Source organism: Canis aureus, chromosome 3 (genome assembly GCF_053574225.1).
Source record: "Canis aureus isolate CA01 chromosome 3, VMU_Caureus_v.1.0, whole genome shotgun sequence".
In the NCBI taxonomy this organism is placed as follows: Eukaryota; Metazoa; Chordata; class Mammalia; order Carnivora; family Canidae; genus Canis; species Canis aureus.
This window is the reverse complement of record NC_135613.1, coordinates 70,356,046-70,428,134: the sequence shown is the minus strand read 5'-3', so window position 1 is coordinate 70,428,134 and position 72,089 is coordinate 70,356,046. Positions and strand designations below refer to the sequence as shown.

At 35.6% G+C, this 72,089-nt stretch overlaps 1 long non-coding RNA gene and 1 pseudogene across 1 annotated transcript; both read left to right on the top strand.

Annotated features, from left to right (window-relative positions):
* Positions 1–24,467: 24,467 nt before the first annotated feature.
* LOC144311293 (uncharacterized) lies at positions 24,468–67,883 on the top strand. Its single transcript, XR_013376843.1, has 3 exons — positions 24,468–24,612; positions 24,922–24,998; positions 67,470–67,883. It is a non-coding gene; the product is annotated as an uncharacterized LOC144311293 (long non-coding RNA).
* On the top strand, positions 34,961–43,287 carry LOC144311594 (NXPE family member 1-like; annotated as a pseudogene).
* Positions 67,884–72,089: the final 4,206 nt, after the last annotated feature.

The following is a 72,089-nucleotide window of genomic DNA, read 5'->3' as shown; positions in this document are numbered from 1 at the left end:
ATAATATTCCACTGTATGATTATACTACAATTTGTTTATTCTTTCACCTACTGAAGGACTTCTCAGTTACTTCCAGTTTTGGGCAATCGTGAATAAAGCTGTTATAAATATTAATGTGCAGGTATTCTCATGTGCATGTAAGTTTTCAAATCAGTTAGATAAACATGTAAATTGTGAGGTCTGTGTCTAGGCTCATTATTTGCCTATGGACATCTCATTGTTTCAGCACTACTTATTGAAAAGCTTATCAAAAAAAACAAAAAAAAACAAAAAAAAAGAAAAGCTTATCATTTTCCCATTAAATTGCCTTTGTCAAACATTAATTAATGATATTTATATAAGTTTTTATTTTTGTATTAATTCCAGCGTGACTAATATACAGAGTTATATTACTTTCAGGTATACAATATAACAGTTCAACAATTCCACCTACTCCTCAGGGCTCACAAGATAAGTATACTCTTAATCTCATTTACCTATTTCACCCATCTCACTACCCATCTGCCCTGTGGTATCCCCTGTTCTCTGTAATTGAGTCTGTTTTTTGATTTCTCTCTTTTTCCTTGTTTGCCTTGTTTGTTTTGTTTCTTATATTCCACAAAGTGTAATCATATGGTATTTATCTGTCTCTGACTGATTTATTTCATTTAGTGTTATATTCACTAGCTTCATATATATTGTTGCAAATGGCAACGTTTCATTCTTTTTTATGACTGAGTAATATTCCATATATGTTCCATATATATTCTCTTATCCCCCATGGAATATTATATATATGGAATATTACTCAGTCATAAAAAAATGAAATATACATATAATGAAATATTGATGAAATATCCCACATCTTCTTTATCCATTCATCAGTCAGTGGACACTTGGACTGCTTCCATAATATGGCTATTATAAATAATGCTGCAATAAACATAGAGTTTCATATAATCCCTTCAAATTAGTGTTTTCATATTCTTTGGGTAAATACTCAGTAGTGTGATTGCTGAATCATAAGGTAGCTCTATTTTTAATTTTTTGAGGAACCCCCATTCTGTCTTCCACAGTAACTACACTGGTTTGCATTCCTACCAGCAGTGCACAAGAGTTCCCTTTCTCCATATCCTCACCAGCATTTGTTCTTTATTGAGTTGTTGATTTTAGCCATTATGACAGATGTGAGGTGATATCTCATTGTGGTTTTGATTTTCATTTCCTTGATGATGTGTGATGTTGAGCATCTTTTCATGTGTCTATTGGCCATGTGTGTTGTCTTTGGAGAAATACTTGTTCGTGTCTTCCTTTTTTTTGAGAGAGAGAGAGAAAGAGAGCATGTGTGAGTGGGGAGAGAAGGGCAGACAGAAAGAGAGGGAGAAAGAGAATCTGAAGTAATCTCAGCACAGAACCCGACAAGGGGCTCAATCTCACCACCCTGAGATCATGACCTGAGCAGAAATTGAGAGTTGGATACTCAATCAACTGAGCCATCCAGGTGCCCCTGCCTGTATTTTAAATGGATAATTTGTTTATGGCATTATGGTATGTGTGTTTGTGTATGTGTGTGTGTGTGTGTGTGATACTAACCCTGTATCAGTTATGTCATTTATAAATATCTTCTCCTACGTAATGGGTTGATTATCTTTTTAGCTTTGTTGGTTGTTCCTTTGCTGTGAAGAACCTTTTTATTTTGATGTAGTCCCAATAGTTTATTTTGCTTTTGTTTCCTTTTCCTCGGGGGAGGCAAAGATACTACGGCCAATGTCAGAGAAATTTCTGCTTTCACTCTCTTCTAGGATTGCTATGGTTTAAGGTCACACATTTATGTCTGTAACCCATTTTGGGTTACATTTTGCATATGCTTTAAGAAAGTGGTCAAATTTCATTCTTTTGCATGTAGCTGTCCAGTTTCCCAGCAACATTTGTTGAAGATTTTGTCTTTGTTCCACTATATATTCTTGCCTCCTTTGTTGAAGATTAATTGGGCATATAATTGTAGGTTTATTTCTCAGCTTTCTATTCTGTTCCCTTGATCTTTGTATCTATTTTTGTGCTAATACCATAATGTTTAGATTGCTATAGCTTAGTATATACCTTGAAGTCTGGAATTGTGATAACTCCAGTTTGGTTTGGTTTGGTTTTTCAAGATTGCTTTGGCTACTTGGTGGGGTCGTTTGTGGTTTCATACAAATTTTAGGATTGAGGAAACTAATATTACACTGTATGTTAACTAAATGGAATTTAAATAAAAACTTTAAAAATTTTAGAATTGTACTAGTTTTGTGGAAAAAACTGGTGGTATTTTCATAGGGATTACATTAAATCCATAGGTTGCTTGGATTTTAAAAATACTTGTTCTTACAATTTATGAGTATGGAATATCCTTCCATTTCTTTGTATCATCTTCAATTTCTTTCATCAAAAGTTTATAGTTTCAGAGTACCAGTCTTTCATTTCTTTGGTTAAGTTTATTCTCTAGGTATTTTATTATTTTTGGTATAATTATAAATGGGATAATTTTCTGAATTTCTCTTTCTGCTGCTTCATTATTAGTGTACAGAAATACAGATTTCTGTACTTTGATTTTGTATCCTGAAACCTGAATTTATCCATTCTTTTAGGGTTTTTTGGTGGAGTCTTTTAGGGTTTTGTATATATAGTATCATGTTGTCTGCAAATAATGGAAGTTTTACTTCTTTCTTACCAGTCTGGATGCCTTTTATTTCTTTCTGTTGTCTGATTCATGTGGCTAGGGCTTCCAGTACTGTGTTGAATGAAAGTGGTAAGAGTGAATTTCACTCTTTTGTTTCTGACCTTAAAGGAAAAGCTCTCTCTTTCCCCCATTGAATATGATGTTAACTGTGGAATTTTTATATAAGGTGTTTATTATGTTGAGGTGTGTTCTCTCTAAACCTACTTTGTTTAGGGTTTTTATCATGAATGGTTGTTGTACTTTGTCAAATACTTTTTCTGCATCTTTTGAAATGATCGTATGGTTTCTACACTTCCTCTTATTGATGTGATGTAACATATTGATTGAGTTGCAAATACTGAACCACTCTTGAATCTTGGGAATAAATCCCAGTTGATTAAGGTGAATTATTTTCTTTCAATGTATTGATGGGTTGAGTTTGCTGAGATTTTGTGGAGGAATTTTTCTTTGTGTGTTCATCAGAAGTATTGGCCTATAATTCTCTTTTTTTGTGGTATCTTTATTTGGTTATGCAATTAGGGTCAAGCTGGCCTCATGGAATGAATTTGGATATTTCCCTTCCCCTTCTATTTTTTGGAAAAGTTTGAGAAGAATAGATATGAACTCTTCTTTCAATGTTTGGTAGAATTTATCTATGAAGACATCTGGTCCTGGACTCATTTGTTGGGAGGTTTTTTTTTAAATTACTGATTCAATTTCATTACTGGTAATCAGTCTGTTCAAATTTTGTATTTCTTCCTATCACAGTTTGGGTGAGTTGCATGTTTCATTGGAATTTATCTAGTTCTTCAAGGTTGTCCTACTTGTTGGCATATAATTTTTCATAATATTCTCTTAAAATCCTTTGTATTTCTGTGGTGTTCATTGTTGTTTCTCCTTTTTTTATTTCTGGTTTTTTTATTTGAGTTCTCTTTTTGAAGAGTCTAGCTAGAGGTTTATGAATTTTGCTTATCTTTTTAAGAGCCACCTCCTGGTTTCATTGATTTGTTCTATTTTTGCTTGTTTTTATAACATTTATTTCTGCTCTAATTTTTACTACTTCTTTCTGTTGGTTTTGAATTTTGTTTGATCTACTTACTCTAGCTTCCGTAGGTGTAAGATTAGGTTGAATTTTGTTTTTGTTGTTGTTTGCTTCTAGGTAAGCCTGTATTGCTATAAATTTCCCTCTTAGAACCACATTTGTTGCATCCTAAAGATTTTCTGTTATTGTGTTTTATTTTCATTTGTATTCATGTATTTTCTTTGATATATCTTTGATTTCTTGGCAGATCATTCATTGTTTAGTAGCATGTTATTTAACCTCCATGTATTTGTGCTCTTTCCAGATGATTTCTAGTTTCATTGTGTGGTGGTCAGAAAAGATGCATAGTAAGGCATCTTTTTTTAATTTGTTGAGACTTGTTTTGTGGCCTAATATATAATCTATTCTGGAGACTGTTCCATATGCACTTGAAAAGAATGTGAATTCTGCTGTTTTAGGGTGGAATCTTCTGGATATATCTACTAAATCTATCTGGTGCAGTGTGTCATTCAAAGCCACTGTTTCCTTGTTGATTTTCTGTTTAGATGGCCTATCCATTGATGTAAGGGGTGTGTGTGTGTTAAAGTCTCTTACTGTTATTGTACTATTATCAAGTAGTTCTTTTGTGTTTGTTACTAACTGTTTTAAGTATTTGGATGCTCCCATGTTGGGTGTATAAATATTTACAATTATTATGTCCTTTTGTTGTATTGTCCCCTTAATGATTATGTAGTATTATTTGTTTCTCTTAAAGTCTTTGTTTTAAAGGGTACTTCATCTGATATAAATACAGCTACCCTAGCTTTCTTTCCATATCCATCTGCATGATTGATGTTTTTCCATCTGCTTACTTTCAACTGGCATGTGTCTTTAGGTCTGAAATGAGTCTCTTATAGGCAGCATATAGATGGATCTTGGGTTTTTTAATCCATTCCATCACCTTGTCTTTTGATTGGAACATTTGATCCATATACATTCAAACTATTGATAGGTATGTATTTATTGCCATTTTGTTGTTTTGTGGTTATTTTTGTAGGTCTTCTCTGTTTTCTTTCCTTGCCACCCTTATCACCATGAACTGGCTTTCTTTTTTAAAATGTATTTATTTCAGAAAGACAAAGCATGAGCAGGGGGAGGGGGAAAAAGAGGGAGGGGGGAAGAGAATCTCAAGCAGACTCCCTGTGAGCATGGAGCCCAAAGCAAGGCTTGATCCCAGGACACTGAGATCATGACCTGAGCTGAAATCAAGCAGCAGCTATTTTATACTTAACTGACTGAGGCACCAGGTGCCCCATAAATTTGCTTTCTGTAGAAATGTACTTTGATTTCTTTCTCTTTATTTTTTGTGTATCTTTTTACTGGTTTTTGATTTGTGGTTACCATTATATTTGTATATAACACCTTCTGCATATAGCAGTCTATAGTAAGTAGATGGACACTTAAGTTTGAACCCATTCTTTATTCCTCTCCTTTCCATATGTTAAGTATACATTGTCATATTTTATATCCTTTTATATTGTGAGTCCCTCGACTGATTTTTTACAGATATATTTATTTTTACTGTTTTTATGCTTCCTATTTTTCTTACTATTACTTATGGTCTTTCCTTTCCACTCACAAAGTTCCCTTGAATATTTCTTGAAGCGCTGGTTTAGTGGTCATGAACTTTGCTGGTTTTTATTTGTCTGAGAAATTTTTATCTTTCTATCTGAGTGATAGCTTTGCTGGATAGAGCATTTTTGACTGAACATTTTTTCCTTTCAGCACTTTAACTCTATTATGTCACTCTCTCTGGCCTACAAAGTTTATGTTGAAAAATCTGCTGATAGCTTTCTGGGGTTTCCCTTATATGTAACTGTTTTCTTTGCTCTTGCTCTGCACTTTTTTTTTTTTTTTAAAGTAGGCTCCACCTCTCAGTGTGGAGCACAACTCAGGGCTGAATTTGCAACCCCAAGGTCAAGACCTGAACTGAGATCAAGAGTCAGACACTTAACTGACTGAAACACACAGGGCCCCTTCTCTTGCTGCTTTTCAAATTCTTTATCATTAGTTTTGCCATTTTAATTACTGTGTCTCTTGGTATGGATCTCCTTGGATTGATTTTGTTGGGGGATTTCTGTGCCTCCTGGATTTGAATTTCCATTTGTTTCTAGATATGGGAAGTTTTCAGGTATTATTTCTTCAAATATATTGTCTTCCCCCTTTTTATCTCTTTTCTCCTGAGATACCTATTATGCAAATGTTATTATGCTTGATGGAGTCACTGAGTTCCCTAAGTCTATTCTCATTTTGCATATTTTTTCCCTCATCTGCTCAGCTTGATTAGTTTCCATTACTCTGTCCAATCCATTACATTGATTTATTCTTCTACTTCTTCTAGTCTACTATTTATTCCATTTACTATATCTTTAATTTCAATCATTGTTTGTTCTTTTTTAATCTCTATCAAGAAATTTCACTGATGTCCTCCACTCTTTTCTCAGGTCCAGTGAGTATCTTTATGATTATTACTTTACATTCTCTACAAGAAATATTACATTTCTTTATTTTACTTAGGTCTCTTGCTATAATTTTGTCCTGTTCTTTCATTTGGGACATATTCCTATCTCCTCATGTTTGTCTAATTCTCTACATCTATTTCTGTGTGTTAGGAAAGTCAACAACATCTCCTGCTCTTGAAAGTAGAGGGCAGGACCTGCACTTTCGATAAGGTGAACACATCCACCCCCACCCCCCCCCGGAGGTGACTGGCCAACACTGCCAGACCCCAAGGCCCCACAAAGTACAAAGTCGAAAGATACAGTGCTGGCAAAGTTTGTGCCATTCTTCTGGGAGAGGAGACCTTCAGTCCCAGTTGGAAGGAGCATGGCGAGATGTAGGCAAGTTAAGTAGTGAATGTCCATGCCAAGCTGGTTCCTGAAGATGGCCATGTGTTTATGCTGAGGGGCAGGGGAGAGAGATGGCAACTGCCAGCTCCTTTATTCCTGGTCAAGTCCCTCAGAGAACTCTACCCCTGGGGACATGCTCTGAGATTAGCAAATAACTCTCTTTCCCATGTAACCCAAATTTTTTATGCTTAAACAGGCTGTTTGTCATGCTGTCTTTTCAAGGGTGGGGACTCAGTCTTCTATGGCTCTCCTAGCTCTCCCAGAACTAAGCCCACTGATTTTTCATGTCCCAGGCTTAAAGTCCTGCTGGCTTCAAGAACTCATAAAATTCAGTCCCCTCCAGCCAAATGCTATGGAGATTCATCTTGCCCATAGGGCCCCCCAGTGTAATAATCTGTTTCTCTTCCCTCTCCATGTCCCCAGCTCCCTCCCACTGGTGGATGGCCACCATTGGTTTACCTTCCCACCATGTCTCCACTCTTCCTACCCACTTTGATGTGGCCTCTTCTCTATCTTTAGTAGTGGAGATTGCTCTGCCAATCTTTATGTCATTTTCTGGGGCATTTACACTGATGTGTTATCTAGTTGTATCCATGGGGCAACGTGAGCTAGGGTTCTCCTATTCCACTTCCCCAGAAGTCCTCGTATAAGTTTACATTCCCTTGATCAATGTGTCTTTTTTTTTTTTTTACCAATACCACAATTTTTAATAATGGTAGCTTTATAGTAAGACTTGAAATAGAATATGTGTCCTTCAACTTTGTTCTTTTTCAAAATTGTGTTGGTAAACTAAACTAATCCCTCTGCCTTTCTATATAGATTTTAGAATCAGTTTGTCACTATCTATAAAACAGCTGAGTTTTTTTTTTCTTTTTCAAAAGAAAAGAAAAAATCTATTATCTATGTGAGAGAGAGAGAGTAAGTGAGAGAGAAGGAGCAGAGAGGGGGCAAGGTAGAAAAAAGGAGCAGACTCCCCACTGAGCAGGGAGCCCAATGTAGGGCTTGATTCCAGAACTCTGGGATCATGAACTGAGCCAAAAGTAGAGGCTTAGGTGACTGAGTCACCCAGGCACCCCCTTTCAGAGATTGCCCTGCATCAACAGATCAATTGGGAAAGAACTGATGTAACGGTACTGAACCTTTCAACCTGTTAACATGGAATAATCTCTCCATTTAATTAGATCTTTTTATTTCTTCCATCTGTGTTTTGTACTTCTGCATATAGATACTATACTTATTTTTTTTTAGCTTTATACCCAAGTACTTCACCTCTTTTTTTTTTTTTGGTGCTACTATAAATGGCATTTTTATTTCAAATCCTAATTGTTAATGCTAGTATATAGAAAAAGAAATTTTATATCTTGACTTCTGTGTCCTCTCACCATGCCGTATTCACTTATTCCAATATTTTTAAAAATTCTTTGGAGTTTTTTACACAGACAATCTGTCACTTGTGAACAAAAACAGTGTTATTTCTCTTTCCAATTTGTATATTTCTTATTTCATTTTCTTATTGGACTCTTGGACGTCCAGTTAAATAGTAGTGGTGAGAGAGGTCATTCTGGCCTATTTTCAATCTTGGAAGGAAATATTCAATCTCTCACTGTTAAGTATCACTCTTTTACATTTTTTACTTTTTCTGAATCTATGTTTTAAGTGTGTCTTATATAGACCATAGTGTTCAATTTTGCTTTGTTAAATCTGAAAATCGTTTTTATTTTTTTATTTTAGTTGGTATACATGCTACATTAGTTTCAAGTGTACAACATAGTGATTCAACATCTCTATACCTTGTGCTTTATTTATCACAAGTGTAGCTAGCATTTGTAACTATCCAATGCTATTACAATAACATTGACTATTTTCCCTATATCATACCTTTTATTCATTCTATAACTGAAAGCCTGTACTTCCACTCCCATTTACCCATTTTCCTTATTCCTGCACCCCCTTCCTTCTGGCAACCATGAGTTAGTTCTCTATTTCTGATTCTGATTTTTGTTTATTTATTTTTTAGATTCCACATATGAGTGAAATCATGGTATTTGTCTTTCTCAGGCTGACTTATTTCACTTAGCATAATATCCTAGGTCCATCCATGTTGTTGCAGATGGCAAGATCTTATTCTGTTTTATGGCTACACAATATTTCAGTGTGTATGTGTATGTGTGTATGTGTATGTATGTGTGGCCTCTTTATCCATTCATTGGTCTATTGACACTTTGGTTGCTTTCATATCTTGGCTACTATAAATAATGCTGCAATAAACACAAGGGTGCATATATCTTGTTGAATTAGTGTTTTCATTTTCTTTGGTTAAATACTCAGTAGTGGAATTACTGGATCATAGGGTACTTCTGTTTTTAATATTTTGAGGAGCCCTCATACTGCTTTGTATACTAGCTGTACCAGTTCACCTTCCTACCAACAGTACCCAAGAGTTCCTTTTTCTCCTTATCCTTGTCAACACTTGTTATTTCTTGTGGTTTTTTATTTTAGCCATTTTGGCAAGTGTAAGGTGATATCTCATTATGATTTTGATTTGCATTTTCCTGGTGGTTGGTGATATTGAGTGTCTTTCCATGTGTCTGTTGGTCATCTATATGGCTTCTTTGGAAAAATGTGTATCCAGGTCTTCTGCCCATTTCTGAATCTGCTTTGTTTGTATTTGGTGTTGAGTTGTATAAGTTCTTTATATATTTTGGATATTAACCTCTTCTTCGATATTTCATTTGCAAATATTTAACCACCTGAAAATTGTTTTTAATTGGTAGGAGAAATATATTTATTGATGTGATAAATATGACTGGTCCCAATTCCAGCATTGTTTTATGCTACAATTATATGTATTCATGTCTTTATCACGTCTATTTGCTATTTTTGAATATTTTTCTGTTACTTAGTGAAGTTTATTTTTTTTTCTAATGATTTCTTTTCTAATCCTTTGTACCCTCTCTCTTTTTTTCTCTTGCTTGATGTCTGTTGGTCCCTCACTATGAACAATATTGAGATTAGCTAGTAACATCCTTTTGTCCCAATCCTGGCTCTTCCTCATCTGACTTGAAGTATTATCCTTTTACTCAATTTAATGACTCTCAATCAGCAAGCTAATTCTGCTTTTTCTCTCTCTCCCCATTCTCCAAACATTTTTATAGTTTTACTGCAATTACACTGTCAGAACATACAGCCATTGTATACCTTACCCTATACCATATAAATGTTATTAGATTTATTTCTCTAAGTAAATTATATTATTTCCTAACACAAGTCCTCATATCAAACTCTCCAGTCACTCTGGTTGTTTGAAGTTCATTGTGCTTAATAGATCCCTTAGGAAGGACTCAGGGGAAACAGTTCCTGAATTTTAATGTGTTCATAAGAATTTGTGGTTTTTAAATAGAAGGTCAGATTGTCTTATTATAAAATTTCTGGCTCATATTTCCTTCCTTTGAGTTTCTTAAACGTTTTATACCATTACTTGTAGAAAAAAAAATGTAGATGTTCAAGAGCAAAGAAAAAGACAAAAGTAAGCATAAAATGAGATGCTACATAAGGAACAATCTACAAAAAAGATATAATAATCATACATTTGGATGATCCTAGCAAAAAAAATTCAACATACAAAAACAAAACAGAATTATAAGCTAAAGTTGATATAGGCACAGCCATAGTGGAAAATTATATTACATCTTTCAAAAACTTATAAATCAACAGACCTAAAATTAATAAATGAATACAAGGTCTGAACACAATTGATATGCATGAGCTTGACCTAATAGATAAACATTGAGGAATAGGGAGGCAATTTAGTGAAGTGGATTAAGGGGTATATTTTTATTTCAGATACTGTTTTGTTCTGTTGTAATTCTGTTTGGTTCCTTAATATTTCCCTATCTTTGCTGAGATTTCTTATTTTTCCATTCATTACATTTTTTTTTTTACTTCATTGAGCATAGTTTTAATAGCTGTCTCAAAGTCCTTGTCTGATCATTCTAACATCTAATTGTCTTTTCCTTTAGGAATGATTATATTTTTTCTGGCTCCTCCAAGCTGAGTAATTTTGAATTGTATCCTGGACATTGTGACAGTTACATTATAGAGATCTTAGATTCTGTTTTACTCCTCAAATTGTGTTGATATTTTTGTTGTGGCAGGCAATTAATTTAGTTCAACTGAAACTGCAAATTCTGTTTCACCTCTGGTTGGAGTAACTCAAATCTCAGTTGAGTTTTTTGGCTTTAGCTGCAAATTGCTTTGTGTCTACCCCATAGGTATGCTTCAGGGGTCAGTAGAGATTTGAGTGGTGTTTATATTCACAATTTGAGGCATGCCCTTCTCTGGTTCTTACTGATCTGGGATTTCACCCTCTTTCCAGTGACTGTGGTTACTGCAGACTCAGCTCTCAAATTGTTGAAGACTTTTTTTTTTTTTAAAGGGTAGGTTGCTATTGCATTTTAGCTTCTCCAAGCTTCTCTGTAAAATGTTTTCAGGTTAAAGCTTTAGAAACTGAAAACTTGCCTCATCATGGCTCCTTCTTCCAGGTTTCAGCTTTCAGAATTTGCCTGTCTTTGTTCATTCTCCATAGCTTTCAGCTATTTGGTTTTGGTATTTTGTTCAGAGTTGATTATTGTTATCTGAAGGAGAGTCAATCTGTCACAAGTTACTTGGCCATATATGAAGCAGATCTTTTTTACTTTTACTTTTTTTTCATTCATTCTCCACCCATACTCTTATTCCCTCTTCCCCATAGCCATCCATTCCATACTATTATTCCTCATAGTATTCCAGTTTTTATTCAATACATACATTTAGGCATGTGATCTTGAAAGGCATACAGTATTGTGTTAGTGTATTTATCTTACTTTACATAAAGGCTTTTTTTTTTTCAAAATTGTTTTTTGATGTCTAATCACATTGTTGTATGTAAATCTAATTCATAGTCTCCAAGAGCTGCACATATTCCATTGTATGAACATATAAAGTTTAATTTATACATTTTCCTAAATAATTATATCCATCTCTTTCCTGAATAAATGTGCCTGATAGAGTCTAAGCATTTTATATGTGCTTTAATTTACATTTTTGTCTATTTTTCTATTGAGCTTACTGACATTTTATATTTTCAGCAGTAACTTTTATATTCTACCTCAGAATTCTCTACTTGTTCTAGGTGTTCCATACATATTATCCCAGTCTGTCATCTGTTAACTTGATTATGGTGTCCTTCACTTAAATAAAACTTTTAATTTTGAGTAATTGAATAAATACTTTTTCTTATAATTTGAGAACTTAAGAAATACTTCCTGATTTGAAGTCATAAAGAAACTATACATTTCATTATATTTCATTTTCAGTTATTCATATTTAGGTCTTTAATTCATTTGGGCTTTTTTGTATGCAGTGTGAGATAGGAATCTTTGCTTTTCAACTTGTCACAAGTTTTACATTTACCCTATACTATATAAGGTATGGTTTTGCCAATACAATTTACTAAATAAAATTTTCTGATTTGGGATATTACCACAAACATATAACCAACTGTCATATATAAGAAGGTCGTTTCTAGTGTATCTATTCAACTTGATTGGTTTATTTGATATTATAGTTGTATACTACTGTTTTATGAATATAATTTATGCTAAGGGTAGTCCTATTTTTAAAATTTTTCCCAGGTATTCATAGACTATTATGTTCCACAAAATTTTGCAATCAGGTTTTCTCTCCCTAACCCAAGAAAATATTCTTGGGAATTTAATTAGAAATACATAGAATTTTAAAGTCATTTAAGGGAAAATTAATTATTTTATAATATTAAGCCACCCTACTTTTCAGTGTCGTAGAGCTTTTGACTCAGATCTTCTAAAAATGTCCTTAAGAGTCTTTAAAATGCTTCCATGGAGGTCAGAGCTTATCTTCTATTGCACTTTCTAATGATTATTACTGGTATAGATAAATGCTATTGATTTTGTTTCTGTTTTGTGCATTTTTTAATTGAAATTCTAGTTAACATGTTGTGTAATAATAGTTTCAAGTGTACAATAAGGTGATCAACACTTCAAGACAACACCCTGTGCTCATCAAAGGACATTCCTTAATCCCCATCACCTCTTTAACCCATGACCCCACTCACCTCTCTCCTGGTAACCATCGGTTTGTCCTCTATATTTGAGAGTAGGCATCTAGGTTTTACCTCTGCCTTTTTATTTTTTTAACCTTTGTTCATGTGTTTCTTAAATTATGCATATGAGTGAAATCATGGTATTTATCTTTCTGTAACTTATTTCACTTAGCATCATACTCTCTAGCTCCATCCTCATCATTGCAAATGGCAAGACTTCTTTTTTTTCTTTTTCTGAGCACTATTCAATTACACATATATACCTAAATCTTTTTTTGCTTCTCATATTGGGTTAGGGTTAAGGACAGGGTAAGTGTTTGGCATAGGGTTAGAGCCAAGATGTTACTGATTTTTACCAATTTATTTTGTAACCAGCTCCTTACTGACTTTTTTAATGCTCATAATTTGCTAATTGTGTTTAGTTGTCTTTGTGGACAACCACAAGATCTGAAAAAAAAAAAAACAAGAGAGGAAGGAAGGAAGGAAGGAAGGAAGGAAGGAAGGAAGGAAGGAAGGAAGGAAGGGAGGGAGGGAGTGAGGGAGGGAGGGAGGGAGGGAGGAGAAAAATGAGGGAAAACCGATAGTTTGCTTTCTCCCTTACAATTCTTATACCTCTGATTTTTAATTTTGTTTTTATTGTTCATGATTTCTAAAGTGGCTAATTTCTTTGTATTCTTCCTGACTTCAAAAAGAAAGTGAGTAGCTTTTTCCATTCATTAAATTTTAATGCTAAAAATAAAACATGAAATCCCTTTTTGACAACGGTACTACTAATCAGATAAATTTGAGAACAGTGAAAAGCCATGAAATGTTTGTCTTTAAACCACTAAAATATAAATTATACTACAAAATTTTTCTCTCTAGGGCCATTTTTAATCCTAAATTAATGCATAATTGACCATGACTAATACATGCACACATATGTACACATAAGTACAGCTATAACTATGTTGTGTTGATAGATACAAAAAAGAGAAGATCTTAAAGCCATGTTCAACATATTCAAAAAGGAATAGGCTTATATTTTTCTTATATTGTGCTTATAAAGTTTTAGTATAAAACATATTTCTATCTCATAAAAATAATTGGGCAATTTTTTCTTGTTATGTAACCTAGGGATATCTGTACCACTGATAAAATAATCTCAGCCTGTGACTTCTGGAAGTGGGGAAAAAATGGTAACATGTATATCGTCATTACATTATTATTATCATTATTACTTATATGTATTGAGTGGCTATTTTCTGTGCAATTCTTCTATTCCTTTTTGTGCAAATTAAGGTTTTTAAAATTTTCCAGAAGCACATTAAAAGACTCTTATTTGGGATTTTATTTATTTGCATCTCTATTTCTTGGTTGATATTGTCAGAGCTGTCAATCTTGCAAGTTTTTTTCAAAGATTAATTTGGGTTCTTTTAATCTTTATTTCTTATTATATCTCATTTCCTTGTTTTTTGCCCCTTTTGTTTGCTTTACTGCTTTGATTGATGCTGGGTTGCAGTGGAGGCATTTTTGGTTAAGCTTTCTGTGTGTTCTAAAGTATACAAGATTTGACAACCATTGGTCTATAACCATTATTCTCAACTATTCAATAATGAGGCTGGCTGTAAGGCTTTTGAAAAACATACTCCTGAGCAAAGCATTTAATGGTTATGATTCAGTTGAAGTGGGCTGCCACATGGGAATCTATGTTCTTAGAAAAGTGCTCAGGTACCCTATCAACAAGAGTTGGAAATCCCCAAATTTGAGTCACTGTAAAACACAGTCCACTGCTAAAAGGATGGTAAGAGGGGACTTCTAGTGTTGTAATGATTTTTAGATAGTTTTGAGCAAAACATGAAGGTGGTGAACAATCCAGGAAGAGAAAAAAAGGTGTTAGTAAAGAGCAACAGATGAAAAAAAGGAAGGTCAGCTCTTAAAAAGAAAAACTTCCTCTTTTTAAAATGTGGAATGCAAGAGATGGAGTGGCAGAAACAAGAAAGGTGAAAAGAAGCCATAGCTTAAAGCCATATTAAGATTGGACTTTACCCTACAGGTAATGACAAGCCATTGAAGGGGAGAGGACAGGAAGTTTTGCTTGAGAAAAAAACTGTCTTAGCTACAATGGAAAAGACTAATTAGACAAGAAGCAGGAGTGAAAACAGTCTTCACCCTAGGAATGAGTACTGTAATCCAGGCAAGAAATGATGGTGGCTTAAACAATTGGGGAAAGAAAATTTTTTTAAATTTGTTTTAAATCAAAGTATGGTTGACATGCAATATTATTGTACTTTCAGGTATACAACATAGTGCTTCAACATTATGAAACACTCAGCGTTTAAGCGTAGTTACCATTGTCACCAAGTTACTACAGTATTATTGATTATATTTCCTATGCTATACTTCCCTGTGACTTATTTATTCCTGGATGTTTGTAACTCTTAATCTCTTTCCATTATTTTACCCATACCTTCATGCCCTCCTCTCTAGCAACCACCAGTTTGTTCTCTGCATTTATGAATCTATTTCTATACTGTTTTATTTTTTGTTTTTTTTTTAGATTCCACATATAAGTGAAATTACATTTGTTATTCTCTGACTTATTTAACTTAGCATAATATACTCTAGATCCACATATCTTGTGCAAATTGCAAGATTTCATGCCTTTTTTATGGGCTAAGAAATATTCTATTTACACACACACACACCCCACATTTTTATCCATTGATCCATAAAAAGATACTTGAGGTTCCTTCCATATCTTGGCTATTGTAAACAGTGCTACAATAAAAATAGGGGTACATATATCTTTTCAAGTAAGTATATTCTTTGGGTAAATACCCAGAAGTGAGATTACTGGGTCATATGATAGCTCTATTATTAAACCTTTAAGACAACTCCATAGTGTTTTGTATACACTAGCTATATAAATTTACATTTTCACTCATATAAGCATCAGGTTAATTCTGGGTTCACTGTTTGCTTCTAATGAAGCACTTTTTTTTTCTATTTGTCTATTTATGTACCAGGACTATAACGTTTTGATTACCATAGATTTACAGTACACTTTGAAATCTGATTAGGTTAGCTCTACTTTTGTTCTTTTTCAAAATGGGTTTGGTTGTTTGGGGCCTTTTGTGGTTATACAAATATTAGCCTTATTCTAGTCCTGCAGAAAAAAAATAATTTTTTTATTGGAATGCCACTGAATCTGTAGATTGCTTTCTGAAGTATGGATATTTTAACAATATCAGTTCTTCCAATCAATAAGCATAGTATATCTTTCATTTATTTCTGGTATCTTCAATTTGTTTGATCAATATCTTGTAGTTTTCAGAGTACAAGTCTTTCAACTCCTTGGTTAAATTTATTCCTAGGTATTTTTTTGATGCTATTATAAAAGAGATTGTCTCATTAAATCCTTTTTCTGTTACTTCATTATTAGTCTAGAGAAATACAACATATTTCTGTAATTTTCTATCCTGCAACTTTAATGAATTTATTAGTTCTAATAGTTTTTGGTGGACTCTTTAGTATTTTCTCTATATAGTAACATGTCATCTGGAAATAGTGACAGCTTTACTTCTTCCTTTCTAATTCTTGGATTGCAGTTTATTTCTTACTCTTGTCTGATTGCTGTGGCTGGGATTTCCATATTCTTTTGAATAAAACTGGTTAGAATGGACATCCTTGTCTTGTTCCTGATCTTAGAGCAAAAGTTTTATTTTTCACCATTCAGTATGATGTAGGTGTGAGTGTGTCACATTTGGCTTTTCTTATATTGAGGTATGTTTCTCCTATACCTACTTTATTCAGACTTTTTATCATGAACAAATGTTGAATTTTGTCAAATGCTTTTTTTCTGCATCTATTGAGATGATAATATGGTTTTTATTCATTATATTAATTTGGTGTATCACACTGACCAGATGTGGCTCTTGAATCATTTGATTTTTGTATTCCTGAAACAAATCCCAGTTGATCATGGCAAACGATGCTTTTAATGTATTGCTGAATACAGTTTACACATATTTTGTTGATGATTTTTACATCTGTGTCATCAGGGATATTGCCCTATAATTTTTTTCACTTATAGTGCTGTCTGGTTTCATATCAGAGTAACTCTTACCTCATAGGATGATGTAGAAGCACTCTTTCCGCTTCTATTTTTTAAACTGTGAGAAAGATAGTATTTTTTTTTTTTTAATGTTTGGTAGAATTCACCTGTGAATCCATTTGGTCTTAGACTTTTTTTTTTTTTTTTTTTTTTTTTTTTGGTCTTAGACTTTTGAGGAGAGTTTTATATTCAGTTTTATTGGATTCAGGATTTATTGCTAGGATATAGTTTTATTGTAGGATTCAGTTTTATTGCTGATAGTCAGTCTGTTCAGATTTTCTTTCTTCTTGATTCATCTAGGAAGATTTTCTAGTAATTTATCCATTCTACTTTGTCCAATTTGTTGGTGTATAATTTTTCATAGTAGTCTCTTACAATCTTCTGGTTATGTTGCAACTTTTCTTTGACTTCTGATTTTATTTAAGCCCATTTCTTCCTTCCCTCCCTCCTTCTCTCTTTCTTCTGGGAAAGTTTTATTTAGTTATACCAATTACTGAAATCATTGAGTTATTATAGTGATAGTTGTATGATAATCTACTAAAATACCGTTTTAATATTGCTTATCACCATTATAATTCTTTTTCATAGCATGCCTTTAAAGGGTTTTCAACTATAGTTGATACACAATATGTTACATTAGTTTCAAATGTACTTCTCCAAATATTATGCTACATGCAACACACAAGTCTGGCTAATGGTTTAGCAATTCTGCTTCTTCTCAAAGGGCCAGCTATTGGTTTCTTTGATTTTTTTTTTTTTTTTTTTTTTTTAGTATTTACTTCATTTATATCTACTGTAACTTTTGTATCATTTCCTTCCTTTTACTAACTTCAGGGTTTATTTTTTGTCTTCTAGTTTCTTTAGGTCTAAGGTGAGATTGTTAAAGATTTTTCTTGTTTCTTGTGGTAGGTTTGTATTGCTATAAAATTTCCTTTTAGAACTGCTTTTACTGCACCCCAAATATTTTGAAAGATTGTGCTTCCTTTTTCATGTGTCTCAAAGTAGTTTTTTCATTCACTCTTGATTTCTTCCTTGACCCATTAGTTGTTTAGTGAGTGGCATGTGTTCTGATTCCTCCCAGATTTTTTTCTTGTAATTAATTTCTAGTTTCACAGCACTGTGTTCAGAATAGATACTTGATATGATTTCAATCTTTCTTATTTTTTTAACAATCTTATTTATTTGAGAGAGAGAGAGAAAGAAAGAAAGAAAGCACACGCAAGCATGAGCTAAGGGGGGTGGGGAGGCAGAAGCAGATTTCCCACTGACCAGGGAGCCTGAACTGAGCTGAAGGCAAACCCTTAACTGACTGAGCTACCCAGGTACCCCTTGAATTTATTGAGACTTGTTTTGTAGCCTAACATATGATGTATCTTAGAGAATGTCCCATGGACACTTAAAACAGATGTGTATACTACTGTTTTGGATGGAATGTTCTGTATATCTTAAGTTTATCTGGTCTAATGTGTCATTCAAACCCATAGTTTCCTTATTCACTTTCCAAATGATCTATCAATTGATGTAAGTGGGATGTTAAGTTAATCCACTAGTACCATATTACTGTCAGTTTCTCCCTTTATGATTGTTAATAGTGCTTTACATATGCAGGTACTCCTATGTATGTATGTTGATGTATGTATGTAGATGTTTATAGTTCCTATATCCTCTTGTTAGAATGATGCCTTATCATTATGTTATTCTCTTGTCTTTTGTTACATTATTTGTTTTAAAGCCTATTTTGTCTAGGGGCACCTGGGTGGCTCAGTTGGTTGAGCATCCAACACTTGATTTTCACTCAGGTCATTATCTCAAGCTCCTGGGATCAAGCCCCTCATAGGGCTCCACACTCAGTGCAGAGGCTGCTTGAAAATTCTCACTCTCTGCCCCTCCCCCACTTGTGTATTCTCTCTCAAATAAATAAATGAATCTTTAAATTCTATTTTATCTAAATATTGCTACCTCAGCTTTTTTATTCCTCACATCCATTTGCCTGGAAAAATCTTTCTACCCCTCTACTTTCAGTCTGTGGATCTTAAAATATGAAGTGGGTCTCTTTTAGGCAGCATACAGATGGGTCTTATTTTTTATACATTCAGTAACCCTATGTTTTTTGGTATTTTCAGGTTTTTTTTTTTAAGATTTTGTTTACTTACTCATGAGAGACAGAGAGGCAGAGACACAGGCAGAGGGAGGAGAAGCAGACTCCATGCCAGAGCCCGATGCAGGACTCAATCCCAAAACTCCGGGATCACACCCTGAGCTGAAGGCAGACACCCAACTGCTGAACCACTCAGGTGTCCCAACCCTGTGTTTTTTGATTAGTGCATTTAGCCCACATGGATTTCATGTAATTATTGATAAGTATGTACTTATTTGCCAATTTGTTTTGTGGCTGTTTTTGTAGTTTTTTACTGAATCATTTCTCCTCTTGCTCTCTTCCCTGATGATTTGATGAGTTTCTTCAGTGTTATGCATGGATAACTTTCTCTTTTATATCTATTATCATTTTTTGTACCATGAAGTTTATTTATGACCCTTAAGTATATTGTAATCTATGTTAGGTTGTGCTTGCTCAATTTCCAATACATTCTACAATACCATTTTTATTCCTACCCACGTTTTGTGTATAAAACATACTTTACATCTTCTTTATCCTCATTCTATGTTTTTTTAATTGCTAAAATGCAGTTGACATAAAATATTGTATTAATGTCAGACATACCACATAGTGATCAACAATTCTGCACATAATGCAATACTTCCCATCATAAGAATAGTTACCATCTATTACCATGTAATATTACATTACTGACTATATTCCCTATACTATGATTTTCTTTGTGTAACTTATTTTATAACTGGAAGTTCATAAATTTTAATCTGCTTCATCTAATTTTGCATCCACATAGCCCAACCTCTTTGGCAACCATCAGTTTGTTCTCCAAATTTATGAGTCTGTTTCTGGTTTTCTTTGTTTTGTTGCTATTTAATTCATTATATAGTGAAATCATGTAGTGTTTATTTTCCTTTGAGTTATTTTATTCAACATGGGCTGGATCTAGAGTATATTATGCTATCATGAATGGCAAGATTTCATTCTTTTTATGGCTGAGTTATTCTCCATTGTATTTACATGCAACACATCTTCCTAATACATTCACCTATTGATGAACAGTTGGATTGCTTCCATACCTTGGTTTATGTAAATAAGTTTCAGTGAACATAGTAGTGCATATATCTGTACAAATTAGTGTATTTTTTCCTTTGGGTAAATACCCAAAAATGAGTTTACAGGATCATATGGTATTTTTTTAATTATTTGAGGCACTTCTATATTGTTTTGTATGGTGGTGGCTGCAACAATTTACATTTCTACCAACAGTGCACAAGGATTCCTTTTCCACATTCTCACCAAAACTTGTTATGTGTCTTTTTCATAATAACCATTCTGATAGAATGATTATTAAACTGATAAACTGTGGTAAACAGTTTACTGTGGTAAACAATCAGATGTGATATCTGATTGTGGTTTTGATTTGCATTTCCCTGGTGATTAGCAATGTTGAGCACTTTTATATTTGTCTGTTGGCCATCTGTATGTCTTTTTCAGAAAAATGTTTACTCAGGTCCTCTGCCCATTATTTAATCTTTTCTTTTGGTGGTGGAGGGGAGTGAGTTTATGAGTTCTTTATATCCTTTCATACACTCCTTATCAGATCCTTTACAAATAATTTCTCTCAGTAGGTTGCTTTGTCTCGTTTTCATTGATGATTTCGTTCACTGTGAAAAATCTTTCTGCTTGGTGTAATACCAATATTTTGCTTTTGTTCCTCTTGCCTGGGGAAATAAATAGAAAACTGTTGCTAACACTAATAACCAAGAGAATACTGCCTATGTTTTCTTTTAGAAATTTATGGTTCTAGGCCTCAAATGTAGGTCTTTAATCCACTTTCAGTTTATTTTTGGTATGGTGTAAGAAAGTGATCCAGTTTCATTCTTTTGCATGTAGCTGTCCAGTTTTCCAACACCATTTACTGTGAAGAGACTTTTCTCCACTGCACATCCTTGCCTCCTGTGTTGTAGGCTCTCCATATGAGTTTATTTCTATGTTCTCTATCCTGTTGCATTCACATAGGTGACTATTTTTGTGCCAGTACCATACCCTTTTAAGTACTGTACATTTGCAGTATATCCTGGAATTTAGGATTATGATACCTCCAGCTCTGGTATTTCTCAAGATTGCTTTGGCAATTTAGAGACTTTTGTGCTTCCATACAAATTTTAAGATTTGTTTCACTTCTGTGAAAAGTACTATTGGTATTTTTATTGGGATGCCATTGAATCTTTACATTGCTTTGGGTAGTATGAATATTCTAATATCAATTCTTCCAATCCATGAGCATGGTATGTCTTTCCATTTGTGTTGTCTTCAATTTCTTACATAAATATAGTCAGTTTTCAAACTATGAATCTTTTTGCCTGCTTGATTATATTTATTTGTAGATAGTTTATTCTTTTTGATGCAGTTGTAAGTGGGATTGTCTTAAATTTTTTTCTCCCACTTTATTATTAGTGTATAGAAATGAAACAGACTTCTGTAACTGATTTTCTATCCTGCACCTTTAATGAGTTCATTTATCCTAATCTTGGGGTTCCCCCCCCAACAGTGTCTTACTATTTCCTCTATACAGTTATATGTCATCTGGAATTAGTTATGGTTTTGCTTCTTCCTTACCAATTTGGATGCATTTTATTTCTTTCTCTTTTCTGATTGTTGATGAATTTCCAATGTAAGTGGTGAGAGTAGACATTTGCATCTTCTTCCTGATCTTGAAGGAAAAGCTTCACCTTTGAGTATGTTAGATGTGGGCCTGTCATATATGACCTTTATGATGTTGAGGTATGGTCCCTCTATATCTGCTTTGTTGAGAATTTTTATTGTGAACAAATGTCAAATTTTGACAAATGCTTTTTCTGCATCTATTGAAATGATCATATTTTTTATGGTTTTTGTTGTTAATGTGATATATCACATGGATTAATTGCGGAAATTAACTCATCCTTGCATCCCTGGAATAAATCCAATTTGTTCCTGGTAAATGATGCTCCTAATGTATTATTGAATTCAGCTCATATTTTGTCAAGAATTTTGGCATCTCAGTGAAAAACCGAGACACCTGCACCCCAATGTTTATAGCAGCAATGTCCACAATAGCCAAACTGTGGAAGGAGTCTCAGTGTCCATCGACAGATGAATGGATAAAGAAGCTGTGGTCTATGTATACAATGGAATATTACTTGGCCATTAGAAATGACAAATACCCACCATTTGCTTCAATGTGGATGAAACTGGAGGGTATTATGCTGAGTGAAGTAAGTCAATCAGAGAAGGACAAACATTATATAGTCTCATTCATTCGGGAAATATAAAAAATAGTGAAAGGGATTAAAGGATAAAGGAGAGAAAATGGGAAATATCAGTGAGGGAGACAGAACATGAGAGACATCTAACTCTGGGAGACAAACAAGGGGTAGTAGAAAGGGAGGTGGGCGGGGGGTTGGGATGACTGGGTGACGGGCACTAAGGAGGGTACTTGACGGATGAGCACTGGGTGTTATGCTATATGTTGGCAAATTGAATTCCACTAAAAAAATATACGCACACAAAGAATTTTGGCATCTATGTTTATTAGAGGTATTATGGAGTTTTGGGGTTTTGTAATGTCTTTGGTTTTGGTATCAAAGTAATGCTAGCATCATAGAATAAATTTGGAAGCATTCCTTTCTCTTTTATTTTTTTGGAATATTTTGTAAAGGATAAGTATTAATCCTTCTTTAAATATTTAGTAGGATTAGCCTGTGAAGCCATCTGGTTTTGAACTTCTGTTTTTTGGGAGACTTTTTGATTACCAATTCAATTTTGTACTAATAACCAATCCATTTTGATTGTCTGTTTTTTATTGATTGGGTCTTGGAAGATTGTATTTTTATAGAAAATTTTTCCATTTATTCTAGTTTCTCCAATGTTTGTCATGTAGGTTTTCATAGTAGTCCCTTATACTCCTTTATTTTTCTGTGGTGTTGGGTGTTACTTCTCCTCTTTATGATTTCATTTATTAAAGTCCTCCCTCTTTTTTCTTGATGTGTCTGGCCAATGGTTTGTCAATTTTATCTTTTCAAAGAACCAGCCCTTAGTTTCATTTATCTTTTCTATTGTTTTATTTTTCAGTCTCTATTACTTTCTTTCTTCTACTAACTTTTTTTCCTTTTTCTAATTCCTTTAGGTGTAAGGTTAGATTGTTTGAGATTTTTCTTGTTTTTTTACAGTAGGCCTGTGAGGCTATAAAATTCCCTCTAGGAACTGCTCAATAACTAAAACATTTTGTTTTCATTTTCATTTGTCTCCCAGCATTTTTTAAATTTCCTCTTGGATTTCTTTCTTTACCTATTGATTATTTAGTAACATGTTGTTTAGCTTCCACTTGTTTGAGTTTTTTCCCAGTTTTTTCATTATGATTGATTTCTAGTTTCATCTGTTGTGGTCTAGAAAGATAGTTGAAATGATTTTATTCGTCTTGAATTTATTGAGAATTATTTTGTAACCCAACATGTGCTGTATCTGAAAAGAAAGTGTACTCTGCTGTCTTGGGGTAGAATATTCTATACATAACTCTTAAGTCCATCTGGTCTAATCCGTCATTCAGAGCCACTGTTTTGGGGTTGTTTTTGTTTGTTTTTTTTATTGACTTTTCTTGATCTATCCATGATCCTGGGGTGGTTATTTATTGAGGTGATGCTACATTTGGTACATAAATATTTACAACTGTTATATACCCTTGTTGGTATTATCCCTTTATATAATTTTCCTACCTTTTGTTACAGTCTTTGTTTTTAAGTCTATTTTGTCTGATATAAATATTGCTGTTTGTTGTTATTGCTTCCATTTGCATGGAATATATTTTTCCATTCCTTTATTTCCAGTCTGTATGTGTCATTAAATCTGAAACGAGTCTCTTGTAGGCAGCATGTATATGGGTCTTCATTTTTTTGTCTTTTGATTGGAGCATTTAGTTCATTTAAAGTAATTGAGTTTTTAAGATTTTTTTTTTTTATTCATGATAGACATAGAGAGACAGAAAGAGGCAGAGACACAGGCGGAGACACAGGCAGAGGGAGAAGCAGGCTCCATGCCGGGAGCCGGACATGGGACTTGATCCCGGGACTCCAGGATCGCGCCCTGGGCCAAAGGCAGGTGCTAAACCGCTGAGCCACCTAGGTATCCCCTAAAGTAATTGTTGATAGGTACATATTTATTGCTATTTTGTTATCTTCTGGTTGTTTCTGTAGTTCTTCTCTGTTCCTTTCTTTGTCTCTTGCTTTATTCCCTTGGGATTTGAAGTTTTTTTTTTACTGTTATGTATAGATTCCTTTCTCTTTATTTTTTCTATATCTATTACAACTTTTTGTGTTTAGTTATCATATACTTCATATATAATCCCCAAGTATATAACAATCCATTTTAAGAGGATGGTCACTTAAGTTTGAACATATTTAAAAGCACTGTATTTTTCTACTTCTCCAAATTTTATGTATATGATTCCATATTTTACATCTTATTTTCTTTTTTTCAAGGTTTTACTTACTTATTTGAGAGAGTGAGCGAGAGAACATGAGCAGAGGAAGAGGGAGAAGCAGACTCCCATTACAGGGCTCAATCCCAGGACTCTGGGATCATGACGTGAGCCGAAGACAGAGGCTTAACTCACTGAGCCAACTCACTGAGCCACCTAGGTGCCCTGACATCTTATTTTCTATATCCCTTAACTAGTTATTGTAGATATAATTGATTTTACTATTCTTGCTTCCAACCTTCAACCTTAGCTTCATAAGTTATTGATCTATCTTCACTCTATGTTTCATTTTGCTAGTGAATTTTTTTTTGCTATATTCTTACTGTACTTATAGCTCTTTATTTTTTCCCCTTTAAAAAGCCTCTTTAACATTTCTTGTAAGGTCACTTTAATGGTGATAAACTCTAAGACTCCAATTCTGAATAATAATTTTGTTGGTTAGAGTATTTTTGTCTGGCTTCCCTTTTAGCACATTGAATATACCACACCACTCCATTCTGCTCTGCAACATTTCTGCTGAAGAACCAGCTACCCCAGGAGCTCTTGGTAAGTAACTAGCTGCTTTTTGCTTGCTCTTTTTAAGATCTTACCCATTCCCCCTTTTTGAGGTTTTAATTATTACATGTCTTTGCGTGGACATCTTTGTGTTAATTTCGTTGAGTTTCCTGACCCTGAGCATCTGTTTCATTCCCCAGTAGAAGGACATTGTCAACTATCCTTTTTTTTTTTTCCGAGTAAATTTATGCCCCGTTTGCGCTCTCTTCTCCACTTCTCTATAATGTGAATGTTACTATGCTTGATATGTTGTCCAAAAGCTCCCTTACCCTAATTCTCACTTCTTAATTTTTGTTATTCAGCTTGAGTGCTTTCCATTACCTGTCTTCAAGATCACTGATTCATTCTTCATCCTCTAGATTCCCTCTACTGTATTTTCCTTTCAGTTATTATATTCTATAGCTGTATCTCTTTAGTAAATTTATTTTTTTAAATAAATTTATTTTTTATTGGTGTTCAATTTACCAACATACAGAATAACACCCAGTGCTCATCCCGTCAAGTGCCCCCCTCAGTGCCCGTCACCCATTCACCCTCACCCCCCCACCCTCCTCCCCTTCCACCACCCCTAGTTCGTTTCCCAGAGTTAGGAGTCTTTATGTTCTGTCTCCCTTTCTGATATTTCCCACCCATTTCTTCTCCCTTCCCTTATATTCCCTTTCACTATTATTTATATTCCCCCAAATGAATGAGAACATACACTGTTTATCCTTCTCCGATTGACTTACTTCACTCAGCATAATACCCTTCAGTTCCATCCATGTTGAAGCAAATGGTGGGTATTTGTCATTTCTAATGGCTGAGTAATATTCCATTGTATACATAAACCACATCATATTTATCCATTCATCTTTCGATGGACACCGAGGCTCCTTCCACAGTTTAGCTATTGTGGACATTGCTGCTATAAACATCGGGGTGCAGGTATCCCGGCGTTTCATTGCATCTGTATCTTTGGGGTAAATCCCTAACAGTGCAATTGCTGGGTCGTAGGGCAGGTCTATTTTTAACTCTTTGAGGAACCTCCACACAGTCTTCCAGAGTGGCTGCACCAGTTCACATTCCCACCAACAGTGAAAGAGGGTTCCCTTTTCTCTGCATCCTCTCCACCATTTGTGGTTTCCTGCCTTGTTAATTTTCCCCATTCTCACTGGTGTGAGGTGGTATCTCATTGTGGTTTTATTTGTATTTCCCTGATGGCAAGTGATGCAGAGCATTTTCTCATGTGCTTGTTGGCCATGTCTGTGTCTTCCTCTGTGAGATTTCTGTTCATGTCTTTTGCCCACTTCATGATTGGATTGTTTGTTTCTTTGGTGTTGAGTTTAATAAGTTGAATCAGAAAAGACCCCGAATAGCCAGGGGAATTTTAAAAAAGAAAACCATATCTGGGGGCATCACAATGCCAGATTTCAGGTTGTACTACAAAGCTGTGGTCATCAAGACAGTGTGGTACTGGCACAAAAACAGACACATAGATCAATGGAACAGAATAGAGAACCCAGAAGTGAACCCTGAACTTTATGGTCAACTAATATTCGATAAAGGAGGAAAGACTATCCACTGGAAGAAAGACAGTCTCTTCAATAAATGGTGCTGGGAAAATTGGACATCCACATGCAGAAGAATGAAACTAGACCACTCTCTTTCACCATACACAAAGATAAACTCATAATGGATGAAAGATCTAAATGTGAGACAAGATTCCATCAAAATCCTAGAGGAGAACATAGGCAACACCCTTTTTGAACTCAGCCACAGTAACTTCTTGCAAGATACATCCACGAAGGCAAAAGAAACAAAAGCAAAAATGAACTATTGGGACTTCATCAAGATAAGAAGCTTTTGCACAGCAAAGGATACAGTCAACAAAACTAAAAGACAACCTACAGAATGGGAGAAGATATTTGCAAATGACGTATCAGATAAAGGGCTAGTTTCCAAGATCTTTAGTAAATTTCTGAGTTCATCTGCTCTTTCTTGGGTCCTATGAGCATCTTTTTGACCATCATTTTGAATTATTTATCTCCTTTTCTGAGGTTTTATTTTGATTACTTGGAATGATTTCCTCTGGCTCTTCCATTTGTTTGACTCTCTGTATTAGGTTAGGTCAGCTACATCTCCTGGTCTTGAAAACAGCAGCCTTATATAGAAGGTGCCCTGCAGGGTCCAGTAGGGTAATACTTTCTGGTCACCAGAACCAGGCATACTGGGGTGACTCTTGTGAGCTGGACCGGCCCCCAAAAGTTGCTATCAGCTTGCCAGTAGGTGGGGTTATCTCCCAGCACAGTTGGCTGAGAGTCTTGGCTGCAGCTGCAATAGAATCTTGGTGGGAGAGGCCAGCCTCTAGTATAGGGGGATGAGAGGCCTTGCCACTGCTGTGGACATGCTGTAGGCAGAGCTGGTTCCCTTCTCCCTTCCCTAAGGCAGGAGTTATTATGAAGGGGCACTTCTGTGGGTGGAGTGGGTAGTGCTAGTCAGGTAGATGGAAGGTGCCTAAACTGACTCCTGCAAGGCTAGGCTGAAAGAGGTTTAGAAAAATGGTACCTCCCAGTACTCCCAAAGGGAGCCCCTACAGATTTTGGCCCCTCCAGTTCTTCATGTATAATTCAAACAAACAACTGCTTCTTGGACCACATGATACAGTGTTTGTCCTTTAAGAGAGGAGTTTTTATTTCCTATAGCCCCATCAGGCACTCCCAGTGTTAAGCCCTGATGATTTTCAAGGCCAGACATTATGGGCACTCAGCTTTTTAGTGAAAGTTTCCAGGGCTGTGGGCAGCCAGTGTGGGACTTGATCCCATTGCTCCTTAGGGAGTAACTCCACACCTGTGATGTGAGTCAATACATTGGGAATTTGGTTTGTAACCATGTCCCTTCCCCTCCTCTTGTCAATGTGACTTTCTCTTGATGTTTTTGGTTGTGGAAATTTATTCTTCAGTCGCAGGTCATTCTCAGAGTGAGTTGGATTATATGCAGTTGTTGCCTCCAGGTATCCATGGGAGGAAATGAGCTCAGGATCCTTTTTATCTACCATCTTCCAGACCCATAACATCTTTTAGAAGGCCTGAACAGTTGTGGGCAAATACACAGAATCCAAAATACATACCTCAGAGAATATTTATGGACAATTAACTGATTTGGGTGCATTTACTCTTCCTTACTTATATACCTCATATTCTGTCATAACTAAGTTCTGTCAGGTAAAAGATATGTTGAAGTAGAACTAACAGTCTTTTACTCTTGAAGAAAAAAAGAGGAAGATGGTGAGTAGGAAGATTCTGAGCTCACTTCCTCATGCAGACACAAGGCTGAACTGCATATAGTATAACTCACTTGAGTAGCAGAACAACTTTTTTTTTAAGTATTTTATTTATGAGAGAGAGAGGCAGAGACACAGGCAGAGGGAGAAGCAGGCTCCACGCAGTGAGCCCGACATGGGACTCGATTCCGGGTACCCAGGATCAGGCCCTGGGCCGAAGGTGGCGCTAAACCACTGAGCCACCAGGGCTGCCCAGCAGAACAAGTTTAAAAGCACTGTACAGTTAAAGATATAAAGAAAACGCAACATCTAGAAAGGTAGGATGGACAGAGATGCAGTTGGGAAAGAAAACTGTAATGATCCACAAGCAGGAGGGATTATCACAGGTGTGGAGGTACTCCCCAAGGAATGAGGGGTTTAAGTCCCTCATTGAGCACCCTCAGTCAATGATCCCCACAACATTTGCTGCTTTGAAAATCAGCAGAGCTGATTTTCAGCAAGAGTGGAGGGCTACAGGAAAGGGGAACATACTCTTAAAGGGCCCATACACAATATTCCTCACTCTAAGACCACAGAGGCAGCAGTTTGAAAAGTGCCTCAGCTATACATGTAGAACATTTATAAACTAATTTTAAGACATGTGCTAGAGGGCCAAGGGTCCTTAGGAACTTTCTCCAGGCACAAAAATGCTGGCAGGTACTACTTTTCTTGCACTCCTTCAGCCTGACTGGCCTGACACAGGTGGAGGCCATTGTATAACATTGCATCTACCCTGCTAGCACCACTCACCCTGCTCAAGTCTTCTCTGTGGACTTACCATGGTAGGTTCTCCTACAAAGAGGATTCTCCTACAAAGAGACTACTGCCTTGCCACAGTGAGGGAAGGAGGCAGCCCTCCATACCACTAAACCTGTGGCAAGGTGTAGCCAGAAATTTCACTCAGCTGTACATACAGGTACCACTGGAGTACCTGGTCCTACTGGATAGTAGGGATTGCACTAAAATCTTCTACATAAAGCCACTAACTTTAAGTCGAGGAAAAGCTGACCTACCTAAAACATAGAAACAAGTACAGAGAGACAAAAATATAGTAGAAGGAATCAAAGTAGAGTAGATGATGCAGAACAGATCAGTGATCTGGAAGAAATCTCAAGGAGAACATGAAGGATAATATAATTCACAAAGAAGAGAAAGAAAGAAATAGAAACCTTAAAAGTAAAGAAATAATCATTGAAAACTTCCCTAAGTTGAGGAATGAAACATCAAGTTCCAGGATCCACAGAGAGCCCCAATGTCAACCCAAAAATGTCCACACCAGGACACATAACTAAGGAGACTTTTCAAAGGAGCAAGAGAAAAGCAATTACTGACCCACATGAAAATTCATATAAGGCTATAGTCTGACTCTTGAGCAAAATCTTTGGTATACTCAAAGTCTTCCCTAACCAGCAAGGTTATCATTCAGAATTGAAGAGATAATTTATCACCGTTTAAACAGCCATACATGAAACTTCTTTGAAGGGAAAAGAAAAAGCTATAGGAAGGAAAAAAATCACTGCTAAAAGCAGACATATACAAGAAGCAGATCAAAAATTTACAAAGCTAGTAAAATACAAAAATACTGATATCAATTTTATGTAAAATTAGTTAAGAGATAAAAAGATGTAAAATATGATGTTATATACATGAAACATGGAAAAGGGAATAAAAATGTAGTTCTTTTAGAACATGTTCAAACTTAAACAACAGTTCACTTTTCTATGAACTACTATATATGTACCGTGATGTTTATACATAACATCCTAACCACAAATCAAAACCTATAAAAGAAAGGAATCCATGAATGACACTAAATAATCACCAGGGAAGAAAGCAAGAGAAGAAAGGAACAAAAGAAAATGACAAAACAACCAGAAGCAATATAAGCACATACCTATCAATAATTAAATCTAAATGGACTAAATACTTCAATCAGAAGACCTAGGGAGACTGAGTGGAGGGAGGAAGGGAGGGACAGAGGGAGGGAGGGAGGGAGGAAGGAAGATAGACTCACCTATATTCTGTGTACAAGAGACCCACTTCAGACCTAAAGACAGATACAAAATGAAAGTAAAGGTATATAAAGGTATTCCATGCAAATGGAAGTGGGTGGGGGTTGGAGCCAATATAGCTATACTTATTTCAGATGTAATAGACTTTCAAAGAAAGACCATAGCAATAGACAATGGCATTAAATAAAAGGAGAAGTTAAACAAGAGGATATATTATAACAATTATAAATATCTATGCACTTAACATAGAAGCACCTGAATATATATAAAGCAAATATTAACAGACATAATGGGAGAAATTAACCATAAATACTCTAATAGTAGAAAACTTTAACACTCCACTTACATTAATGGATAGATCATCCACACAGAAAATCAATAAGGAAGCAGTGGCTTTAAATGACACATTAGACCAGATGAACTTAATATACAGAACACTGCACCAAAAAATAGCAGAATACATATTCAAGTGCACATAAAACATTCTCCAGGATAGACCATGTGTAGGAACACAAATTTCAATAAATTCAAAAAAATTGAAATTATATCAAACATTTTTTCCAAACATAACGATACGAAACTAGAAAAAACACCAATACGTGGGAGCTAAACAAGATGCTACTAAACAACCAATGGGTTAATGGAGAAGGCAAAAAGGAAATAAACTCCAGCACACAAATAAAACTGGACTAGAAACATGATGGTCAAAAATCTTTGGGACATAACAAAATGGGATGTTTATGACAAAAGAGATCTATGTCAAAAACAAGAAATATCTCAATCTAACATAACTTTTTTTTTTTTAATTTATGATAGTCACACAGAGAGAGAGGCAGAGACACAGGCAGAGGGAGAAGCAGGCTCCATGCACCGGGAGCCCGACGTGGGACTCGATCCCGGGTCTCCAGGATCGCGCCCTGGGCCAAAGGCAGGTGCTACACCGCAGCGCCACCCAGGGATCCCTCTAATATAACTCTTAAAAACAAAACCCAAAATTAATAATGGGAAGGAAATAACAATAAAAAGATAAAACAGTTACTTGAAAAGAGAAAACTGATAAACTTTTCATCAGACACATCAAGAAAAAGAGGACTCAAATAGTATAAATGAAAGACAATAAAAACTAACAGCACAAAAATAAGGAACTGCTATGAGCAGTTTTGGGAAACATAGAAGAAAAGGTTAAATTCTGGAAACATACAGTATTCCAAGATAGAATCAGAAAGAAATAGAAAATTGGAATACTGATTACTTTTGATGAAATTGAGCTGGTAATCAAAAATTCTCTCAACAAAATTCTCTCTCCAGAACCAGATGGATTCACAGGAGAATTCTATCAAACATTTAAAGAAGACATAATATCTATACTTTTCAAACTATTTCAAAAAAATAGAAATGGAAGGTAAACTACCAAATTCATTTTATGAGGCCAACATTACCTGATACCAAAATCAAAGACACAACAAAAAAATATAAGCCAATATTCCTGATGAACATAGCTGCAAAAATCCTCAACAAAATATTCGTAAACCATATTCACAAACATTAAGATTTTCACTCCCTATGTTTAACTGAGATTTATTCCAAGGATGGTTCAATACAGCAAATCATCAATGTGATATACCATATTAACAAAATGGAAGATAAAAACCATATCATCGAGGAGCCTGAGTGGCTCAGTTGGTAAAGAGTCTGACTCTTGATTTCAGCTCATGATTTCAAGGTTGTGAGATGGTGTCCCACACTGGGCTCCATGCTGAGCACGGAGGCTGCTTAAGATTCTGTCTCCCCCTCTTATGATACCCCTCCTCTACCACTTCCACTCTTAAAAAAAATCCATGTGATTATCTCAAGAGATGCAGATAAAGCACCTGACAAAATTCAACATTCATTCATTATAAAAATGCTCAACAAAGTGGGTTTAGAGGGAATATACTTCAACATAATAAAGGCAGTACATGACAGATACTCAGCTAATATCACACTCACTGTTGACAAACTAAAGACTTTCCTCTAAAATCAGGAACAAGACAAGGATGACCAGTCTCTTTTATTCAACATACTACTGGAAGTACTAGCTGCAGCAACTAGAGAGGAATAAGAATAAAAGTTATCTAAACTGGTAAGGAAGAAGCAAAATTGCCACTATTTCTAGATGACATGATACCATGCATAGAAACCCTAAAGATTTCAACAGACTATTAAAATAAGTGAATTCATCAAAATTGAGGATACAAAATTAATATATAGAAATCTGCATATCTATACACTGATAACAAACTAGCAGAAAATTTAAGAATATAATCCCAGTTATAATTGCATTTAAAAAGAATAAAATACCTAGGAAAAGTGAATATTGTTAAATTGTGCATTCTACCCAAAGCAATCTATAGGTTCCATGCAATCCTGATCAAAATACCCATAGTTTTTTTCACAGAGCTAGAACATACAATCCTAAAATTTGCATGGAACCACAAAAGTCCCCAAATTGCAAAGGCAGTTTTGAGAAACAACAAAGTACCAGAATTTCATATTTTAAGATGTACTACAAAGCTAGAGTAGTCAAAATAGTACAGTAGTGGCACAAATATAAACACATATCAAGGGGACAGGATATAGGCCCCCAAAATCTACACTTTTATGGTCCACGAATCTATGAAAAAGGAGGCAAGACTATACAATGGAGGAAGCTTAGTCTTTTCAATAAATGGTGTTGGGAAAACTGGGCCACCTTCTTACACCATACACAAAAATAAACTCAAAATGGATTAAAGACCTAATTGTAAGATTTGAAACCATAAAACATCTTAAACAAAATAAATAACCTAGACATCAGCCTTAGCAACATTTTATGGATATGTCTCCTCAGGTAAGGGAAACACAGGAAAAATAAACTACTGGGACTATGCCAAACCAGAAAGATTTTGCCCAGTAATAGAAATTATCGACAAAATGAAAAGGAACGAATTCAATGGGAGAAGATATTTACAAGTGATATATCCTATAAAGTGTTAATATTCAAAATAAAGACTCACACAATACCAAAAATAATAATCTAATTCAAAAATGAGCAGAGGGGGCACCTGGGTGGCTCAGTTAGTTAAGTGTCTGCCTTCAGCTCAGGTCATGATCCCAAGGTCCTGGGATTGAGCTCCATGTCAGGCTCTCCCTGCTTAGCAGGCAGTCTGTTTCTCCCCCTCTCTCTGCCCCCTCCCTCCACCCGTGAAAGTGCATGTTCACATGCACTCTCTTTATCAAATAAAATGTTTAAAAAAATTAAAAGAATGGGCAGAGAACCTGAATGACACTTTTCAAAGAGGACATACGGATGGCCAATGGACACAGGAAAAGATGCTCAAAATCACTAATCATCAGGGAAAGGCATCAAAACCACAAGGAGATTCACCTCACACCTATGGCTAGTATCAAAATGGCTAGTATCAAAAAGACAAGAAATAACAAGTGTTGGCAAAGATGTGAAGAAAAAGGGACTCTTGTGCACTGTTGGTGAGACTGTAAGTTGGGTACATCCACTATGCCAAACAGTAGGCAGACTCCTTGAGAGTTAGAAATAACAGTCAGCAATTCCACTTCTGAGTATTTACCTGTAGAAAATGAAAACCCTAATTCCAAAAGATATATGCACTCCTATGTTTATTGAAGCATTATTTACATGAGCCAAGATATGGAGCAACCTAAATGTCTACGGATGCGTGGGTAAAGAACATATGATATACATACATATAAGAATATTACTTAGTCATGAAAAAGAATGAAATCTTGCCATTTGCATCAACATTAATGGAACTAGAGGGTACTATGTTAAATGAATTAAGCCAAACAGAGAAAGATAAATACAATATGATTTCACTTATATGTTGAATCTAAAAAATAAACAAATGAATAAACTATTTTCCGCCAGATATCATGGAGATAGCAGAGTAGGGATAAGTGAAATAGATAAAGGAGATTAAGAAGTACAACTTTCCAGTTATAAGTCATGGGAATGAAAAGTAGAGCATAGGGAATATGGTCAATAGTATTGTAATAACTTCATATGTTGACACATGATTACACTGATCATGGTGAACATTTCATAACGTATAGAATGGGAAAATCACTATGCCATATTCCTGACAGTAATATAATATTGTATGTCAATTACAATTAAAAATAATTTTTACTTTAAAAATATGTTTACATGTCATTCAAAATTGTCAGAGTATAAATAATATGACAATAGGTAAATAAGCATTCAAATTCATAGTAAGTAAAATGACTTGCTTCATTTCATTATATCATATACCTTGTAATTTCAGTTTTGGTCTCGTCTAAACTTACCTATCTTCTTCCATCACTGGAATACCTCCATGAAGTCCTCATACCCTAAAATATCACTGAGTCTCTTAAAGCCACCAATAGAGACTGAGCAAAGAATATAGGGAATCATGGAGAAACTAAACCAGCTAATCCCACCCTGATCTTTCATCTGAACACCGCCACCACTGCCACACACAGCACAGCCACCATCCTCTAGCCTCGAGACACCTACTGCAGGGGGAGATGACCTAGACATCCTACTGGAGGAGAGGGAACACTTGAGACACAGGAAGGCAATGAGGTGGTATTTCCTGAGGGCTGGGATGTCCTCCCCATGTCTAAAAACAGGTACTTCAGGAAAGGTGATAGACTTCAACAATGGCACCCACCTGGTCAGCTTCACTCTGTTCTGGGAGGGCCAGGTCTCTATTCTCCTGATGACTCACCCCAGTGAAGGAGTATCTGCTCTCTGGAGGGCAAGGAATCAAGGCCATGATGGTTATTTCCAAAGGTGAATTTGTTAGTGGCACCACCGATGTTTGCTGAATGTGGCCTGACCCCAAACTCAAGTGCTGAGCTGTGTAAGACCTCAGCATACACCCTTGAGAGGCTCTGATTCACATGACTACCCAGAATTGATAAATTCTTATCTTATTGTCAAGGATTAAAGCCTTTTTTCACACATAAATATACTTTTAAACACCCTGAGAAGTCCCCATGGGCAGAGCTACATTGCCCATCTCAATTAACATTGAACATGACCCTTTCAGATGCCTCTTCTACTCAAGGTCTGGTCAGACATGTGGTGAGCTCGTGAGATCCCTTTTTTATGACTCCCACTGCCAAGACTGGCATTCTCACCAAAATATTCAATAAAAGAGGGTTGCCTGAAGTGGAACTCTGTATTATATGTACTATACTTTCCCATGATGACCAGTATTGCATGTCTTTTACGGTAGACCTAGGTTTTACAAAATATATTCAGTGTAAAAGTATTTTGATAGGTGTTGAAAATGTTACACCAAAAAAGGATTCTTTGATAAAATAAAAAACATCTATATGCCTTCATTCCCCATATCCTCTTATGTAGATTCCACCTCTCAAATATCTTTTGCATTCATCCATTTGTCTCCATACCTATGCTGTTGAGTTGAGATCATCATCAGTTCATCTAGATTACTTGTCGCACCTTTCCTTCCACCAATCCTCCCTCTCTAATCCACTGTCCACACTGCATCCTGAGTAATATTTCCAAAATGCCAACTCCTACTGGTCATGTCCAGTTGATCTCAAGATCAGATACTCCTCAGCATGTGCTGCTCAGGTTGAAGGAGTCCATACTCACCAAGTTGTCATGTAGTGATTGTTAAAAGCCCTTGGCTAACAGGCCTTCACAAACTGGGGTATAAGCATGTTTCTCTTATCAATCATGGCTGCATCAATTCCATATCCTTCTTCTCTTGCTCATAAACAGATGCTCACTCCTTGGTCTATCAGTTCTCCATTAAGCTGGAAAACTTCATTGTTTAGAATGAACTATCAGAGTCTCTTCATGAGCCATTTTGCAAATGGCAACTATGTACCACCACAAATCCAGAACACGTGGGCCAAGCCCTGAGACAACCTATCAGTTCCAAATTCTTTTGCTCCTTTGCTAACTCTCTTTAAAGAGTTTCAGGAGCTCAGTCTATTTCCTCTTTCCTTTCCATTCTGCTACTATCTATTTTGATCCTGAGGATTTACTTTCCGTACACTTGATTTCAGAATGGAATGCTAGCTTCTTCCCTTAGGCTTTCAAAAATATATGCTGAGGAAGTAAAGTATGGACAGCAAACATGGAAAAATAACATGCATTCCAGATTTCATGTAGTCATCCAAGTGTTGATCTGTAGTCCCTGACTCCCTTCTGAAATAAGTTCAGCTGGGTTTCTGTTCTTTCTCTCTGATCTCTGATGATGCAACTCATTAATTCTTTTCCTATCCACTAACCATTCTTATATAGAAAGTCACAGTAAAGGTGACAATTTGATCTCTTCCTTTTTCTGAATTGAACCTTAAGAGGCATCCACAGAAGAAAATTAAGTACCACTTGTATTTATTGTACCTAGCACCTGGATCCCCATTCCTCCTGTATTCCCTTTCTCCTTGCTACCACTTACATATACACAGGTTTGAAACAAAGAGTGAGTCAAGGAGAAGATAAGAGCTTTGAAGCAGGAAGAGTCAGATAGTCAGTGTTTCATCAGCTAGAGGAAAGAAATGCAATGCACCAAACTAAACACGACTTTCAGATATTAGGGAGATAGCAGTGGATCAGGCAAGTACACTACCTTCCTTGATAGAGTCTACAATCATCAGAAGGCAAGTTTCTAGGAAAAATGGAAAGTGGTAAGCATAGCAAGAAATGTAGATGTAGAAGCAGAAACTCTGTGAAAAAAGGTGAAAAAAGGTCTGCATGCTATGCTAAGGAGCCTGAAGTCCTTAGGTAAGGGAAATGGATTTTATTTTTTTAAGATTTTATTTATTTATTCATGAAAGACAGAGAGAGAGAGAGAGAGAGAGGCAGAGATACAGGCAGAGGGAGAAGCAGGCTCCATGCAGGATGCCTGATGTGGGACTCAATCCTGGGATTCCAGGATCACACCCTGGGCCAAACACAGGCACCAAACCACTGAGCCACCCAGGGATCTCAGTGAAATGGATTTTAAATAATGATGAATACAGTTGCATTTGCAACCAAAAAGGGTGTTCTGGCAGTTGTATCCCAATATAGGTGGGGTAAAACAGACAGCTTGGTTAGAGACTCACACAAATCCAAGAAAAATATTATATGAACTTGAATAAATGATGTGTAAACAACAAAAGAAGACAACTTGCATATTAGATAAATATTTTGAATTAAAAATTCCAGGACATACTGATTGCATGTGGCAGATGAGAAGAGCGGCCCTGGACTTCAAGTGCTCTCAGAAAGGTAGACAGTTTTCCAAAATGCTAATCCATATACAATGCCCAATGCATATAAAATTCACAATAATTTTCAGTTGTGAAAATTTTTAAATTATTTTTTACTCACAAGCAAAAGACTTGTTACCTGCATGTATGGACAGACAGCAGGCTAATTTGTTATCTTATGTTTTGAAGGTCCAATCCATGGGAGTTAAAATGGTGAAACCTCCTAAATTCATTGACATCTCCCAGTGAGGTAGTAAGTTTTCTTGTCCTATTGTGGGTAGTTCTTAGTATGGGTCTTCCAAAAGACATTCTTATGCCGGGGGAAGTTTATCAGTATCAATCCTAGTAATCATGGATTTCCTGGAGCACAATTCTTAGCAGGTGTCTGTGATGTCAATCACCTTGGATTTTAAAGAGAGAAATCAGCTCAAGGAAATTATTTCAAACTCTTTTTATAACAGATTTTTATAGCTGTTTATCCAAAAGGGGAAAGTATTAGTATTCTACATTCATATTTAAACATGGTAGTGCTTCTCCTGGAGTTGGTGATCTGTCTGGGGCACTGTGCAAATGTCTTTGATGGTTACCCACAGCTTTTGAGTAGGAACATTTTGGTTTGGTTATCCTAATTCTCTGTTGGCATAACTTCCTAACCTTTAGTTTATGCACTAAGCAATTTTATATGGAGTTTCCATTTTATTAAATGTCTTTTAGTGGCAAATGCAAAGCCATGTTACTTATAAAAGAATAATGTTTATACTTGGCTTTAAAATAACTTTCTCTAAAGCCTGAGTTTACCAATAACATCCATTTTGAGATTTACTTCAACTAATAATTTATTGCCTAATATTTATTCATGTATTCTGCAAATGTTTATTAAGGTTCTAATAGATATGAGGCATTATGGGCAAATGGAGAGAAATAAATGTTCAGCAAGGTTGCAATCTGAAAGACATTCAACCTACCAATTCTATGAAGAAAGTAAAAAGGCAGAGGGCTTATGTTAAAGCTGATATTTGACTTAGCCCTGAAGGATAACTGTAGACAGAAAATGAGGAGAAAGAGAAAACTCATAAAGCCCATGAGTAGGATTGCCAGGTTTAGCAAATAATAATCTAGGGTTTTAAATTAGATTTGAGTAATTTCTAATTGTTTATGGATATCATATGCATGAGATAAAGGGTAAATATTGCATGGAAAATACACTAAAAATTATTCCTTATTAGAAATAATTCAAATTTAATTTGGTATCCTGTATTTTTTTTATCTGATAACTCTACTCATAAGCAAAATCACCATGAACTTTGTTCAATAGGCCAATGGAGTGAAAGTATTTAGTGCACCAGAGCAAAGGAAGAGGCTAGAAAGAAAGGAAGAAACTAAATTATGGATTCTCAAGTACCATGCTGAGAATTTTAGGGTTTATTCAGTCAGCTTTTGAAAGCTACAAAAATCAACCAAGGAAGAGAGTGATATGATCCACTTTCTGCTTTGAAATGTATTTCACGAATTTAACAAAATGTGCATGATTTATATAAAGAAATATTTAATGCTACTAAGGAATATAAAATAAAGGGCTTTTTTCTTCTATTTATATAAATGTTGGATGGGATGACTTGATGTTGAAAAGGTGTCAAAGTAGCTTAAGACAGTTAAAAAAATATCATTTGCAGTTCTGTAGTTCAGTAGTCCAACATTTGTCTCATTGAGCTAAAATAAAAGTATAACAGGGCAGCATTCCTTTCTGGAGGCTCTAGAGCAGAATCTACTTCCTTGTCTTTTCCACTTCTAGAGGTGCCCTTGTTCTTCACAGCCCTCTTCTTCCATTTTCCAAAGATACAACAATAGGCCAAGTTCCCATATCACATCTTTCTGACCCACTCCTCTGCCTCCTTCTCCCACTTTTAAGGATGAATGAGATTTAGATTGGTCCCACCCAGATCATCCAGGATAATCTCCCATCTCAAAACCTATACCTTTAATCATATCTGGAAAGTCTCTTTTGCCAGGGAAGTTAACATATTCACAGGTCCCAGGGATAAGAATGCAGATATCTTTGGGGGGACATTTAGTCTCCCTGCTGTAATCTTTATACTAATTGATAAATATAATGGAATCTTAATACTATTATCAACATACTATTAAGCCCACTCTATTAAGTAAACATTAAGATTAATCATAATAAAATGTGTTATATATTTGATATAGTCTTTCAGAGCACTTAGCTTGACCCTTGGCAAAATGAATACCCTGACACATAAATATTGTACAAGATATGGTTTTCAATAATAAGCGTAAAGGCTCTCTTCTCACCAAAGCATGCCAGTACATTATTAGGATGGCTGTACGGATCTTCTAGGGTTACAGTATTCAGTCATCCAGGGTACAATGCTATCAAACCTCACAGAAACTCAACCATGTCACACTGAAATTTTCATATAATTATAGAATTACAGAAACTCTCTTTAGCAAATCACTAGGGCTTAGCTATTCCAGGATTACCTGAAAGAATTCTTATTTCAGAATTTTCCAATTTTTCTACCATTACTATTTTTCCACTTTGTCCATAGATTACACGCATGCATATGACTATTCAGTAGATCTAGACAACAGAGACTGCAAGGTCTATGGAGGGCTAAGCATGGGGAGTAAAGCAGAGATTGGATGTGGTCTCCTACTATCCATTATCCCTTCCCTCTTTGGTAATAAAATACCATTATTTTAGCTGGGCCTACTGTCACTCAACTAAAGGCTGCAGTTGCAGCTAGTGGTGGCCATAACTAGATTTTGGCCAGGATTATGAGCAGAAGTGATATGGGAAATGTCTATGTCATGCCTTAAAAGTAAAACAACCTGCCCTCCCCTTCCTCTTGGCTAAACTTGAGATATAATGCTAAGAGATGAAAAAGTCATGTTAGACCATGAGATTGATGTCATATATTAAAAATAGCAACTTGATTGTGATGATAGTATCAAGTATATCCATATATGCTCAAATTCACCCAACTCCATACATTAAATATATATAGTTATTTGTATGTCAATTATACCTCAAAAAAGTTATAAGAAAATAATAAAGTTAAGATTATCACACCTTCTCCATAAAAAGAGTTGCAGAACAAGGCAGAAGGAACTGGAGCCCTTGAAACCATGGAACATCATATTGGTCCTGGCCTGCTCACTTTAGGACTATTATGTGAGAGATAAATAAATTTATATTTAAGTGATTATTATTTGCTTCCTATCTACTACAGAATATGATATTAGTACAGAAATGCTATGTAATAAACCTAAAATACAAGGCATTAACTTAATGGGGATTGGGGGGGGGTAGGTGGATAGTGAGTGAAAAGGAAACATGACAGGTAGGAAATCTGATGATTTTCAGTACGCCACAGCAAAAATTTTGGTGCATGGCTACTTGCAATGCCTTGGAAGGCAGACATGTGCCAACAGAGCCTGTAATTCTAATGCAACTTGCAGGAAAATCTCAGAACATTAGTGTTGTCTGCCATATGTTACTTTTTATGAAATTGTACTTTAAAACATCAGTTCAAGGGATGTCTGGGTGGCTCAGCAGTTGAGTGCCTGTCTCTGGCTCAGAGTGTGATCTCAGGGTCTGGGATCGAGTCCCACACTGGGCTCCCTGTGGGAATTTTGTTTTTCCCTCTGCCTATGTCTCTGCCTCTCTCGAATAAATAAATATGAAATCATTATTTAAAAAATAAATTAAATAAAATACCAATTCAAACTAGGTTATTTTATACTGTTTGAACTTTTAAAAATGTGGGCATATTTTTAAGCTAGTTTTTTAACGACAATATCCCCGTGAAAAAACATTTCATAGAAAAAAATAAGACTAATGTTTCATTAATAAAACAAAGGTAAGTAATTTGGTACAAAGACACCAACTTTTAGACCACTAATATTCAGGTTAGAGATAAAGGCCTGAGTCATCACAGAATCAGCAATGTTGACAAAACCTTAAAACTTAACTAATAACCAGATTTGGGAGAAAGTTAACAAGGAATCAAGATGACTCAAAATCTCTTAAACAAATGAGAAGTGGTTAAACAAAGCTGGTGACCAAAGAATACCAAGAGGAGACTAAGGAATTAGGAAATAGGAGTTTGAGGAAGAGAGTAAGAGATCAACAAAGGGAAGGTCAGAGAAAGAAGGTTAGATATTTAACGTATGCCAATAAAATCACTTACCAGAAGTGTCTGTTACTAGAGTGAAAAAAATAGAAATGCCAAGTCAGAATGAAGGCTCCTGTCTCTAATGGTTATACATCAGAAGGAAGGTGGATTACAACATTTTGTAAGCAAATTCAGTTAAATACAATGAGATAAATGGCTATTTGAAAGGAAAATTGACTTACCTCCTGGGAGACTCTACACCGCACCAGTGGATCAAATACTTGCCCAAACTTGTAAAAAGTATGTAATTATTTTAAATTGTTTTAGAAATTGAGGTTGACATTAAAGTACTTTTAATGAGATCTCTATTCTCTCATTTTGGTTATTTTATTTTCAACTTCATTTAGATTTCTAGATTTGAGGCTTTTAATTTAAAATATGTCTTATTCCCACTTTTACAAGAACCGTTGTTTCTCTTTATAAATTCCAATAAAAACTTTACATTTTGATTGATATTTCACACATATGAACAATCTACCCTAAAGTATAGGATGTTCTAGTCAAAAATAATCTAGATGGATGAGTATTTCTTTTAACTTCTTTATTTATTCATGAGAGACACAGAGAGGCAGAGACATAGGTCAGGGAGAAGCAGGCTCCCTGCGAGGAGCCTGATGCGGGACTCAATCCCAGGACCCTGGGATCACGACCTGAGCCAAAGGCAGATGCTCAACCACTGAGTCACCCAGGCATCCCTAGATGGGTGAGTATTTTAAATGATAGAATATTCTTTTTAAAAATATTAATCATTGCCTCTGAGTTAAAAAAAAACTGATTTGTGTATTAGCACTAAACGTTTTTGATCTTCATAGAACTGGAATTTTTTGAGATTTTATTTGAGAAAGAGAGAGAGCATGTGTGGAGTTGGAGGACAGAGGCAGAAGGAGAAGCAAACTCCCCACTGAGCTCAGGGCCTGATCCCAGAGCCTGATCCTGAGATCATGACCTGAGCCAAAGGCAGATGCTTAGCCAACTGAGCCACTCAGGCACCCCATGCAACTGAAATTTTTAAGAAACATTTGCTTCTGAATGCAAACAGACACATTTAGGTTTGGCGGGGGGGAAAAAGTTACTCTTTTGTCAGTCTTCAGCTCTACTCTGTGATAGATGAGGGTTATATCCCTCAGGAAACTGACTGGATATCAAGTGACAAAAAAGTTGGCCATTGTCATCATACCTGGACAGCACTTCAGGCCCTTCCTCATTGGCATTTTCATTCACTGGGCCATTGGTGCCTGAAAAACTTCTCAACAACTGTTCCTAAGAAGCCTAGCCACTAAAGTGATCTTTAAGACAGAAAACATCAGGAAGACACAGTAAGGTTTGGAAACTTCCATGATTACATTCAATATCTTACCATATGGACATTTTCAAAGATTTCAGTGTGTATTCTTGATGCCTGGGACATGACCATTGTATATGGCACTAATAGTGCCCACCCACATGATCACGTAATTGGAAATCAGATTAACATGTTCTTAAACTACCTATGCTAAAGCATGAATATACAAAATACCTAGAAACACACCTCTGCAAATAATTCTACTTGTATTGTCAGAGAAATTTTATTCTAGGGACTAAAAAATCAAAATCAAAAGAATCTGTCTGGGTAGGGAGGACATTTATGAACCAAGACAAACAACATAGGGTGCAAAGCCAAGAGAATCAGACATGAATAATGATTATGCTATCCCTGGAGGCTGCATACATGTGATAATAAATGTTCATATTCCTTAAACAAGTTTGGTTCATAATTTCTGTTACTTGTGGCTGAAAGCATCCTAACTATACTTTGTTGGGTTAAAAGAATAAACGTGATCATCATGATGTGTCATCTAACATTTTCTATAAAGGGCTAGACAGTAAATGTTTTATACTTTGCAGGCCACTCATCTCTGTTATATCTCTGCCATTGTAGGATGAAAGCAGCCATAGAAAGCATTTAAATGAATTAGTATGGCTATGTTCCAATAAAACTTTATGACACTGAAATTCAAATTTCATGTAATTTATTCTTCTTTTGATTTTCTCCCATATTTTTAAAAGTATAAAAACTATTCCTAAATTTTCAGGGAAGATGGCAGAGGAGGAAGATCCTAGGTTCACTTTGTCCCATGGCTACACCTAGAAAACACGCACATCTGTATAAAAACTCAGAAAATGACCCAAAGACTGGTAAAGCAGGCTGTCCACAGCTAGATGTAAAGGAGGCCACATCAAAGAGGGTAGGAAGGGTGGAAACACAGAAGCCAAAATTGACTCATGGGACTGTCCATGGGAGAATGGGACACCATTGGTATGTACAGGGGAGAGGAAGAGACCCCACACCAGGTACCTCAGGCATGAAGATCTATGCTAGGAAGATGAATCTCCATAACATTTGGCTTTTTTTTTTAAAGGCCTAACTTTGTGAGTTCTTACAATCAGTGGGGTTAACACCTATCACTTTGAAAATAAGAAACTGAGTCCTTGCTCTTAAAGAGACAGCACAACAGTCCTTTTGAGATACAGCATAGAAGCAGCAGTTTGAAAAATGCCTAGGGTATACAGGAGGGAGATTTGTTTACTAATCTCAGAGTATGTGCTAAAGGGGTAGAGATCTTTGGGAGATTTCTCTAAGAACAAAAGAACTGGTAGATGATATTTCCTTATCCCACTTTCCAGCCTAGATATGGAGAAATCTGCCAGAACCAGCACAATTCAAACACTCTCCACCTAGCCTGCTAACAGCATGCTCTATCCCCATGCTCTTCTATAGATTCACCCCCTCCAACCCAGCATCAGTGGGAGTTTTCCTGGGTACCTGCCTATCCCTCCTGCACCTTGTTGGCACCATGAACCCTGCCCCTGTGTTCTCCTGTGAACCCATCCCCTCTAATGTGCCCTTGGCAGTCTATCCAAAGCAATGCTACAAACATGGTAGTTGCAAGCAGCTCTGAAAGAAGCCTATACCACACCAAATAACTCCTGATCCAGGGAGAGGGAAATATAACCATACACACCTCTCTGACTGTGGACCCAGCAGTGGGCTGGGAGCAGACATCTGGACTGCAGATCCCACCCACCAACAAAAGCTTCTTTTAGGAGGATGACACGGAAACAACACATTGCAGTTTCATGCTATCACAGCTCTGGCAAATACCTAGTCTGACTCAACTCAAGACTAAGGCAGCCCCAGACTGGCCTACTAACAAGACTGGGACCAAACCTTGTTTGAAACAAGCAAAGAGAGCCATTGCAGATAACTTGACTAAAGGCAAATGCAGCTCAGCCACAATTGTAAGGTGTATACAACACACACAAGAGACGCCACTGAAATGCCATGTTCAAGTAAACAAGGAATGTTGCACTGCAGGGCACTGCAGAACCTCTTTTCATGAGCTGCTACTTTCAAGAGCAGGAGATGTAGCTGACTTTCCTAACACTTAGAAACAGTGAGTTAGAAAAAATAAGGATATGGCAAATATGTTCCAGATGGAAGAATAGGACAAAATTATAGCAAGAAGCTAAATGAAACAGAGATAAGCAATACACCTGATAGGGAATTTAAAGCCACGGTCATAAAGATACCCACTGGACTTGAGAAAAGAGTGGAGAATCTCAGTGAGACCTTCAACAAAGAGATAAGAAATATAAAAAGGAACCAACCAGAGATGAAAAACTTGATAGCTGAATTTAAAATACACTAGAGGTAATAAATAGTAGGCTAAAGGAAATAGATCAGATCAGTGAGCTGGGAGACAGAGTATTGGAAAGCAACCAAGTTGAACAGGAAAAGAAAAAAGAATAATAAAAAATGAGAATAGGTTAAGGGAACTCCGAAATATCATCAAGTGTAATAACATTTGCATTACAGGGATCCCAGAAGAAGAAGGAGAGAGAAGGAGGGAAATTTTATTTGAAGTAATAATAGCTCAAAATTTCCCTCAACTGGAAAAAGAAACAGACATCCACATTCAGGAAACACAGAAAGACCCCAACAAAATCAACCCAAGGAGGCCCACATCACAACACATAGTAATTAAAATGGCAAAAAGTAGTGATAAAGAGAGAATTTTAAAAGCAGCAAGAGAAGAGTTACATATAAGGGAAACCTCATGAGGTTATCAGATGATCTTTCAGCAGAACTTTGCAGGCCAGAAGGGAGTGGTGTGATACAGTCAAAGTGCTAAAAGGAAAAGACCTGCAACCAAGAGTACTCTATCCAATAAGTCTATCATTCAGAATAGAATTAGAGATAAAAAGATTCCCAAACAAAACTTAAAGGAATTCATCACCACTAAACATTACAAAATGTTAAAAGGAGATTCTTTGAGTGGAAAGAAAATACCACAAGCAGCAGTAAAAAAAAAAAAAAAAAAGAAAGAAAAGAAAAGAAAAAAGAAAAAGAAAAAAGAAAAGAAAGAAAGAAAAAAGTAGGAAAGGGAAAAAATTCACAGCTATGTATGAACACAACAGGTAGTAGATTAATCATTTATAAAACCAGTATGGAGGTTAAGACACAAAAACAGTACAATTGAAAAAAAGTCAATATAAAAGTCAATCATTGGATTCACAAAATAAATGCATGTAAGGTATAATGACATATACCTAAAAAACGGTGGAGTAAATATTTAGTGTTTTTAGAATGGATTCAAACATAAGTGACCATCATCCTCACACAGACTGCTATATGCACAAGATATCATCTATAAACCTAGTGGTAACCATAAATCAAGAAGCTGTAATAGATATGCAAATAAGAAAAAGAAAAAATATCACTAACGAAAACCATCAAACCACAAGAGAAGAGAGGAAGAGAAGAAAAAGTACAAAAACAGCCATAAAACAAGAAAATGGCAATAAATACATGCTTAACAACAATTATTTTAAATGTAAATGGATTATATGCCCCAATGAAAAGACACAGGGTGACTTAATTTAAAAAAAAAAAAAAAAAAACAAGACTCATCTACATGCTTCCTACAAGGGCTTTGTTTCAGACCTAAAGACATATGCAGATCAGAAGTGAAAGTATGAAAAACATTTATCATACAAGTGGAAGTGAAAAGAAAGCTGGAGTAACAATACTTATATTGGACAAAATAGACTTTAAAACAAAGACTATACTAAGAAGCAAAGAACGATACTACATCAGAACAAGCCAACAAGAAGATATAACAATTGTAAATATTTATGTATGTAACATGGGAGCACCTAAATTAACAAAGCAGCTATTAACAAGCAAAGAAACTGGTAGTAATACATTAATAGTAGGGGAATTTAACACCCCACATATATCAATGGATAGATCATCCAAACAGAAAATCAACAAGGAAACATTGGCTTTGTATGATACATTGGACCAGATGGATCTAACAATTATATTCAGAACATTCCATCCAAAAACAGCAGAATACATATTCTTTTCAAGTACACATGGAACATTCTCCAGAATAGTTCACATGTTGGCAAAAAAACAAATCTCAGCAAATCTTAAAAGACTGGAATCTTATCATGCATATATTCCAACTGCAATGGTATGAACCTAGAAATAAATTGCAAGGAAAATTCTGGAAATAATACATAGACGTGGAGGTTAAATAACATGCTACTAAACAATCAATAGGTCAAAGATAAAAAATACTATTTCAAAGGAATACATGTACCCTGATGCTATAGCAGCATTATCAACAATAGCCAAATTATGGAAAAAGCCCAAATGTGTATCAACTGATGAGTGGATAAAGAAGATGTGAGGCATGTATAACTATGTAACTATAACTATAACTATATAACTATATATATATATATATATATATATATATATATATATACACACACACACACACACCCCACATTTTCATATTTTTTATGGCTGAGTAATATCCAATATAAATTTGAATTTATATATGCCAACAAATTGGATGACCTCCAAATATATAAATATATTTATATCCAATATAAATTTGGATATTACTCAGCCATAAAAAAGCATGAAATCTTGCTCTTAGCAAGAACATGGATGAAGCTAGAGAGTATTATACTAAGTGAAATAAGTCAGTCAGAGAAAGATAAATACCATATGATTTCACTCATAATGTGGAAGTTAAGAAACAAAAAAAATGAACATAGGAAAGAAGAAAGAGAGGAAAACCAAGAAACAGACTCTGAACTATAGCAAACAAACTGATAGTTACTAAAGGGGAGGTCGGTGGAGGGGACGGGTTAAATAGGTAATGGGGATTAAGGCGGGTACTTGTGAGGAGCACCAAATGTTGTATATACGTGTTGAATCACTAAATTCTACATCAGAAACTAATATTAACTATATGCTAACTAACTGGAATTTAAATTAAAGTGTGTAAGAAACAACTAAAAAATAAGCAAATAAAATAAAAAGGAGTTAACCAAGAAGTCAAAGAGAAAACTTAAAAATACACAGAGATAAATGAACATAAAAAGACAATGGTGCAAATCTTTGGATGCAGCAAGTTGTTCTGAGGGAATATTATAGCAATACAGGCCTACCTCAAAAAGAAAAATCTCAAAGAACCTATCCTTATACCTAAAGGAGCTAGAAAGAGAAGAAGCAAAACTAGGAAATAGTAAATATTAAAGCAGAAATAAATGAAATAGAAACAACAACAAAAATAGAACACATCAAAGAAACCAGGAGCTTGCTCTTTGAAAAGATAAAATTAATAAACCTGTAGCCAGACTTCTCAAAAAAGGAGTTGGAGGGGGGCAGCACTTGGGTGGCTCCGTTGTTTAAGCATCTGCCTTCAACTCGGGTCATGATCTCAGAGTCCTGGGATCAAGCTCTGGTTGGGCTTCCTGCTCAGTGGGGAGTCTGCTTCTCCCTCTTTCTCTGTCCCTCCCCCCAACTTGTGCTTCTTTCTGTCTCAAATCGATTTTTTAAAAAAAGAGAGAGACAAAGAAAAGGAAAGAGGACTCAAAATCGCAAATCAAAGAGGAGTAATAACCAACATCACAGAAATCCAAAGGATCACCAGTGATTATGAAAAACTATATGCCAACAAATTGGATGACCTAAAAGAAATAAATAATTTCTCCCATATAGCCTCCCAAAACTGAATCACAAAGAAATGGAAAACTTAAACACACCAATTATCAGCAATGAAATTGAATCAATAATCAAAAAACTCCCACCAAACAAAAGTCCAGGAACAGATAGCTTCACAGGTAAATTCTACCAAACATGTAAAGAAAAGTTAACATCTATTCTTCTCAAACTATTCCAAAAAAGAGAAGAGTAAGGAAAGCTTCCAAATTCATTCTATGAGGCTAGTATTATCCCAATACTAAAACCAGATAAAGATACTACAAAAAAAAAATTTTACAGGCTGACATCTCTGATAAACATAGATGTAAAAATCCTCAACAAAATATTAGCAAGTCAAATCCAACAATACATTTTAAAAAATCATTCACCACAATCAAGTATGATTTATTCCTGGGTTGCAACAGTGGTTCAATATGCACAAATCAATGAAGATAATACAACAACAACAAAAGGATAAAGATCACATAATTGATCATCTTAATAGATGCAGAAAAAAGCATCTGACAAAATTCAACATCCTTTCATGATAAAAACCCTCAATAAAGTAGATTTAGAGAGAATATACTTCAACATAATAAAAACCATATATGAAAAACCCACAGCTAACATCATCCTCAATAGTAAAAAACAGACCTTTTTCTCTAAAGTCAGGAATAAGGTAAAGATGTCTACTTGTACCACCTTTATTCAACATAGTACTGGAAGTCCTAGCCACAGCAATCAGACAAGAAAAAGAAATAAAAGGCATCCAAACTGGTAAGGAAAGAGTAAAACTTAATCATGACAAGATACCATATATAGAAAACCCTAAAGATTCCACCAAAAAAACTAATAGGACTGATAAATGAATTCAGCAGGATCACAGGATACAAAATCAAGACACAGAAATATGTTACATTTTTATACAGTAAAAATGAAGTAGCAGAAAGAGAAATTAACAGAAACAATCCCACTTATAATTATGCCAACAAAAAAAATCCAGAAATAAACTTAACCAAGCAGGTGAAAGACCCATACTCTGAAAACCACAGAACAATGATGAAAGAAATTGAAGATGACACAAAACAAATGGAAAAATGTACCATACTCATGGATTGGGAGAACAAATGTTAAAATGTCTCTACTATCCAAAGCATCTACAGATTTAATGCAATCCCTAAAAAATATCAACAGCATTTTTCACAGAACTAGAACAAATAATCCTAAAATTTGTATTGGAACCAAATAAGACACCAAAGAGCCAAAGCAATCTTGAAAAATAAGAACAAAACTGGAGATATCACAATTCTAGGCTTCATAGCCATATTACAATGCTGTAGTAATCAAAAGAGTAAGGTACTGGCACAAAAATAGATATACAGATCAATGGAACAGAATAGAGAGCCCAGAAATAAACCCACAATTACATGGTCAGTTAATCTACGACAAAAGAGACAAGAATATGCAATGGGGGAAAAGACAGTCTCTTCATTAAATGGTGCTGGGAAAATCAGACAGCTACATAGAAAGGAATAAAACTGGACCACTTTCTTACACCATACCCAAAAATAAACAATATGGATTAAGACTTAAATGTGAGGTTTACACCATACCCAAAAATAAACAATATGGATTAAGACTGAAATGTGAGGTTTGAAACCATAAAAATCCTAGAAGAGAGCACAAGCGAGTAATTTCTCTGACATTGGCTATAGCAACATTTTTCTAGATATGTCTCCTGAAGCAAGGGAAGCAAAAGCAAAAATAAACTATTGGATTACAACAAAACAAAAAGCTTTGGCACAGCAAAGGAAACCATCAACAAAATGAAAAGGTAGCCTACTGTATGGGAGAACTTATTTACATGATATATCCAGTAAGGTTAATATCCAAATGTACAGCTCAACACCAAAAAAAAAAAAATTACAATAAAAAAATGGGCAGAAGATATCAACAGATTTTTCTTCAGAGAAGACATACAGATGACCAAAAGACATGTGAAAAAATGCTTAACATCACTAATCATCAGGGAAATGCAAATCAAACCACAGTGAGATATCACCTCACACCAGTCAAAATTGGCTAAAATCAAAACTGTAAGAAACAATATGTGTTGGCAAGGATATGGAGAAAAAGGAACCACCATGTACTCTTAGTGGAAATGCAAACTTGTGTGGCCACTATGGAGGTTCCTTTAAAAATTAAAAATAGGGGTGGCCCCCGGTGGCTCAGCGGTTTAGCGGTTTAGCGCTGCCTTCAGCCCAGAGCCTGATCCTGGAGACCCAGGATTGAGTCCCACATCAGGCTCCCTGCATGAAGCCTGTTTCTCCTCTCTCTCTTTGTATCTCTCATTAATAAATAAATAAAATCTTTTAAAAAATTAAAAATAGAATTATTTTATGATCCAACATTTCCACTATGGGGTCTTTACCCAAAGAAAATGAAAACACTAATCCAAAAAGATATATGCACCCCTATATTTACTGTAGCACTATTTAAATAGCCAAGACATGGAAGCAGCCCAGGTGTCCATCCATGGATGAATACATATATATACATTGATATATATACACATATTCATATATATATTCATACACATATGAATATATCTATTACATATATATGTAATAGAATGCCACTCAGCCATAAAGAATAATGAGATATTTGTAACAAAATGGATGGACCTAGAAGATATAATGCTAAGTAAAATAAGTCAGTGAAAGACAAAAACCACAGGATTTCACTTATTTTGGAATTTAAGAAACAAAACAAATGAACACGGAAAAAAAGAGGCAAATGAAATAAACAGACTCCAGTATAGAGTACAAACTGGAGGTCATCAGACGGAAGATGGGTGGGGGGATAGGTGAAATAGGTGAAGGGGATTAAGAGTACACTTACCCTGATGAGCACTGAGTTATGTATAGAATTGCTGAATCATTATATTGTATATCTGAAACTAATAAAACATTGTATGTTAATTATATTTCAATAAAAAAAGAAAGTAAAAAACTTGGTAAAAATGAACACAAATTCCTGAGAGGCTGAGGGAAAAACTAGAGAAACAGAAGAAAATTCTTATAACTTAAGTTTAACTACTAGAAAACTACAATAAAAATCAACAAGTGAATGAAATATAACAAACTTTTCTTGCTAATATCAGGAGGAAAACATGAATAACTTTTACTCAACAATGCATTGGCAGTACATGTCAGAAAGGAACAGAAATAATAATAATAACAATAATAATAAAAATAATAATAATAATAATAATAATAAATAATTTTAAAATGTTTAAAAAGAAAGGAACAAAAGTAACCATCTCTGGTTTTTTGCTCACTCACAAAAAAACTAAGAAGCTAAATATAAAAATTTAGAAGGTAACATGACACAGCTTAACATATTAAAATTAATAGTTTTTCTTAGAGCAGCAATAGATAGACAATATATCAAAATTGCATGATATCTCTGCATAGAGAATGTGAACATGTTTTATTATATTTAATTCCAGAAATTTGCTACTTTTTGACCTATTATAAAGTATCTTTTAAAATCTTTAGAATTGGGATCCCTGGGTGGCATAGCGGTTTGGCGCCTGCCTTATGGCCCAGGGCGCGATCCTCGAGACCCGTGATCAAATCCCACATCGGGCTCCCAGTGCATGGAGCCTGCTTCTCCCTCTGCCTATGTCTCTGCCTCTCTCTCTCTCTCTCTGTATGACTATCATAAATAAATAAAATTTTTTTAAAAATTTTAAATAAATAAATAAATAAATAAATAAAATCTTTAGTATTATAAAAACAGTATATTTAGAAATGTGCATTCAGTGAACTATCAAAAACATCGGGTAACCCAATGCTCAGGAATAAATACAGTTATGGACAAAACACACCTGTACAATCTAATCACATGCTGAAAGACTAAACAGACCTATAGATTCAACACAGCTCCAAACAAAATCTGAACAGGTTGTGTGCGTGGCAGGGAAGTAGGGTGTAATTTGAAATATAAAATCTCTAAGGAAACGAAAAGGACAAAAAAGGATCAAAACACTTCTAAAATAGAAGGCTGCAGAACTTATTTTTCCGGATATCAAGACTTACTTTAAAGCTATACATAGAATTATGACAATGTGGTACTGATGCAAAGAGAAACAAAAGACCAGTGAAATAGAATATAGAGAACAGAACTCCTGTTTCATGGCAAATAAATCACTGCTGAGCAGTGAGGGAAGAACAGCCTTTTCACTAAATAGTTCTGGGAAAACAGGATATCCATGGGGAGAAAAATGAAATTGGAACCCTATATTACACCACAAACACACATACCAGTCCTGGGAAATCATAGACTTAAATATGAAAAGCAAAGCAATAAAGCTTCTCAAAGAGTACATCTCACACCATCTGCAGTTAAGAGACACTTTTAAAAAAAATATCTACACTTTCAAGCATTCATGCTTGGTCCTACTGTGCACAACTAGTACACAGTTTATGAAACCTGACTCATCACATGAGTTTGAAAACACTTTTGAGGACCCTCAAAAGATGAATTTGCTCATTACACACTGGCATGCCACGATAATATTACATTCCCACAAAAGTTTCTGAACGCTTACTCTCAATTTCTATACTGATCATGAACCACTAAAAAACAGTTTAGAACTACCACAGGTTCTCAGATTATAGTTTGATTGGCACAATAATAAATAGCTCTTGGACTGTTGAAGATAATACAAAAAAATCTTTGTGACTTCAAGGTAGAACATGTTTTCTTAGACTGAATTCTAAAGGCACTAATTGTAAGGAAAAATACTGGTAATTTTTTGCACATTAAAATCAGGAACTGCTTATAAAAAGATACCATTAAGAACGTGAAAAAAAAAAAGAACTGTGAAAAAGACATTTGTAATACACTGAATAAAGAGTTCTCTTTTCTCTGCATCCAGATAACTTAAAATCTAGATTTACAAGTCAGACATTTGTGAAAAATAAAACACATGCCCCCCAAAAAAACTATAAGCAAAGTCAAAAGATAAGCTACAGAGAAAAAAACACTTGCAACTTGCATCCTAGACAATAAATTAATATGTCTATTGTATAGACAGCTCTTAAAAATTGAAAAGAAAAAGGCATAGATAGAAAAATTAGCAAAAGTTGTGAGTAGGCAATTTAATAGAAAAAATGAAGATGGGCCTCAAACACAGAATGAGAAATACATATTTGAACAACACTGAGAGACCATTTCTTGTGTATCAAGTTAGCAAAAATCCCAAAGACTGAAAACATACAATATTGATGAGGCTCTGAAGAAATGGACATTCTCAAACATTGCTCATGGGAATCCAAAATGGCATTGCCCCTGTGGAGAAAAGTTTGACAATATTTAGGAAAATGGCATATGTATTTACATTTTGACCCAGCATTCTCAAAGACATTAGAAAAAAATATGAAGTGACTATGCATAAAAGCATTCATTGGCACATTCATTTCACACAAATTTTTTTGCTATTTGTAATAGCAAAAGACTAGAAAACAAACCAACTCTGCACCGATAAAGGACAAATGAAACAAATTATGATACACCTTCTCAAGAAAATACAACATAGCCATAAAAAGGAATGGGAGGGCGCCTAGAAACTGGGATGCTACAGTCTCCAGGATATGTTAAAGGAGAAAAGCAAGTTCCAGTATACAGTAGGCAACCTCCCAGATAATAAAAAGGAAAGGACATATATAAATGTATTTGCTTATACTTGCAACAACAATTAAAAAAAACACTGGAATACAAATAAAAGATTAATAAAAAAGCTATCTATAAAGGCTTATAAAATTCAGAGTAGAAGTGACATGGATGGAAATGATACTTCTCTTCTGCCATTTTACACCATTTTGGAACCACATACATGATTTACATATTAAAATTTTTAAATTAAAAAAGCAGTTTCTAAAAATGAAAAAATAAACCTAACTGTAAATTAAATTAATGACATAAGCCGATATTTTTCTGTGTTTTAGAGAGACTTAAAGACATGGCATTTTAAAAAAAAATTAAAATTAAAATTAAAAATTAAAAAATTTTAAAAATTTAAAAAAAAAAAAGCAATCCCTGGGTGGCGCAGCGGTTTGGCTCCTGCCTTTGGCCCAGGGCGCGATCCTGGAGACCCGGGATCGAATCCCACGTCGGGCTCCCAGTGCATGGAGCCTGCTTCTCCCTCTGCCTGTGTCTCTCCCTCTCTCTCTCTCTCTGTGTGACTATCATAAATTAAAAAAATAATTAAAAAAATTAAAAAAAAGACATGGCATTTTGACTATACTTCCATAGTGGAATCTATTCTAAGGATAAACAGAGCTAGGGAAAAATCCCAAGCTTCACACAAGCCTTTCAATAGAATAACAAGTTGTGGGAAAAGAAAGTTTCTGCGTAAAGTATTTTCAGAAAAATATATATAATTTTAAAAATACATATTGAAATTAATACTTGTCATTTAAAAGACTCAGAAAATGTATGTGGGCTGTGCTTTCAAGATTAGTAGATCAATCCTGTCACCTTGTCTGCAACCTTGGTCACATTATGCTTAAATATTTTGGTTTTGTTCGTGGGGTCTTGCAGTTCTGGTTTGTAAGACCAGAAACCTCATCCCTGAAGAGTGGTTTCATCTCTAAACAGATTGTAAAAGCCATCACAATGTGTGGAATGAACTGGAGAAATCATTCTTCAAAATGATGTGTAAATGTTGAAAATGTTAAGAAATTAATTCTAGTCTTTATTTCCAATACAAGTGAGTATTAGCTTATATTTGACATATAGGAGCTAAGGTAAGTAAATTTGCAAACATTGAATTATAAGCTTCCTTTTTCTTTTTACCCAAAATACTTTCTCTTAACTAAAAGCCCTCCCCTGGATGAGTCATTTTGACATACAAAGGCATCAATACAGAGCAAAAGATCCCTCAGAGCAAGGTGATAGTTTCATGTTTCTTCAATACCCCCCTATTCTATTTCCAACAATTAAAATTTTAATTCCAAAATATGCCCACAAGATCTTCCAAAAAAAAACATGCAAAAATCCCATTTATAAAAACAAGTTACCTTTATATGTAATAAAAACATTCCTCTTTGGGTCAAGGTTTAATTTTTCATCTTCATCTGAGGTTGATAGCTGGCAGCATCTTCTTTAAAGATAGGGGTCTTCATTGTTTTTACAGCCTCGATGTATAAAACGTAGAACAAGGGCTCCACTGCAATAGGGCTGAATGTGCTGAGCTAGTCCTAAGATTTTCTGTAGCTCTCAGCAGACTTTGGAGAGGCAAGGCTGATGTTGTGGAGCACAGATATTGTTGCCACTTGCTCGTGGTCTTGAAGCCTCAGTCGTGTTTATTGCAGCACTTGGTCAGGAAGAGGTACCAATGTGAAGATGAACACCACATAGCTGAGAGCTCCACTCACCCTAAAGGTTTATAAGCACAAGGTAGGAATGCTTGAGTTCCATCGCTGCATACTAGCAGAGCCCATGTGGCCTCTCAGAAGGTCCAAAGCTTCCAGGGACCTATACATATGTGAACGTCACCTTAGTCCACAATCTGTGTCTCCTCCTGGCACTTGTGTGGCTGTGACAAAGACAAGCACTAGCAGAGGCAAAGTTGCAGGAGGTGAGCCACCAGGGGTGCAGCTGAGACCTTGGTCAGGACATGGTATTATTTAAAGTCTCCTAAGTGGCCCTGCATGCCACTTTAGTTACCAACTCCTTTCCTCCCCATGACTCCTTTTACTCTGCTTTCCACTCCTCAGCCCCTGGTTCCTCTGTCCTCCTCCATCTCCTGAGAGTACAGAAAGCACCCTCCACAGAGACGCACAGTCACGACTGCAGGGCTGTCCTTGGAATGGTTTTATTCATCTCTAGTTCTTTAAAGAGGGCCATGTGCATCATCGCATCCAATCAGTATTTCCCAAATAAATGATGCTGCATATCTATACCTTCAGAACATGTTGTAAAACAGAACATAAGTGGTAAGGTACACAGAAAAGAGACACAGCACGTTTTAAAAATCAAATGAATATAATCTCTGTAAGCTGAGAGGAAGAGATAACAAGATAGAACAGAAAAAGCACCACGATCATCCATGAAGAAGAAGGGTGATGGGCCAAAACGGTGTGTTTACAATCAGAATCACCGCTGACACTCGTTTATGCCTACTTTTCAAATGGGTGAAGGTGGAGAGATTTGGAGCAGACATTGTAATGCAGGGAATGGAGAAATAATCTAAGCAGGAGGAAGCCTAGGTCTTAAAAAAATTCACATGCAGTCACTCATCACCTTGTTTTTCATTTCCCTCTTTTTTGACTATGCTAATGATATATACTGAGAACCCAAATGATTGCAACAGAGAAGATAATGAAGCAACTGTAGGAAGAACAAGGCTCTGTACTGAGTATCACTCATTCAACGCACACTGTTTTGTTTTTTAAGATTTTATTTATTTATTCATGAGAGACACAGAGAGAGAGGCAGAGACATAGGCAGAGGGAGAAGCAGGCTCCCTGTGGGGAACCCGATGTGGGACTCATCCCACGCCCCCAGGATCACACCCTGAGCCAAAGGCATTAACCACTGAGCCACCCAGGTGTCCCAATGCACACTGTTTTTACTCAACAGCTATTATATGGCAGACCTTAAGATGGAGATAAAACATTAAATGGCTGTGGTCCCTTTCCTCACATAAGGGACTGTCTAGAGTGAATACCATTATCAGGCTATTACAATATTGTGGGATACCTGCTACAAAGCGTGATGGGGGTGGGTGTCATATGATCCAGAGTTGAGAGTTCAGAGAAATCTTCCTAGAGGAAGAGATATCTAAATTAAGACTAGAAGAGTAGGATTCAGGAATGCAAAAGAGGAGGTGTAAGGAAAGCAACATAGAGGGAAAGCATTCCAGAAGGAACAGCATGGACAAAAGGGTTAATCTTTCATGTGATTTAGTGAGCTATCCCTCTCATTCGCTTTCTTGTTTTCAAATAAGATGATTCATAAAACATCACTGGTACTTATGTTAGGGCTAAGTGTATGGATGATTTTTACAATTGAAAGGATTCCACAAAGACTGAAAAAACAACAACAACAAAAAAGGTTCTGTTTCTCCATTTATTCAATATAACCTCTCTCAGGAGTCCATCTATCCTAGGTCAGACTAAGAACATAGCATTTAGTTGCCATGTGATGTACTATGGGCTTTTTAAAAATTAGAACAGACTTAACATTCTCTCAATTTACCCATGATTTGATAGCCTGGGAGACCAGAGTAAAGGAGATAGAAAGTTAAACCAACTTTGCCTTGTGTCCCCAATAAATTTTAAATTACTCTTGAGTACAGAACTTATGTTGAATACCCTGTACTATATACCTAGTACAAAAGAGACTCTAAAATGTTTGTTATACAAATGGATATATTGTTCAATACATTTTAAAGAGATGTCATGGTTTCTGAAGTGCCTAAGAGTTTCTGTAAATGTCAGTCTCTTCCCCCTTGTGACCCAGCTGTGAGAGGGTAACTACAGAATGAAAAAGTCTTTTCTAAAATATACATACAAAATAGAGCTCCAGGGCCCCACAGCTCTGGTGGATGTGACAAAATCTAGGAGTTTCATGCTGCTCAGTTTCAGCACCAACCCCTAGGGTTGTATGCACATAAAGTTGTAACACCCGATCCCACACACACACACACAGAGGACGGGCTGCACAGTGGTTAGATCACAGGCTTGAGAGCCAGATTGCCTATATTTGCATCATCACTCTCGTAGTCATTAATTTTATGCCATAGGCAAATTACTTAATATCTCCCTGCTTCATTTCTAATATACAGAATGAATATAAGATAGGACCTACCTCAGAGTTGACTATTTCCCTATCATATTCACGAACAATTAGGCAGCGGACTGTCTTTATTTTCTCCCAAAAATCCTTCCACTGCCCTGAAAGACCTGAGATCTCACATCCAAACCAATTCAAACTTTGAGCCTTCTGGCGATTTGTCTCTCTAAATATCAGTGACCTTTACACCTCATATATTTTGACAGCCTACTTCGATGGCCACATCTTGAACCGTGTCATCTACCAAATGTCACCTCATACTTCCTCACACTTTCAAACCACAGATTCTTACTCTTCTATATTTCTTATTTTCTCATTCCCATTACATCTCCCAAAAACCTTGAATTCACTAATTCACTAAACATAAATGTACTGAAAATCTTTTATGTCCTTATTATTATTTCCTGGACTCCTCCATTTCCTTTCAACTTATAGGACCCCTGCTAGCCCCAATTTCCTTTTCTTCTCAACACAGGTTCTGTGGTAAATTACTTGAACTGTTTTATCCCCTTAACCCTCAGATTCATGGAACACATGTTTGTTTGTTTGTTTTCCCGTTTGAAGTCTGTTTCCTCAAAGGAAAATATATATTAATTCTAATTTGTTAATTCTTAAGTCTCAGTTCCATCTTCCCAAAGGATAAAAGAGTAAAATCAAAATTGTTTCACTAGCTATCACACATTGCTGAAGGTTACAAGTTAATTTGTATTCTCACCTTATACCACATATCAAATAAATCTCAGATTATTTATAGATTCCACTGTTTTTTAAAAATCCAATTATTACAACAAACTCAGGGGATATAGTCTCTATGAGCCCTTCTTTTAAAACTGTAGAAGGCCAACTGCAGCTCAACAAGAGATAAAAAGTAAGAACTCTTACAAACAAAATGATGACAATTACCAAATCCAAATAACTATACTACTAGCCAAAAACAAAACAAAACTATAGAGATTATGATTGGAAAACAGAATGTAAATACTTTAACAAGTTATATACATAACTAATATATACTATTATTAAGCTATATTTATTATAGAATTTCTAGGTTAAATATGATATATAAATATTATATACTATAATATCTAGTATATACTATAATACAGTAATAATATATACCATATAATATATATATTAGACTATACACTATAATCTACATATGTATACTACATACCACATATATACTATATCATATAGACTATATGCACTATATATAATATAATTAACTATAATATATATATTATTTCTTAAAAACATACATTTTTAAGTAAATAAAAGTAAACATAAAGGCAAATAATTGAATGAGCAAAAATATAGTACTGGAGATGAAGAAACTGCAGCAAGGAAGCATAAATAAATCATTTTGATGACTGCCTATGGTAAGAAGTCAATACATATTGCTGATGAAAGATAGATAAAATATTTTATATAAATGTATTATAAATTTATGTTAAAGACAATCACTAGCACAAAAACACAAACCTTTCCATTTTTAAGAACATACATATGCAAATATTTTTAAAATTCAACCCAGTAATTCCATTCCCAGAATATATGTATGAAATTATTCATTTCAACACTGTATTAGTAGAAGACTGGGAAACTTTATCTCCACTAATAGGGGTCTGACTGATCAAACAATGATACAGTCATACAATGGAATAATATGTTTCTGTCTTAATGGATAATAAAAGCAGCTCAAAATGTACTGGCATGAAAAGATATTCAAAACACATCATTGCATAAAAAACAAAGTACAGAATAATGCATGTAATATGCAATCATTTATGTAAAAAATTCATGTGATGTGTGTATACACATGTGTACACATAAAGGCTCTAGAGAGATATTTTCTCAAAATATCTCTCTAGAGATATTTAGAAAAGAGATAAGTGATTAACTCAGAAAGGGAAACTCTGTGGTGGAAGACAGGAATGAAAGAGAGGATTGTTATGCAAGGATGATTCAATATTCACAAATCAATCCATGTGATAAACCACATTAACAAAACAAAGGATAAAAACCATACAATCATCTCAATAGATGCAGAAAAAGCATTTGACAAAATTCAATATCCAGTCATGAATAAAAACTCTCAACAAAGTGGGCATGATGGGACCAAATAAAGGCCATATGTGACAAACCTGTAGCTAACATCATACTCAATGGTGATAAACTGAGAGCTTTTTCCATAACATCAGGAAGAATAAATACAAAGACATCCACTCTCACCACTTTTATTCAACATAGTTCTAGAAGGTCTAGCATCTGCAATAAATCAAGAAAAAGAAATAAAAGGCATCCAAAGTGGAAAGGAAGAAGTTTAAATGTCACTATTTATAAAGGACATGGTACTGTATAGAGAAAACTCTAAAGATGCCATCAAAAACTATTAGAACTAATAAGTGAATTGAGTAAAGTTATAAGATACAAAACTGCAATAAACTAATAACAAAATAGCAGAAAGAGAAATTTAGAAAATTCCATTTATAATTTCACCAAAAAGAATAAAATAACTAGACATAAAGTTAACCAAAGAGATGAAAGACTATACTCTGAAAACTATAAAACACTGATGAAAGAAACTGAAGATGATACAAACAAATGAAAAGACATACTATGCTCATGAATTGGAAGAATATTGTTAAAATGTCCACACTATCCAAAGAAATCTATTAAATAAATGTGATCCCTATCAAAATACCAATAGTACTTTTCAGAGAACAAGAATAAATAGTCCTAAAATTTGTATGGAATCATGAAAAAAGCTGAATAGCCAAAGCAATCTTTGGAAATAAGAATGAAGCTGGAAGTATCACAATTCCAGATTTAAAGATCTACTACAAAGCTGTAATAACCAAAAGAATATGGCACTGGCACAAAAACAGACACAAAGACCAATAGAACAGAATAGAAAGCCCAGAAATAAACCAATGCTTATTTGCATAAGCATTGACCATTTATATGGTCAAGTAATCTACAACAAAGGAGGCAAGAATATACAATGGGGAAAAGACAGTCTCTTCAATAAATTGTGTAGGGAAAACTAGACCATTTTCATATACTTTACACACACACACAAACACACACACACAAATAAAACAGATTAAAGACCTAAAAGTGAGATATGCAACCATAAAATCCTAGAAAATAACACAGAAAAATAATCTCTTTGATATCAGCCTAAGCAACATTTTTCTAAATATGTCCCCTCAGGCAAGAGAAACAAAGGCAAAAATAAACCAATAGGACTTTACCAAAATAAAAAGCTTTGCACAGCAAAGGAGATTATTGACATGACAAAAAGGCAACCTATTGAGTAGGAGAATATGGGGTGCCTGGGTAGCTCAGTTGGTTAAGCGTCTGCCTTTGGCTCAGGTCATGGTCACAGTGTCCTGGGATTGAGCCTATACTGAGCCCCACATCAGGATCCCTGTTCAGTAGGGAGTCTGCTTATCTCTCTTCCTCTCCCTCTGTTCTCTCTCTCTCAAATAAAATCTTAAAAAAAAAATGGGAGAATATATTTGTAAATGGCACACCTGATAAGAGATTGATATCCAAAATATATAAAGAGCTTATACAACTCAATACCCCCCACAAGAAAACCCCAAATAACCCAATTAAAAATGAAGAGACATAAACAGATATTTCTCCAAAGAAGACATACAGCTAGCCAACAGACATAAATAGATGCTCAACATCACTACTCATCAGGAAAATGCAAATCAAAACCCCAGTGAGATATCACTTTACACTTGTCAGAATGGCTAAAATCAAAAAGACAGGAATTAACAAATGTAGGAAAAAATGTAGAGAATAAAGAACCTTCATGCAATGTTGGTGGGAATGCAAACTGGTGCAGCCACTGTGGAAAACAGTATGGAGGCATATCAAAAAATTAAAAATAGAATCACCATAATATTCTGTAATTTCACTACTGGTTATTTATGCAAAGAATACAAAAATACTAATTCAAAAAGATATATGCAACACTATATTTATTGCAGCATTATTTACAATTGCCAAATTATGGACGCAACCCACATATCCATTGATAGATGAATGGATAAAGATGTGGAGTGTGTATACACTGTGTATACACCTACATACACATATGTACATACACATATAATGGAATATTACTAAACCATAACAAAGAATGAAATCTTGCCATTTATAACAACATGGAAGGATCGAGAGGGTATAATGCTAAGTGAAATTAGTCAGAAAAAGACAACATATGATCTCATCTTTTTTTTTAAAGAGAATATCTTTTCTTTTCTTTTTTTAAGATTTTATTTATTTATTCACGAGAGACACAGAGAGAGAGAGAGAGAGGCAGAGACACAGGCAGAGGGAGAAGCAAGCTCCATGCAGTACTCCATCCCGGGTCTCCAGGATCACACCCCAGGCTGCAGGCGGCGCCAAACCGCTGTGCCACTGGGGCTGCCCTATATGATCTCATCTTATGTGGAATTTAAGAAACCAAACAAAATAACAACAACCAAAAAAGAGCAACCTAAAAAACAGATTCTTAACTATACAGAATAAACTGATGGTTATCGAGGGGAAGTGAGCGGGATGGGTGAAATTGGTGAAGAGAATTAACAGTACACTTATCATGATGAGAACTGACTAATGTATAGAATTACTGAATCACTATATTGTACACCTGAAACTAATAAAACACTGTATGTTAACAGTACTGAAATTAAAAAATTTTTAAGCACAAAACAAATACAAAAATACATACATGCAAAAACCAAAAATAACCAAAGAGGTGAAAGACCTCTACTTTGAAAACTATAAAAAAGGTGATGAAAAAAATTGAAGAGAACACAAAGAAATGGAAAGACATGCCGTGCTCATGTATCAGAAAAACAAATACTACTAAAATGTCTATACTACCCAAAGCAATCTACATACTTACTGCAATCCCTACCAAAATATTAAAAGCATTTTTCAGAGATAGAACAATTCTAAAACTTGTTTGGAACCACAAAAGACCACAAATAGCCAAAGCAATCTTGAAAAGAAAAGCTGGGAGGCATCACAACTCCGGACTTCAAATTATCTTACAAAGCTGTAGTGATCAAAACAGTATGGTACTGGCACAAAAATAGATACAGAGATTAATGGAACAGAATAGAAAACCCAGAAATGAACCTATATGATCAATTAATCTTCAACAAAGCAGGAAAGAATATCCAATGGGAAAAGGACAGTCTCTTCAACAAATGCTGTTGAGAAGACTGGACTACTTTCTTACACCATACACAAAAATAAATTCAAAATAGATAAAAGACCTAAGTGTGAGACAGGAAACCATCAAAAATCCTAGAGGAGAACACAGGCAGCAACCCCTTTGACCTCAGCCATAGCAACTTCTTACTAGATATGTCTCCTGAGGCAAAAGAAACAAGAGCAAAAATAAATTACTGGGACTTCATCAAGATAAAAATCTTCTGCACAGTGAAGGAAACAATCAACAAAATTAAAAGGCAAGCTACTGAATGGGAGAAGATATTTGCACATGACATATCTGGCAAAGGGTTAGTATCCAAAATTAATAAGGAACTTATAAAATACCCCCCCAAAAAAACACAAACAATCCAGTTTAAAAATGAACAGAAGATGTGAATAAACATTTTTCTAAAAAAGATATACAGAAGGCCAACAGACACATGAAAAAATGCTCAACATTATTCACCATCAGGGAAATGCAAATCAAAACCACAGCTGGATACACCTCACACCTATCAGAACAGCTAAAATCAACAACACAGGAAATATCAGGTGATGGAGAGGATGTGGTAAAAGGGGAATCCTCTCCACACTGTTGGTGGGAATGCAAACTTGTAGAGCTACTCTGGAAAGCAATATGGAGATTCCTCAAAAAAGTCAAAAACAGAGCTACCCTATGATCCAGCAATTGCACTACTAGGTATTTACCAAAGGATCAAAAATACTGATTCAAAAGGATATATGAACCCCAAAGTTTATAGCAGCATTATCTACAATAGCCAAATTATAGAAAGAGCCCAAACTTTCATCTACTGATAAATGGATAATGATATGGTATATATATATATATATTATATATATAATATATATATTCCATATATATGGAATATTAGTCATATTATATATATGGAATATATATCCATATATATCCATCTATATATATATGGAATATTCCTCAGTCATAAAAAAGAATGAGATCTTGCCATTTTGCAATGACATGGATAGAGCTAGAAAGTATTATGCTAAGCAAAATAAGTCAATCAGAGAAGGACAAATACCATATGATTTCATCCATATGAAACAATATAGATGAACATGGGGGGGAGGGAGGCAATGGCAAACCAGAAAACAGACTCTTAACTATAGAGAACACACTGAGGGTTACTTGGGAGAGGTGGGCACTTGTGATGAGCACTGGGTGATGTATGCAAGTGATGAATCACTGAATTCTGCACCTGAAACTAACAGTACACTGTTTGTTAACTGGAATTTAAATTTAAAAAGGAAAAAAAAAGGTTTCTTTCACACTGCCTTCCCTTTTGTAACTTTTGAACTTTGAACCATGTTTAAATAGCACCTACTCAAAAATTAGTAAATTTTTCCAAAAAAGATAACCATATTTCACTGTTAAAAATTATTTTTCTCTATTATTGTCCTTTTATTCTATTAGGACCTTAAAATAGTGAAATATTTATTAATATTTACTTCTTCCAATTTACAGTTATAACCATTTCTTAACCAAAATGAAATTTCTTAGCCATATATTTTTAAGTTGAATATTTTTTTAATGAGTTTTAGCATCCTATGGAATAGTGGTTTAAGTAAAAATGGAATAACTGATGCATATGTTTTATCAAAAGCTTTAGCACTTTAACGATGGCAATTCTGAATTGGGCATTTGGTGGTAACATGAATAAAGATACAAATCTGTTATTAAGGTTAACAGGGACAGGCTCAGCCACGGACATACAATGTCACAGTATGGTGACGTTTCAGTTTTGGTGTGGATAGTAGATGCCTACCTTTCTGAATCACAGGAGTACCTTCATAATGTTCTTATACCATGAAGTGCCACTGGATCCAGACAGTTTCATCAGCAGAGACTAAGCTAAGAATAAAGGGAATCATCACGAAAGTAAACTAGCTGATCCACCCTGCCCCAGACTTTTCACCCATATGACACCACCACTAGTGTCACCATGCACAATAGACCTACCATCTTCCACCCTCAAGACACATATTGCAGGGGGAAGCATACTGGTGGAGGGAAGGACCACTTGGGATGTAGGGAAGTAAGATGGCAGGAATCTCCTGAGAGCCAAGATATCTTCCCCTGCCCTGAAGTTAGCACGTCAGGAAAAGTGAGATAACACTGGCACTTACCTCTTGAGCTTCACTTTGTTCCTGGGAGGCTGAGTCCTTGTCTCTCCTCTTCATCTATGCTAGCAAAGGAGTGTCGACTCTGGAGGGCAAGGAACCAAGGCTGTCCTAGAGTGATCTTCACAGGCCAGTTTGCAATGGCACCTCGAAGGTCCTCTCTGAATGTGGTCTGAACCTAAACACGCCTGTTCAACTTTGTCAGTATCTGGATGCTGGCTACAAAGAAGCATGAGACCTCATCACATGCCCTGTGAGGGCCTGACCCATATGACCACCAATGACTTAGCCAAGAGGAGTAGAGCCTTTTATATAAAGTAAGCAAGGCTTAAAACATAATGTGCAATTAGACAGGTAGCTTTTTTTCTGTATCAACTATCCCAATCATTTTAATTAACAGTGAGTCCTGCACTCTCAATGTCCAAATACCTTTTGGTTCTATCAGGTGACTTTCTTTGCACAGCTTCTTTTTTGGTCCTTCAGGACTAGAGATGATGACTCCCTGCTGTTGTGAGCCTCAGAGTACTACACCATCTCTTCTTGGTTTCCTAAAATCCCACCCTCCATTAATCCACTGGGATTACCAAATTTGAGTGTGTCATCTGTTTCCTGCTGGGCCTGTAACTGAGTCAGAGGAAACTAAGTGCAAATTTGCCAAAAAGGCATTTACAAAGTTTAAAAAAGACCCTGTGGCTGGGGGTTAGTAGCCAAGGAGGAGTGTGATAGAAGGTAAGGCACAAAGGTGGCCAGGGCCAGCCATATCATGAAGAATCTTTTGCATAAGTTTGGATTTTATTTCAAATAAATGGAAAGTTACCAAAGTGTTCCATGCAGAGGAACACTTTTTCTTTATTAATATGTATTTTATTAAATATATACACATTGTCCAAAAAATCAAATCGAGCTAGCGATAGCATCAACTATACCAATTTCTACCATACTCTCCCTTCCCCTAGATGCAACTGCTTTGAATCATTTTAATTATTTTTTTTTAAGATTTTATTTCTTTACTCATGAGAGACACAGAGACAGAGAGAGAGGCAGAGACATAGGCAGAGGGAGAAGTGGGCTCTACGCAGGCAGTCTGATGCAGGACTCCCAGGATCATGCCCTGGGCCCAAGGCAGAGGCTCAACTGCTGAGCCACCCAGGCGTCCCATTTTAATTGTTTTAAACATTATTTACCACTATGATTTCTAAATGTTGTGCTTTATGTAGCTTGGTCAACTAAACAAATCTCAAGTTTCTGAACAAATGGGAGATTTAGTTTTCTTGGGTAAAAGAAGCCTCGAGGCAATGCAGGGCGACACAGCACCTAATATGCTCCCAAGGACCTGTCTGAGACCCTTCTGTTCTGTCTCCTCAGCATGTGGCTTTCTCATGCTTGTCACCTCAGTAACTCAAGAAGGACGCTCCACACTCGTCAACTCAACTGTGTTCCAGGCAAGAAGAGGAAGGGCAAAGGGCAAGAGGTAAAGGCATATTCCAGTTGCATCTGCCACCCAACAGCTTCTGATCATGCATCACTGGCCAGGATGATGTAAAATTACCACTATTACTGACAAGAAAGGCAGGGAAATATAGCATTTTGCTAAGCACGCTGCCACCTTGTGTTCTATAAATAAGGGCCAGGGGAGAAAGAACCCTGCATTGGTCCCTAGTAATATTACAACACTGCTATTTCTTGATTTTTTCCCTTTTCCATGTACTATCAATTTCCAGGGTTGATAATAAAACTTCAATTCTCTTATCACATTTGCACCCCATTTGCCTTCACTATGTTTTTCCAATATAACTACTGTTGATCCTTGAACAACACAGGTTTGAATAGCACAGGTTCACTTCTGTATGGATTTTTTTTTTTTCAATAAATATATGGAGAGATGCCTGGGTGGCTCAATGATTGAGCATCTGCTTGGGGCTCAGGTCATGATTCCAGGGCCAGGGATCAAGTCCCACATCAGGCTCCCCCTGGAAAGTCTGCCTCTCCCTCTGCCTATGTCTCTGCCTCTCTGTGTGTGCTTCTCATGAATAAATAAATAAAATCAGGGCAGCCTGGGTGGCTCAGTGGTTTAGCGCCGCCTTCAGCCCAGGGCGTGATCCTGGAGTCCGGGGATGGAGTCCTACATCAGGCTCTCTGCATGGAGCCTGCTTCTCCCTCTGTGTCTCTGCCTCTCTCTTTCTCTCTCTGTGTCTCTCACGAATAAATAAATAAAATCTTTTAAATAAATAAATAAATAAATAAATAAATAAATAAATAAATAAATAAATAAAAAGAAAATTATTTGGAGGTTTGCAACAATTTGAAAAAACTCCCAAACCACATAGTCTAGAAACATAGAAAAAAATTAAGAATAAGATAGAGTATATAGATACTAGGCTATTTTATCATTTGCTACAATAAAGTATACACAAATTATTAAAAGTTAAAATGTATCAAAACTTATATAAACACTTACAGACCATACATACATGGCATCACTCATAGTCAAAAAGAAATGTAAACAGATGCAGCATTAAATCATAACTGTATAAAATCGACTACAATACATACTGCACTACCATAATGATTTTGTAGCCACCTCCTGTTGCTATTGCAGTAAGCTCAAGTGTTGTATCCATTTAAAATGCCCTATGATGGTAATCATCTCTGTGTGAACAGTTAGTCTCTCCAATAAGTTATGTATCACTGTAAAAAGTGATCTCTTAAGGTTCTCACATATCTTTTATTGTGTTTTGTGCAATACCATAAAACTTGAATAACACCATGGGACTCATACCAAGTGCCACTAGTGATGCTGGAAGTGCTCCCAAGAAGGAGAAAATAGTAGTGACATTATAAGGAAAAGATGAATTGTTTGATGTGTATCATAGATTGACGTCTGCAGCTGTGGTTGCCCATCATTTCAAGATAAATGAAACCAGCGAAAAGACCATTGTAAAATAAATAAATAAATAAAAGGAAATTTGTGAAGCTGTTACTACCGCTATGCCAACAGGAGCAAAAATTTTGCACATTTTGCAAAATATCTTTTTATCTCAGAAAGCAAATGTGGCTTTTATGGGGGTGCAAGAATTGCTATAAGAAAGGGAAAGCTATAGACTCGAATGATTCAAGAAAAAAATGAAGTCATATGACAAAGCAAAAGGCAGGTGAAGGGTCTGAAGCTGGGGAATGTAATGCTAGCAAAGGATAGTTTGATAATTTTAGAGAGAAGTTTGAATTTTAAAATGTCAAGTTAACAGAAGCAGCTTCACCTGACCAAGAGGCAACAGATGGGTTTCCAGACACTATTAAGAAAATCACTGAGGAGAAAGGATTTCTGCCTGAACAGGTTTTTAATGCAGATGAAAGTGCTCTATTTGGGGGGGGGGGGGGGCGGATGCCATAAAGGATATTTATGAGTAAATGAGCATGAAGGTTTAACATGGAAAGGGATAGGTTAACTCTACTATTTCGTGCAAATGCAGTTGGGGTTGTGATCAGGACTGCCCTAATCTGTAACACTGCTAGCCCCTACCCTTGAAGGGAAAAGCTAAACACTAGTTGTTGGCAGTCTTTTCATTGTACATAAAAAGGCTTAGATAGTGAGAATGCCTCTTCTGGATTGTTTTTTTGTTTTTGTTTTTTTTGTTGTTTTTTTTTAAGATTCTATTTATTTGTTCATGAGAGATACAGAGAGAGAGGCAGAGACACAGACAGAGGGAGAAGCAGGCCCCATGCAGGGAGCCCAACATGGGACTCGATCCTGGGTCTCCAGGATCAGGCCCTGGGCTGAAGGGCCTAAACCACTAAACCACTGAGCCATCCGGGCTGCCCTTCTGGATTGTTTCTATTGATGCTTTGTCCCTGAAGTCAGGAAGTACCTTGCCAGTAAGAGACTGTCTTTTAAAATTCTTTTGATATTGAGGGGAAAAGTGTGTGTGTGTTTGTGTGTGTGTGTGTGTGTGTGTGTGTGTGTGTAGAATTTCAAGATAATGGATCTTGGAGAAATTCAAGAGCTAATAGACACAACACCAGAGGAATTAACAGAAGATGACTTGATGGAGATGAGTGTTTCTGAACCAGTGCCAGATGATGAGGAAGAAGGCGTAGAAGAATCAGTGCCAGAAAACAAATTAATATTATGGTTCCAATCATTCAGGATTGCTTTTGACTTCTTTTATGATGTGCACCCTTCTACGATATGGGTACTAAAACCAAATCAAATAATGGAAGGATTGCTACTGATAGAAATATCTCCGGAGAACTAAAAAAGCAAAAAAGACGAAATTATGACTTTTTTCCATGAAGCGTCGCCATATTTCCTTCTAACTCCTCCTCCACCTGACTGCATCTGCTACCCAGGACAGCAAGACCAACCCTTCCTTTTCTTCCTCAGCCTGTTAAATGTTAAAATGATGAGGATGAAGACCTTTATGAATATCTACTTCCACTTAATGAATAATCATGTCATAGAGTTAATAAACTTAACTGTTGTATATGTGTGAGTGCCTTTGTATGAAAATCTAATAACTGTACAGCATGAACTATAGATGTTTTTGTGTCCTCCATAATCATCATGTAGAACATCGGGTACAAGATTTGCATGGAAATAGATAGCTTATCCTTATATAGGCAATAGGTGAGTGATATTTAATATAAAATTACTAATGTGTTAGTTTGTTTTAAAACTTTGCTTCCAAAGAATTATATCACAGTACAGTACGCTTCTCTCATCATTGGAGAAACTATTTCAGCCTATCATCACAGGTAAGTGGGATTTTTTTTAATGTAACAATGTTTCCATTACAGTATCATGATTATGACTCTGCTGTAACATTTTTATACTGATGTATTCATTAATGGATAGGCTAGGCTACAGCGCAGTAATTGTATCAAATTATACTAGGCTACCATAAGGTAATCATATTGCTTACTCTTCATTATCAGTGCAGGAATCATTACACAAAATCATTACAATAATTACAAGAAATTCATAGTTTCTTTTGCACATTCTTTTCTTGACACCTAGTGTAATAAATTTCATATCTACAGTGTTTTGTATCATACAAGACGATATTGGTGTTGGTACTGACAGTTGATCTTGTAAACAGACAACATAAACTTATAGTATCAACACAGTATTGTAAATGTATTTTCTCCTTATAATTTTCTTAAAAATATTTTTCTCTATCTCCTCCTATTGTAAAAATACAATATATAATGCATATAACATACAAAATATGTTTTTTTTAAATTTTTTTTAATTTATTTATGATAGTCATACAGAGAGAGAGAGAGAGAGGCAGAGACACAGGCAGAGGGAGAAGCAGGCTCCATGCACCGGGAGCCTGACGTGGGATTCGATCCCGGGTCTCCGGGATCACGCCCTGGGCCAAAGGCAGGCGCCAAACCGCTGCGCCACCCAGGGATCCCAACATACAAAATATGTTAATTGATCATTTATGCTATCAGGTAGGTTTCTGGTCCACAGTAGGTTATCAGTAGTTAAGTTTTGGGGAAGTCAAAAGTTTTATGCAGATTTTTGAGTATGTAGATGGTTGGTATCCCAACTTCTGTGTTGTTTAAGGGTCAACTGCCTATACAAGAGCTTCTTAAGTTATTAGTGTATACATTGCAAATTCAATTTGCTATCTGTTGAGCCACGTAACATACTTTTCTCCCCTTTCCCCCCCAAATTACAAATTTTTGGTTTTATTGAAATTTTATTTACTTAGTTTTCTATGTACGTATCTTTAATATGACCATATGCTGCATCATATCTGTGAAATTCTTCCAATTTTGTTTTCTAAAACATTCCTGACATCAGACAGCGTTTCAGGTCTATCTTTATCCAGCAGAATTCTTCCCCAGAGCATTTTATCCATCTATTCCAGTCAGAAATGGCTACATTCTATAAGCTGCACAGGGTTACCTACCTGGGACATCCCCCTCCCCACTTTTCCTGTGTAGCATCTCCTATCTCTGAGTTTACTACTCATT